General features: G+C 49.2%; 3 protein-coding genes across 4 annotated transcripts; 1 reads left to right on the top strand and 2 right to left on the bottom strand.

Moving 5' to 3' along the window:
* Positions 1 to 1,795: 1,795 nt before the first annotated feature.
* ERP27 (endoplasmic reticulum protein 27) lies at positions 1,796 to 7,219 on the bottom strand. Its single transcript, XM_083158144.1, has 7 exons — positions 7,162 to 7,219; positions 6,582 to 6,673; positions 4,847 to 4,984; positions 3,736 to 3,852; positions 2,949 to 3,074; positions 2,361 to 2,558; positions 1,796 to 1,834 (listed from the first exon to the last, which is right to left on the bottom strand). Exons 1-7 carry the CDS (start codon positions 7,217 to 7,219, stop codon positions 1,796 to 1,798), a joined length of 768 nt encoding a protein of 255 aa, XP_083014270.1.
* Positions 7,220 to 16,332: 9,113 nt separating this feature from the next.
* ARHGDIB (Rho GDP dissociation inhibitor beta) lies at positions 16,333 to 46,247 on the bottom strand. The gene is made up of 6 exons (XM_083155784.1): positions 46,144 to 46,247; positions 26,101 to 26,284; positions 24,279 to 24,362; positions 23,856 to 23,932; positions 20,062 to 20,125; positions 16,333 to 18,594 (listed from the first exon to the last, which is right to left on the bottom strand). Exons 2-6 carry the CDS (start codon positions 26,276 to 26,278, stop codon positions 18,395 to 18,397), a joined length of 603 nt encoding a protein of 200 aa, XP_083011910.1. The 5' UTR covers positions 26,279 to 26,284; positions 46,144 to 46,247; the 3' UTR covers positions 16,333 to 18,394.
* Positions 46,248 to 58,466: 12,219 nt separating this feature from the next.
* Positions 58,467 to 67,571, top strand: PDE6H (phosphodiesterase 6H). Of its 2 annotated transcripts, none has more exons than XM_083157977.1 (4): positions 58,467 to 58,501; positions 64,509 to 64,686; positions 65,290 to 65,330; positions 66,299 to 67,571. In XM_083157977.1, the coding sequence occupies exons 2-4, from the start codon at positions 64,541 to 64,543 to the stop codon at positions 66,373 to 66,375; spliced, it is 264 nt and encodes an 87-aa protein (XP_083014103.1). In that variant the 5' UTR covers positions 58,467 to 58,501; positions 64,509 to 64,540; the 3' UTR covers positions 66,376 to 67,571. The 2 variants fall into 2 exon arrangements, with proteins under 2 accessions (XP_083014103.1, XP_083014102.1); XM_083157976.1 differs by having other exon boundaries at positions 58,478 to 58,540.
* Positions 67,572 to 72,089: the final 4,518 nt, after the last annotated feature.

The following is a 72,089-nucleotide window of genomic DNA, read 5'->3' as shown; positions in this document are numbered from 1 at the left end:
CGGAGCGGGTGTGGGGGCATGGGAGTGAGGGGGGGGGGGGGGGGGCTGCAAATACAGGCGGGCAGGGATGCTGGTGGTGGATTGAGGGGTTGTTGGGTACACGGGCAGGAGATAGTTGGGGGATGTGGGTGAGGGTTGGATCTACACACACTGCACTGTACACTGATCTACACACACAGCAGTGTACAGTACTGTACACATATATATGTATACACACACACACACCAGTGTACACATAAATACATATACAGCACTGTACACATATATACACATACATCACTGTACATATATATATACACACACACACACACACACACACATCACTGTACAGAGATATACACAGAAGTGCCCAGGGACACTGAGATGATGGGCGGGCACAGGGAGCTTGACATCCCAGCTGCTGTTGGCACCAACTCACACATGTCTCCTTCGTATATGGAGTGCGGCACCCCTGCTGTTGGGGGCGGCAGCTTGCGCTGGCTGACGCTGTAGTGCAGGTATCCGGGGGGGGGATGTTGCCGGGGGATTTAGGAGGTGTTGGGGAGAATGAGCCGGTGGCAGTCGACGGGTGTTTGCAGTGGTAGGGGGCTGTCTGGCAGAGAGACAGAGCTGGGGTCTCGCAGGGGGGATGCTGCCGGGGGATTGCGCTCGAAGGGGGATACACAGACACATTCACAGGCTGGGCGGGTGCCCAGCACTCACTCTGGGGCAGATGTATTATCCGTCGTTATGGGGGAGAAGGGTATCAGCACACGTTATGTGCACTGATACCGCTTCTCCCCCATGTATGATAGAGCCGGGATGCGGTAATGGACAGGGGCGCTATGGGGTAGATTTATGACTAGGCGATCAGGGGAATCTGCGCTATCCCCGTGCGTTATAGCAGGGGATAGCGCTTCCCCTGATCTATCACACCCGCCGAGCGTTTACTCTAACGCCGGCGGTGTGGGGCAGGAGGCATAGCGCAGGGGCGATATTTTGCACTGCGCCCCTGCCTCCTGCCAGATTTATGAACGGTCAGCATCGCTGACCGTTCCGCCGCCTGCAGCTGTCAACTTCGCCAGCTGCAGGCGGCGATGCCCTATACCTAACAGCAGGGACAGCTCTGTCCCTGCTGCTGGGGCTGAGCTGCGCTGGGATCTCGTTTGAGTAGCGAGATCCCGCGCATGCGTCCAGCCGGCCGGGGGGGAAGGAGACGGCGCATCAGTATTAACTGATGCGCTGTCTCCAGGAGGGACATCGCCGGAGGGGGGAGTTAGCGCTCCCCCACTCCGGCGGCAAGATCTTAATAGATCTTGTCGGTGTCCCCTCCTGCTTCGCCTCGCTAATGAGGCGAAGCAGGAACTGTTATAGCGGCGCGATAGGCGCCGCTATAATAAATCTACCCCCTATGTCCCTGCTTTCCCTGCTCTGATGGGCCGTTGTCTCTGCCCTGAGTCACTCTGTGAGCGTGTGTATAACCCCGCCCAAACTCCGCCCAGCGTTATAGACACACTCACAGATTGATTGACAGATGTAGCCAAATATATAAGAGATTAATCCCCCCTGCAGTTACCCATTGATCAAGTTTATACTGCTTTTACTCTGTGTTTTGCGGCCAATAATGATAAGAGGCCCCCCCCGAAGGCTTAATCCGGCTCTGGGTGCAGGGAGTGTGGTGTGGACTCCCCCAGACCCATTATAGACAGCAGAGAGTATTTCTCCAGTAAACAAAGTCAATCTTTATTTTAAAAGTGTAAAAATGTGAATCACAGCGAGGTCAGAAACCGATTTCTCGGAGGGTGAATAATAAATGTTATAACTCCGTCTTCCCATCTTTACTCTCTGATTCTTCCTGGAAAAGATCAAATAATAATAATAATAATAATAATAATTTCTTCTGTCATGTAAGCAGAGGGTGGATACAGGCCAACCAGAACAGTATATACACTTTATACAGGCCTTCTATTAGGCCTCCCATTACAATATACACAGGCCTTCCAGTATATACAGGCCTACCGGTACAGTATATACAGGCCTCCCGGTACAGTGTATACACATACCTCCCAACATCGGAAGAACTGCAAGTGTGTTCTAAATTTTTGGGGATTGGCCTAGAGGCAAGGGGCGTGGCCTATACTTGCGGTGCTCCCATGATGCCATGCCCCCAGCCCCTCTGTCTCCGAAAACATATGTGTCTATTCACCACAGAGCAGCGCCGGGAGGGGGCACTCCAAACTGCCAGCCCCACCTCAGGACACTGCCGGCCACGGGTAGGATACGGGACTGCACCAAAAATGTGACGGTCCCGCAAAAATTGCGACGGTTGGGAGGTATGTAACAGTCCCTCCCAGTGCGGCATGTTACAATTGGCTACTCACAGTGTTATTGCCGGACAAGAAATTTAAGCAGAACTTTTTCACGCGTTCAGCTGTGATTTCCCCAGAAACCATCCTCTGTTTTCTGTCATCTTCCGTATTGTAAATCGATATCAAAGGGAGGTCTTTTTTTTCCATCTTGAATAGCGCAGTAATTTTCTGGTTGCTTTTAATCCCCACGTCGATCTTGACAAACAAAACCTGCAATATAAAATGATATATATATATTTATTAAAGAATTATTATATTTATAATACTTCACCCGGATATTGTGGATCGGAACCAAAACAAGACCTGGTCCAGATCTTCCTGTGGCTCGGATTTCAGATTTGAAATCTTAAGATCTCCAAGAGATATGTCGCTGGCCCTAACCAAAGGTCAGCACAATCAAATGTTTGACGTGGAAAAAGTTGACACACGAAAAGGTTGACTTTGTGTTCCTTCAGAAATGAAGACCAATTTTGGACTACCTATGGGGAGGAATTGCCCTGGGGCTCTGGTACCCCTGGATGGTTGTTGTATCCCCTTGGGTGGGTATATTCCTCTGCGCACCATTGGGGTTAGTTCTGAAGGGCAGAGTTGGTGACTCACCTTGCCACGTAAATCCTTAGCTGCCGACCGCAATTCCTTGATGATCTCCTCTTGCTTCTCCACATCCTTGTGGGTGAAGAACAGAAGGTGGACTTGGACTTTGCAGGCCATAATTCCAATGGCTGACTGTTTCAAGACAAAAACGTAAATGTAAATGAGGACGAGTCAGACGACTTTTACAAATGCTATAACAGAGAGGTTACTATTACCAATGTGACCCCTATTTTGGGATTGGGAGGAGGGGGGTCTCCAATTTCTCTTTAAACAGAGGACCACATCTAGAGTTGGGTGTGGTATAGTAGCCCGGCAGTCGGGATTCCGACAGTCATTAGTCAGACGTCGGAATCCCGACTGCACAGCGTGGGGAGCACAATGAAGCCCCTTGCGGGCTCGCTGCGCTCGCCACCTATTTTATTCTCCCTCTATGGGGGTCGTGGACCCCCACGAGGGAGCAGTCGGGATTCCGACGTCGGAGGAATGACTGTCGGAATCCCGACTGTTGGGGAGCCGTCCGGCACCCCTAGAGTTGATGTTGAGCCAAGTACATGGGGTGTTACCATAATCCCCATTGCTACACCACTGAACCAACACGTCAACAATTGAATTGCTCTGTTGGATGCCATCTAGCGGTCGCCGGTGTGCACAGCACATGAATGCCCCCCATAGAGGTGAGGAACAGCATTAGCCTTGTATAGAATATCCAAATATCCAAATTATTCCTGATCTGCTAATGTGACATTTGTGCACCTATAGTTCTGTGCTTATTATCAGGAGAGTGGGTTCTTACCATTGGGTTATAGTCTGTGACGAGACGTAACTCGTTTATCGTGAGATATCGGTAGAGTTTTGCCACGTTGGGCTCCCCGTTCTCACTAATTACAAAGTTGTCTCGGAAATTGTCAGCCTGTAATCAGACAGAAGAATGAAACGTTTTCATGATCGGTAACTACGCAGCCGTACCCCTTACCCAGAATCCTCTGCACAATACAGGATAATACATAGGGTGGTAATAAAATCTACTAGCACAGTGGGTCGAATCAAACAGTGAATGTAAGTTCCCAGGTACAATACATTACACCAGCTTATCATTTACGGCTCTCGTTAGTAAAGTAGAAATCTTTGTCACTGTCCAAAAATATAGGTATATGTATAGGTTGACACCAAAAGGTTGACATTGACAAACGGTTGACACAGGCAAAAGACAGACGTGGCAACTGTCGACACATAAAACAGTCGACGAACGGTTTTCACAATTTTTTCTTCATTTTTTGGACTTGTTCATACTTTAACATACAGGTGGACTCTCATGGGTAAGGGGCCAACGCATGGCGAGCACTAATTGGGGTCCACGTGATCAGGTGTCATCATTGACGTCAAAAACTCATGTCAACCTTTTCGAGTGTTGAATTTTTGTGTGTCCCATACAACCATAATCACCCCCTATGTGCCAGCTTGCCTGGACCTCACCCCCTATGTGTCAGCTTGCCTGGACCTCACCCCCTATGTGCCAGCTTGCCAGGACCTCACCTTACTGAGATCCGTTACTATGCATGTGCAGCCTTACAGCGGATTGAGCTTTTGCGAGCAGGTAAGATCGCGGATGTGCAGTCTAAGTTTGATGACTATGTCTCGTACATGTGCGGCCTTACTGGCTCGGATGTGCACAAAGCAAGTTTAACCGTTTAAGTGCCAACATCTCTGTGAGCGATGTGCAAAATATATGCTAAAAATGGCGGCATCACTCTCATTTAATATATAAATTCAAATAAAAAAAATGTTGTGTTACAAAAGGTTGTATTTCCCATATAAAGGTAACATTACAGGTCATTATGCTTGGCATTACATGCAATATGATCACATCGATCTATCTATATTTCCTGATGATATTTCCACCTTACCTTCCGGAAAATGGTTATCGTGTTACTTTTGATTTTGAAGTGTTTTAAAACTTCTTCGGTGGAGCTGGTCCCGTAATCCCATTCTGCATGATTTGTTACAAGTGTGTTGAAATATCCCACTTCCGGAGCCTCCAAATCCTGCCAAAATGATCACAGCAAACCTGAGGGTTACTCAAATGTCCAATGTTCTTCCAACCAGTGGCGGCACCAGAGGGGAGGGGGGGCTGCAGTACAGTTCAAAATTAAAATATGGGAGAAACACCAACTGCCATTCCAAACTGACTCACTAGTAGTGGGTGTGGCTTCCCTATTTGAATTTTGAACCGTGCTCCTCTGGAGCTGCCATTGCTTCCAACTAATGATAGGGTGGTCAATAGCCCCTATTTTTGACCTTATCCATTGCCAGGGTGCCACAGGTAAGAATTTGCAGGAGAGAGAATTGCAGAACTGAACCATAGATGATATTAGATGCCCACCAATCTAGGTGTCATCAAAGTCTATCTAGTTAACATCTTATTCATTTTATTTTACTTAATGTTATATTTTCATTCCAACAAGCCTTTACATTAATAGTAATTAACCCCTTCAGTGGTGGGTTTTGTTAAGGTAGCACTCCCCACTGGGCGCTGTTTTTTTTTTTAGGTAACACCCACCACTGTCTCTCCCTGGGCCAGGTGGCACCGCTGAGTACTATATCAGCTGCTGCTCGGACCTGCCCCCAGCAACCCGGCTGTGTGCGGCATGACAGTACAAGATCACTTCGTACATAGCCGGAGCCAGGCAGCGCTGAAGCTGAGTTCAGCGATCAGCTCAGCGGCACTGCCCGGCGGTAAACAGCGGAGACAGCAGCACTCCCAAGAATTTTCCGGGTCTGGGCACTGAAGCATAGCCTGGAAAATTCTTGGGAATGTCAAGGAAGGGGTTAATGAGGCCCACAAGAGTGGGTTCTGGCCTTCATAAAGCAACTTTTTGGACCTAGGGAAACATGAACAGCTGGACCAGAGAGGGTGAAGCCATAGGGGACTCCTACATGTCCGGGTCCCATGTGAGTGCTACATCCACCCCCGCATATTTTGCCATTGCTAGGCTACCTGTTGGATGATGATTTGCACCCGTCTTTTTTGTCTTTTTATTTTGCCATTGCTAGGCTACCACGGAAGGCCTAAGCCTATGTAACAACACTACCTCTACCATCCACATGGGGACCCTAATGATGATTACATTGCTTTTTATGTGGCGAGACAGAAAACTCTTTCATTTAAAGATCTGTTGGATGATGATATGCACCTGTCTTTTTGTGTGCACCAACATCCAACCCAAGCTCCAAGAATGGTTCTTGCAAATCTTACAATACATTGTAGTCGTAGAGATGACGGATTATTTACCAGGGTCTTGACTTATCAACACACTAATCAAATCTATTTCTTTAAATGTAAAAACTTCCTAGATGCTTAAAATACAAAAAAGAGAAATGTTTACTTCCCGTTATTTTTATAATTCGGTATTTTTTTTATGCCTATACATGTTATTTATAACATGAAGCAGAGCCTACACGTTGAGTACCCAAGACATTGTCCCATTTAGTTCAACTTGCCAAGTATTCACCAAATGATCTTAGATGAAAGTGTCAGAAGAAGAAAATGAAGGTAATTTGCCCATAAAATGGGGGTAAAATTGGTTCTAAATTATAAATACCACATGCGACACGAGCAGGGAAAACTGTGCAGTCACTTACCACAAAAAACCCAACCACGGCAATATCAGTGGAATCTATGAAGGCTTTGGCAGAAGACACATCTCCAAAAACAGCGGCTTGTCTTGCAGGAACTATAGGAAAACGGACAATGGATATTTTATTGGAGGAACATTTCATAGACGATGGTGACTATGAACATCTTGCAACCAATAGGAAGTTAAGTCCTTCACTCAACCAGGGGTGAACTAACATTTTGCTACAACAGAAAGTGGCTGACAAAATGATCTGAGAGTCAAAGTCAACGTTAAGTGTCACCATTTCGTTGTCTCCCTGGGACCTTCTGGCTCCCAGTTATGCATCAATTCTAGTAACCTCTACAGGTCTAAAAGCAGGAGTCCACATTACTCAGACCACATTGGAATACCATCGCAGAGCCCATCTGGCAAATCCCGTTACTCAACTGACACATACAGTAAATATAACAAGGTCCTCTTGCAGCACCCCATTGTCAATGAAATATGATGGAGTAGAACTTACTTATCCTCAAGGTCTGCCATATGTGATCATTCTCCACAGTGTGCGCAGTGCACACAGGCCCCTGAGTCCCAGGGGTTCCCACAAAGCACACGCTTCACCCATTTCTTCGATACCCTCCAGAGTCCAAAGGCGGTGCCCATTTTTCCGGCGAACTGCGCATACGTAGTGGAGACTTAGAGCTCTAGTGCTTAGAATCCACAATGCCATCAGCAGCACCAGTGATGCAAAAATCACCAGAAAAATGGCCACATGACATTTTTCCCGGAGTTCCGCGCATGTGCAATAGCTCTAGTGCTTACACCCGTCTTCACACTGCGCTGCTCCCAGCAGAGAGGAGGAGACCCGGCTGGTGGAGGCTGCACACAGGACTCCTCCTGCCTGAAAATGACCCTAATTATGATTATTATTATTATGCCAGAGCAGAGCCCGAGAGCCATAAATTGGGACTCAAGTGCATATTTAGGGACTAATTCAGCCTGGATCACTAAACAGGGAATTTGCAAATCAAGCAATCAACGTATGACAGAGCATGCGTTCCGTACCGATTGTACATGCGTGAGGGGAAATACAGACAGAAAATGCCGGCGTTTGGGGGTAGTAACCTATTGTTTTCTGGGTGTGTCAGAAAAAAACCCCGCAGGTGTGCCCATATGATTTAAAGGAGGACCTCCGATGTCAGCGCCAGCCTCCATTAGCCCGTTTCAGTCGCAGATTATTGGGGATACGGTCGATGGGTCGACTTAAAGATGGTCAACAGTCATTAGGTCGACACTGTTGGGTCGACAGGTGTCTAGGTCGACTTGGGACAAGGTCGACATATGGGTTAGGTCGACAGTCAAAAGGTCAACATGGGGTTTTCACAGCTTTTTGAGCCGACATGAGCCGACAGGCGGTATTTCATGCCCTACCGTCCCCTATGGCGTGGTGGGAGAATAAATCAGTGTGCCGTGTGCAGTGAGCCGCAGGAGAGGTCGCAGTGCACTTAAAACTGTGTTTATGTCGACTGTGTCGACATTCGGGTAAAAAACAGTGATAAACCACATGTCGACATTTTGAATGTCGACCTAACCCATGTCAACCTAACGCATGTGTCGACCTAGACACCTGTCGACCTTCCAGCATGTCGACCTAATGACTGCCGACCATCATTAGGTCGACCCAATGAACCCAACACAATTATTGGAAGACTGAGAGCTTCTCACATGATGACGATCTACGCTGAATTATGCCCATAGAAATAAAATATCTTATTTCGGAGAGGAGTGAAAGGGGGGCGGGACGAGGCGACGTTTTGGGGGTGGGGCGATGCGGATGTCACATAGCCCCGCCCCCACGAGAAGCAGCCGCATTAAATCGCGGGTCTGTGGATGGGGGAGGGGCTAAAATCATGCAAAATGACGTGATTCGCAGCATTTTAGCCCCGCCCCTCATGAGGACCCGAGAAAATCGGCATTTTATACCGCGGGGAAGGGGGGGGGGGGAGCTGTGGCTGTGGTCAAAATGTGGGAGACTTACCCAACTTCCCGGGGGGGCCAGGAGGGGAACCCAATTTGCGGGACCCTCCCGGCCATTCCAGGAGGGTAGGCAAGTATGCTTTAAATTGATGTACTGCTGTACATCAGGGTAGCCGACTTTAAGATTCTCCTCTCAGGGGGCGGGGCTTACGAGTGACATCACTAAGCCCGCCCCATGCTGGTAAAGCAGGGAATTCACGGATCTCCGTGGAGGGGGCGGGGCTAAAATGGCACGATTGTGCCGTTTTAGCTCCGCCCCCTCCTCTGAGACCCGAGGATTGCGGCATTTTAATGCCGCGATCCGGGGGACAGCGGCGGTCCCCCCTGAAGCCGGGAGGGGGTCCCGATTTTCGGGAGACTCCCGGAAATTCCGGGAGGGTCGGCAACCCTGCTGTACATAGTATTTTTGCACTCACAGTAAGTAAAAGAGAAATTTCTATGATAATATACAACTAAATGAATGAATATGTTTGAAAGTAAATGCTTGTGTCTGCTGGTGGAAAGTTCTGCAATCTAAACATTCAGTGAAGCAGAAACTTCCTTTGTCTTGTGGGCAGATAACGCCGCAGAGATATTTCCTGCACACGTAGACACACACACACATACACACACACACACACAGACTTGTTACTACACACTGCGCTTAACAAGAGTATGGGGTAATGGAATTATGTCACTGCAAGTCCCAGATTCCTCCTGCTGTAATGTGGAGTCTGTGACACTCATTTCCGTTCCTCAGCTGGGAAATAACGTTACAGATCTGTCCTGTTACACCTGAGGCCTCAGCCCTGAGATTACATGTGGGAATTGTGACACCTGGATATTCCTACAAATCTCACAAACAGGCAGGTGTCAATGTTCCGTGCGCTTAGCCGGCCGAAGAAACAATTAACAAGCCAATTCTACGGAGCCGCTGAGCTGAACAGACTGCCAGGGAGAATACACGTGTTATATGTACTGTAATACACAGGTTCCCAAACTCAGTCCCCAATGCAGTCTAATGGGCCAGGTTTTCAGGATAATCATGGTTGGGCACAGGTGACGTAAATTAGTACTGTACCTCAGTCAATTTGATTCACTTACCCAGTTATGGATATCCTTAAAACCTGGACAGTGAGGACACCTTGATGTCCCATCTTGGGAGCCATATATATTTAATAAAACATGTTAGATTCAATTTAATACAGCTCCAAATAATATTATGGGTCCGATTCCACATGTGCTACCTCCATGTGGTACTTGGGCTCCACTATAACTACCCCATCCCTATAAAATGTCATCCTATAATCTCTGCAACATTCTTACTAGGGTTTGTCCATTGGTCCCGTTGTGGTTTGCGTTTAACATACCGCCGGTCAGGTTGGGGTTAGGCTGCAAGGGGATGGGAGGGGGACTAGGGTAAGGCTGTGGAAAATGACAGTTAGTCACTAAAAAGGGGGGTTAGGCTGCAGGGTTAGGCCATATGAATTACCCCCCCATCACCACAATTGGGAGAGACTTCATGGGTAAGCCATCCATGGGTCAGTTCTGTGCATGGCCAAATGAATGGAGACTGCAGATGAGCATGTGCGGTACAAATAAATCAATGGGCTTTTACCATCAATGGAAAAACAACCACCACTTAGAGGAGGCCATTGATGGTTCTAACCATACATGGTCGATGGTCAACCCTGGTTCATACAGTCTCATACTGAAGAGAATAAGAGGAAGCGGGCAACATTACCAGCCTAGGTCCGGCCTGCGTGACCTTTCCAACCATACAGACAAGGAAAAGACTCACCAGACATTTGTGCCCCCCTTCCAGTACCATGGGCAGCCAAGCATGGTCATACGTCGATCAGTGCAGGTGGTCTTTCTACCTGCTGCCCATACCCCATCCTTTCCCGGAACCACCTTCCCCCAATAGCCCCTGCATAACCCTCCTTTTCCTTGCAGTTGGACTCATCGGAATATAATCATGTAAAGATGGTGGTGCTGCTACAATTTGCACCATGTGGTCTGTGACATAATGTTCCGCAGCAGAACCATAGGTGGGCGGCTTACCCTTAATAACCATAACCAGAGTTTCCCAAATTGATTGAGGTACTAACTAAGCCACCTGTGTTTGAGCCTGTATATCCATAAAACCAGGAGTGACAGAGTTTAGTAATCACTGGCCTAAACCCTGAAGATTATATTGTTGTACTGAAGGAGTTCTTCATTGGAACCTTTACCAAACCAGTTTGATGGGTCACAGATTATTGAAGAAGATGATACACTAGAACCAAAAAATGCAAAACTTCAACTCGGAAAACCCCCAAAGATGTACCTGTAGCTAGGAATGAGAGGCGTAATTATTCTTGAAGACCCAATTGTGTATAAAAAGAAACTCAATAGAAGCAGGAGGCACACAGGCAGGAAAGGTGCAGGCAGGAAAGGTGCAGGCAGGAAAGGTGCAGGAAACATTCTGTTTGGGGTTTAATGTGTAGTTGAACAAGGCCCCTCTCTATGGAGAGTAGGACCCTGTGAAGGGTTGAAGAGGCCTCAGGATACCGAAAGAGGTGGAGATGATGACATACATAGATGATTCCATTCTCCTAACGTCATAAAGTCTCCCAATACCTCCTACTGAAACACCAAAATGAATGAATAATCACAGTTGGGACTTACTTTCAATAGAAGTGTTGTTCCCCACGTCAGTACTAAGGGATGTCCTCACTAGAACCAGAAGAAGGAAGAAAGATACGGCAGGACACACAGGTCTGTTCTTGATGTCCATTGCTGTCCAGGATCTGGGCTGGGTGTCCTTCTTCTCCTCAGCAAGCCCCAGTGACAGGTCATTCAGAAGCAGAGTGATGACGAGAGGCCCTAAGTCCTGAGAATCCCACAGCTGCCACCTGAGATAAGGGGCTACAGGTAGCGGGAGAAGAGAGCTGGGCGTATAATACCTGCTGCCTATCTGGGCTGGAGAGCTTGTGGGATCACTTAGGAGGAATTGTCTGTATCTCAGGATTGGGGAATTACAGTTGTGTTAAACTACAGTTCGTCTAATCAAAAGGAACACTGGGTGGTCTGCGAGTGCTCATGAGTAGAGAAATGCCATACGTTGGGAAAGTGAACATTCTGAAAGGGCTGTTTTGTAAATAGTGTTGCTTATTAGGGGCCTGATTCTGGTTAACTCGCTAAGCAGCATAAATTTGCTGCTTAGCGAGCCATCTAACACCAGCCGCTGGGCAAGCGAATGCCCACACCCGTTACTGCGCGTATGTTCCTGTCGCATTGCGAATAGGTGTTTTGCATAAACATCCTTTGCAAGGGAGCGTACGGGGGTGAAATTATTCATTCGATATCGAATGATTGCGCCATCTGATTGCAAATATAAGTCAGCCTAGACTAATATTTGGTAGCGTCTGGGACCCAGACGGGGTGGGCGCTGATGTCCTAGGATGTCAGCCACCCATCCCCGGCAGGCAGCTGCCCATCTGCGTTCACATGGGGACACCTAGCGTTTTCTTGGGCGCACCCACAGTTTTGGTGGGAATGCCCCATGCCCACCTCCATCCCCCCGGTGTGGACACCTTGTCGACTATGCTAGTCCGCACAGCAGACCTGCACATGCACATATGCCAGTTTTACCTACTTTTGCACAGCCAGTTCTTTGAAGCAGGGGGGGGGGGGCGCTGACGGGGTTGTGGAAAGGGTGGAACGGGGTGGAGCTATGATGAAATTACACAGTTTGGAGACGTGGCCAATCCAAATGCATCACCACTCCCCATATGCGATGCGAGTATTGCAGGCATTGCACAGTGGGGGGCGGGGCTACAATGATACGAACGTGTCATTTGGTCCCACTGACCCCCACGGATGGGAGGGGTGAAGGAGACAGGCTGAAATCCAGGAGGCTTGCCCCCCTCTCTAGGGGACCGGGACAAGGTCCCAATTTCCGGGATCCTATAGGCCTTTCCAGGAGGATAGGCAACCCTGATATATACGAATATACGCATGCCTAGAGGCTAAACATCCGTTCCCGGTGCGAATACGCCAGGGACCGAATGAACCAGAATCAGGCCCAAAGTCACAGATTTGTTAGAAATATTATGGGGGAAATTTACTAAGCTAAATTCGTGAAAAAAAAATCGTATTTGCATAAGAAAAGCCTGGTGCTGTCCCCGGTGACCCTGTGCAGTGGTCACCGGGCTGATCTTTGTGTAAAAGAAAGAATAAACTATTGTTTAATACTGTGGAACTATGAGTCTCAGCAAGCCTCCCCGAAAGCTGGGACTTTGAGAACCACAAGTCTTAACATGCGGGGCATTAAAGGGCCCGCTGGCACAGTATGAAAAATAGTAAAATAAACACACACACTGACACATGAAAAATAAAACTTTAATACATCCAAAGACCACACATACTGATACTTACCTATCTTGAGCCCATCGGTAGGTCCCTGGGTCCAGGGTCCGGTGCTCCTGGGTCCAGGCCTCCATGGTCCAGGTCCGGGGGTCTGGGGCTCCATGGTCCAGGGTCCGGTGCCTTGGTTCCTGGGTCTGGGGCTGCAGGGTCCGGGGCTCCAGGGCTGAAGAGTCCGGGGTCCAGGATCCGAAGAAATCCATATGGGGACCTGTGGAAGGAAATCCAACTCACCAAGGTCCTCCGGCGAAGATCACGTCCTCTTCTGTCCGAAGTAGTACTGGTCTTCTGAAAATAACAAACCCTGGCGATTCCAGCGGTACCCGAGACGCACTGAGGAGAGACGACGCAGAGATGTTTCATCTTCCGCGCCTCTCCTCCGAATGATTCTATTGGCCACCTAGCGGCCAATCAGGAGCCGGCTTTCTCGGCTCCTGACTGGCCGCTAGGCGGCCAATAGAATCATTCGGAGGAGAGGCGCGGAAGATGAAACATCTCTGCGTCTCTCCTTAGTCCGTCTCCGGTACCGCCGGAATCGCCAGGGTTTGTTATTTTCAGAAGACCAGGACTACTTTGGACAGAAGAGGACGTGATCTTCGCCGGAGGACCTTGGTGAGTTGGATTTCCTTCCACAGGTCCCCATATGGATTTCTTCAGATCCTGGACCCCGGACTCTTCAGTCCTGGAGCCCCGGATCAGCTCCGGAACCAAGGCCCCGGACTCTGCAGCCCCAGACCCAGGAACCAAGGCACCGGACCCTGGACCATGGAGCCCCGGACCTGGACCATGGAGGCCCGGACCCAGGGACCTACCGACGGGCTCAAGATAGGTAAGTATCAGTATGTGTGTGCTTTGGATGTATTAAAGCTTTATTTTTCATGTGTCAGTGTGCGTTTATTTTACTATTTTTCATACTGTGGAACTACAAGTGCCAGCGGGCCCTTTAATGCCCCGCATGCTGGGACTAGTGGTTCTCCAAGTCCCAGCTTGCAGGGGAGGCTTGCTGGGACTCATAGTTCCACAGTATTAAACAATAGTTTATTCTTTTTTTTACACAAAGATCAGCCCGGTGACCACTGCACAGGGTCACCAGGGACAGCACCAGGTTTTGTCCCCCATATTTTGGGATCCAGCCCCGGACCTGGAGCCTGGTTTTAAAAAAATCGGGGAACCCCTATTTGCCGGGTTCCCTGATTTTTTATTAACAGCTCGGCTCTTTCAGCCTGGTGCTGGTTACGTCTGTCGGGGGGGACCCCACGCCAGTTTTTTATATATATTTATTTTTCAATTTTTTTTTTACCCATTGCAGCCTGCACAGATCTGACTGATCCATGCAGACTGCCTGTACGAATTCGTATTACCGGCCGTATATATTTGTATTAGCGGCCGTATATACGGCCCCTAATACGAATCATTGCACCATCGGAGGGTTACAAAGCAGTCGTATTTGACTGCTTTGTAAATTCCCCTCCGAAACAGCCGCATGCAGTCGTAGTCATTAGTATTAAGAATACGGAATTTTGTATTCGTATTCTTAGTAAATATCCCCCTATATGTCAATCTTTGGATCAGGGGCACAGACAGAACTTTGTGGATCCCAGTGGAGCGCTGTCTGTAGAACTAAGAAGTTTTTAGTCTTTCCTCTCTAAAGAGAGAAGAGAGGAAAGGACTAGAGCTGCCCATACACACTGCTAAGCCGATGTGTGCTTTGAGGTGCACCTCATCGCACAGTACAAAAAGTATGTGCATCAAATTGCATCGCATTGCATGCACAACGCACGCCCGCATATGGGCTGCTTAATAGTTCTACGGACAGCGATCCACTGATATCCTTAGTTATATTGTTCACAGTTTCCATTTACTTGTTTGGGTTACTCAAGTTTTTTGTGATATTGGAGCTGCTTCTTCCTACCTTATTGCGCCCTGATTGCTCCAACCCTATTTTGTTTTTCTTAGAACTTTGTGGATCTCATACCAACAATTGTTTCTACATTGTTATTTCTTCAGTAATTGATATATTTTGTTGACTCTTTGGGAATGATTACTGTGATTACTGTGGCAACTTGACTCAACTGCTGTTACATTGAGTAAATATTCGGCAATATCTTTATAAATATTCGCAGGTTATGCGAGCTGATACTTTACCCCTGACGTGATTGACTATTCGGTCTTCCAAGCAGGGTTTTCACTTTTTGTTTTTTTCTAGTCTTGCGTCGCATTTGACTTACATACAGTATGTGCGACGGCTTCACCATATTTATGTATGCCTTTGTCTGAGAAATGAATCCAATAATGTTCTAAGAAAATTATTCAAATGTACGCTTTAAAAAAACAAAATACTAATAATAATTTCAAGCGTGCCCCAGAAAAGAGAGAGTGTGTTTTTTTGTCTTTATTGTTTACACCAAACTGTGGTCCTCCAGCTGTTGTGAAATGACACATCCCAGCATGCCTTAGCATTCCCTAATAGCAAAACTGTGGCAAGGCATGCTGGGACTTGTAGTTTGACAACAGCTGGAGCACCTCCACCAGAGGGAGGGATGCGGTCATTTGGTCTACAGCATGATGGTTGACAGTCATTAGGTTGACACCATTAGGTCGACATGGGAAAAGGTCGACAGGGGTCTAGGTCGACAGGGGAAAAGGTCGACATGGTTCTAGGTCGAAAGGTCATTAGTTCGACAGGTCGTTAGTTCAACGGGTGATTAGTTTGACATTGTCTAGGTCGACATGCAAAAGGACGCCATGGGGTTTTTCACTGTTTTATGAGCCGACATGTGCCGACAGGTGGTATTTCATGCCCTACCATCCACTAGGGCGTGGTGGGAGAATAAAATAGTGTGCTGAGCGTAGCGAGGGGATGTGGTGTACTGTAAACTGTGTCCATGTTGACTGTGTTGACATTCAGGTAAAAAAACAGTGAAAAATCCCATGTCGACCTACACATTGTCGAACTAATGACTGTCGAACTAATGACCTTTCAACCTTTTCCCATGTCGACCTAGACCAATGTCGACCTAATGGTGTTGACCTAATGACTGTCGATCATGCTGTAGACCAAATGATCTGAACCCGAGGGATTGATACGATTGTATCATACATATTATACTGTGGACCTTTAAGAAACTATTTTGTCTGAATCTCAGCACTGATTTAAAGGTTTCCTACTACGTGTAGCCTGTGCATAGATTATATGTCCCCCCTCCCCCCTTTCCCTGAGTTTACACATATGCCCCGCCCCCTATATCTGAGTTATATATAGCAGTCACTAGAATATCGCTGCTGCCTGAAAGGAAGTTTGATCAGTGCAGCAAAACCGATCGATCGCATCCATCCCCCAGATAAATAAGAAGCTGTACACAATGCACTTTAATATATTTCATTAACATAACACAATGTGGCTCAGTGAGCACCAAAGCCACATATTACACACGTGTACAGGTGCACACTGGGGGGGGGGGGGGGGGGGTAACCACGGAAGCTGCACAATCACAACAGGTTTCAGGCACTTGTGGGAGGAAAGGGCTGAGAGGGAAAGAAGCGACTGAGACACAGATGTCATTTTATCTTTATCCGCTGCATTTAACACATCCTAACTGATGGTTTCAAGAAGCACCATTTAGAAATGTTACATTTAGGGTCCAAATTTAATAGTTTGTGACTGTGAGAAACAGAAAGGGAGAGATTTTGGGAGAGTTTCCCCATTTTTAAAACGGCAATCATTTGCACTGAAAAACCAGGTTGATTTTGCCATGTAAATGATTGCCGCTTTAAATAAAATGGGAAAACACTTTTCCAAAATCTCTCCCCTTCTGTTTCTCACCCCCTATTACATTTGGCCCTTGGCTGTTGTTTAATAGGAAATCTCAGGCTGTGTGTCAGATGGGGTGGAAATGTGCAGCTGTGTCGCAACATATAATGCAATTGGCTGGGCGGTTCGGTGGCAAAGTGTGGTGAGCTGATCTTCGCCCAGTTATTGTCTGAGAGGGGGATTTATCAAAACTTGGAGAGGTATATTGAGGCGCAGAGGTGGATTTAGACTTCATGGGGACCTAGAAAAGATACCAGTTTGGGGCCCTCCTCAAACAATCCATAGCACTGGCCCTTATTCAGATCTGTGCGGCCGGAGCCGCACACGGTGCTCCGGCCGCACAAACCAATCCCCGCCCACGATACGGATCGCCACGGCCGTCCGTACACGGACGGCTGGCGATCCGCAAGAAAATGGTGGGGCGTACGCCTCCACCATGGTGGGAGCTGCCCCCTGCATTCGATGGTCGGCGACCATCGAAGGCAGGGCCGCACGCCCCACCAGGTCCCGCAAGCTGAGACCACACGGACAATCGTCCGTGTGATAGCTTGTATGGGGGCTGAGAGCTGACATCCGGCGACGTCAGCTTCCCGCCCCCATCACTGGCGTCATACCCTCATTAGCATGCATACGCCCCGCGTTTGCATGGGAACGCCCATGAAACGCGGGGCGTATGCATAGGGAAATGAGGGTATGAAGCCCCTCACGCCCCTATACGCCCCCTTTGCGGCGGACGAACTACGTCTGCGGCGAATTGGGCTGCACATGCGCAGATTGACCTCTGCGCATGTGCAGACTGAAAACATCGGCGGTACGGCCGCACGCGGGCCGTACCGCACGATTCAGAATAAGGGCCACTGTGTAGTTGCTGCTGATTGAAGGCGGCATCGTTAGATTAACTTGGTGCACAGTCTACCGATAAGTGCTCAGCTGTACGACCATCGGTATTCTATTCGATTCAGACTCTAGGTCGATGGAAGTAGTTTCCTGGGTGCCAGGTGGTCTGTGTATGCGCGGTTAGCACTGACCCTCTGCTGACTACACTGCCCCGATGGCAGTGCGGTCTGTAACATATAGGCTACAATGGGCTACGGTAGCCCAGGGACCGGATGAGATGCTGCCCGATATTCATACATCGGGCAGCATTGCATCCCCCCATAGAAACCTATGGGGGATGCAGACGGCAGCGATGCAGGAAAGATCACAGCAGGGACCGGAGATTCATGTTCCTTTCCCTCCATTATTACTGTGGGGGAACTTAATATTTGCCCCTAACCCCCAAAATAGTAAATGGGCCCCTTTGGGAGTGTGGACAGGTCCATGTGGTACGTCACACGGTAGTCGCGCAATGTTCCTGTGGGAATGTTTTGGATGGCCAGGATATCTTTGTGCCCCCCCCCTTTTTTTTTATATATTTTAAAACCAGCCTGTAACAGGAGGAGAAGATTGTCTGGCACCATCTCTCTCTCCTCACTTTGATAAATCTCCCCTGGCACAGTCCTATGTCCTTGCAGATAGTTAGGGGTTACAGCTCAGTCCTTGCAGATTGTGGATGTTTGCAGGCAGCAGACACTTCTCAGTGATTACTAGGACGAGACACGTTATTCGTTCCACTCCTTGCGGATGGACAGGTTCCATTCCCACGTCAGGTGGTTGTGGTTGTCATCGTCAGTGAAGAATGACTTGTTGTGGTAGTTTCCTCTGGCCAACATCCCCTTGGGGGCTTCTTCCAAGGGCGTCAGGTACTCGTACTCTTCTGGCCGGGGGCCGTAGCTGCCCACCATGAAGGTGGCTTTGGCGACTGGACCGTGAGGGAAGAATAACTGGTCATTAGCGGGTAGAAATCAGACTTCAGGCACAGGGGCTACATATACAGTGTGTTCTCTGGCATTCACTTCACAAATCTATCTTATAGTAGAATACAGCGTAGTGTTCATTCTAGCACCCGCCATATTTGAAAACCCATGCAGTTTCTCTTCCCTGCCTGGGGTGTCGCTGTCTGCTGTGGTGTTTCTAGCACAGGTCTGGTTTGCATAGCAGTGCTGATATACAGACCATATGCTGTGCTAGCACCTCTACAGCAGGAACTGCATGGGTTTTCAAATAAAGTGGGTGCTAGAATGAACACTAACAGCGTAATGATAATAAATACACAGCGTAATGATAATAAATATATAGCATAATGATAATACATATAGCCCCCTGGCAACGAACATGTACTCCCTGGCAACGAACATGTAACCCCCTGGCAACAAGCATGTAACCCCCTGGCTACTAACATGTAACCCCCTGGCAACGAACATGTAACCCCCTGGCAACGAGCATGTAACCCCCTGGCAATGAGCATGTAACCCCCTGGCATGTACCCCTTGTCAATGAACATGTAACCTAGGGTGACCAACTCATCCCTTTAATCCGGGACACATATTAATTACACAGGTTCTGTGGCTGGCTTTCACCTGGTTTCAAACTGCCACACCTCAAGACTCCATTTCACCTGGATTTAAACTGCCACAGAACCTGTGTAATTAATATGTGTCCCGGATTAAAGGGATGAGTTGGTCACCCTAATGTAACCCCCTGGCAACAAGCATGTAACCCTGTTGGCAATGAGCATGTATCCCCCTGGCGACAAGCAAGAAACCACTAGAAAAAAGCAAAATAACCACATGGCAACAAGCAAAAGACTCCCTTAGCAACAAGCAAGAAACACCTAGCAACGAGCAAGAAACCCCCTAGCAATGAGCATAAAAAGCCCTGGCAACAAACAGGTCACCCTCTTGGCAATGAGCTTGAAATCCATGGCAATGGGATACGGTCACTAGGTTGACAAGCATTAGGTCGACCACATAATGCTTGTACACCTAATGTTTGTCTATCCTATGATCCATACCCCATGGCATCAAGCATGAAACCTATGGCAAGGAGCATGTAGGGGGGGGGGGGTGTGGTGGTGTCAGAAACTGTTTGTCATGGGGCACAGCAGTTCTAGTTACACCACTGTCCTCCACCCAGACTGTAAGTATAGATTGGTTCCATATCCCGGGAATCAGAACCTCATCTCAGACGTGTGATCATCCTCAGGGCTGTCATATGTTTGTGTATTGGAACATCTTTAGTGCAAGCTTCTGTTTGAGTTCCAGTCATACACCCCCCCCCCCCATACCCTTTCCACCCCAGTAATCACATACTGTACATGTTGGGGGGCGCAGTAGTGGGTTCTTACTTAGCTTACTAAGCCCCCCCCCTAGCTGAAGAAAACACTTACCTTTGACACCTGTCCTGTATGTGTGCTGCACGTACTTCAGCCCAGACACTATCTCCTTGTTTATCTGTAATATACAGAACATAAGGAATATTTGACATAGGTCAGTGTCACACTGTTCACCCTGTATCACTGATCACCCTGTATCACACTGATCACCATGTATCACACTGATCACCCTGTATCACACTGTATCACACTGATCACCCTATATCACTGATCACACTGTATTACACTGTATCACTGATCACCCTGTATCACTGATCACACTATATCACTGATCACACTGTATTACACTGTATCACTGATCACCCTGTATCACTGATCACCCTGTATCACTGATCACACTGTATCACACTGATTACTCTGTATCAATGATCACACTGTATCACTGATCACACTGTATCACTGATCACCCTGTATCACAGATCACACTGATCACCCTGTATCACACTGTATCACTGATCACACTGTATCACTGATCACCCTGTATCACACTGATCACACTGTATCACTGATCACACTGTATCACTGATCACACTGTATCTCACTGATCACACTGTATCTCACTGATCACCCTGTATCACACTAATCACCCTGTATCACACTGATCACCCTGTATCTCACTGATCACCCTGTATCTCACTGATCACCCTGTATCACACTGATAACACTGATCGCAGCGATCACGTGCGGGGTGGCAGGGGATGTGGTAAGAAGGGAAAAGGGGGAGGGGGATGGCGACCGGTGCACAGGTTTAGGTTTACAAAATGATGTTGAATACAGAAATGTTCTAAATCCACAATAACAAAAGATTTTAAGGAGAGATTATTTCTCCCTTCGTAGGTTCCGGTAGTGGAGGTGCTACCCCACAGGCTCCAAATCCATCTAATTGCATTATTGAAAAATTACATTACTGATCTGCTGCAGACCAATAAAATGAATGTGTTAATATAAATACTGATACCTAACACCATGTGCCTTAAGTGTGAGAGCATCACACAGGTTTGAAGGTAGCAGTTATACACATTCTACAAAACTCCACACTGCGACTTTTGATATCTGTATCAGGACAGTGATTTTTGAATGTATACGTCCTCCGTGGGGCAACTAAGACTGCATGTACAATTGGAGGAATTGAATACGCATATGACTGATGTACTTTCTCCCAGGAACAAATGTTGCAGAATTAACGTTACAGAAGTTCTATGTAACAAAATCTGGAAGCATAGCACCCAAGAGATACATTACATTTACTGTGTAAATTGCCTCTTACACCCCTTTCACATCGCACTTTTAAAACGGTATATTGCCGTTTTTTTCCCATTTTAAAACGTTTAAGGCTGCAGTGTGAAAGTGCCAAAGTTGATTTACCGGTTAAAGTTAACCGGTATTTCAACACGGTTAAAAAGCAGAGTCCTACACATTTTAAAGCCGTTTTTTAGGCAGTGTGAATAGCTCTATTTCAATGGCTTGAAACGTGTCCCTTGGGGGTTAAACAGGTTGAATGTTTGAATGGTATTAAATGATTTGGTACTTGTTTCCTATCTGGGCGCCCACGATTTTAATCGCGGGCATCGGGGGTAAAATCGGGGCCATCGCGGGCATCGCGGCCGATAAAAAATCGGGTGCGATGTGCCAGACGCGATGCCCGCGATTTTCCCATAGAGAACAATGTTAAATGCCTCAATTTACCCGCGATGACCGCGATTTACCATAGGAAACAATGTTAAATGGATCAATTTCCCCAAATTATCATAGGGAACAATGGGAAATGGGGCAAAAACACCCCTGAACATAAAAATGTCCCCCCAAAAGTAGTTGACGCCACCCCGCCATCAACGTGAACCCGAAGCGTGGCGAGCGCAGCGAGCCCGCGAGGGGCGGCGGTACGCGTCCTCCGACCTTTTCATGCCCTACTATCCACTAGGGCGTGGAGTGAGAATAGAAAGTGTGGCGAGCGCAGCGAGCCACCGAGCCCGAAGCGTGGCGAGCGCAGCGAGCCCCGCGAGGGGACGCGGATACCTTCACAGGTAAACGCGTCCCTTCGCGGGCTTCCCAGGTGTCCGCGTCGCCATGGACACCTGGGAAGCCCGCGAGGGGACGCGTATAACTGTGAAGGTATCCTCGCTGCGCTCGCCACGCTTCGGGCTCGGTGGCTCGCTGCGCTCGCCACACTATTCTATTCTCACTCCACGCCCTAGTGGATAGTAGGGCATGAAAAGGTCGGAGGACGCGTACCGCCGCCCCTCACGGGCTCGCTGCGCTCGCCACGCTTCGGGTTCACGTTGATGGCGGGGTGGCGTCAACTACTTTTGGGGGGACATTTTTATGTTCAGGGGTGTTTTTGCCCCATTTCCCATTGTTCCCTATGATAATTTGGGGAAATTGATCCATTTAACATTGTTTCCTATGGTAAATCGCGGTCATCGCGGGTAAATTGAGGCATTTAACATTGTTCTCTATGGGAAAATCGCGGGCATCGCGTCGGTCGCATCGCATGTCATTATAATGACATGCGATGTACCCGCGATGCCCGCGATGGGCGCCCAGATAGGAAACAAGTACCAATGATTTTTAAAACGCTTTTCACCTGCAATGTGAAAGGTCTCAAGGCTCAGACCCGTTTTAAAGTCCCATTTAAGAATACCGTGTCATTACCCATTTCTGCAATGTGAAAGCAGTATAAGGATTCACTAGGTCATCTGATAGACTTTTTTGTTTGTACACGCTGAATGTCTCAGATTGTGTCCGGCTAACACAAATATTTTCCTCAGAATTTATAGAGGATTGCTGGCATTATGCCACAACCCACGGATACACAGTGACGTATACTGCTTTTTTTAAATGTCATCTATGTTTGTATGTATGTGTGTCCATGTCTAGCAAAATGTCTGTCTAGTCAATCTTTAATAAAAATATTGATTAAAAGTTAGATTTTAAATAAATTCACTCAAAACCAGGGGAATCCAGGAACCCCGCTCAGGGTATTCCCTTGTTTTCCCCATTACATTGTGCACTAGAGAACAACCTACAGCCATTTCGTAACTATGGCTTCCGTTTACATTTAAAAGCTGACACCTAGGGCCAAATGTAATAGGGTGAGAGTTTCAGAAAGTGAGAGATTTTGGGAGAGTTTTCCCATGTTTTTTAAAGCAGCAATCAACTACATGGCAAAATCAACCTGGTTTTGCAGTGTAATTGATTGCTCCTTTAAAAAAGGGGAAAACTCTCCCAAAATCTCTCACTTTCTGAAACTCTCACCCTATTACATTTGGCCCCTACTCTCACATGAGAGGCCTCAACCTGCAAAATCTGCCATCATAGTGACAAGTGTGTGACTGTGGTTACCTCACTCTATACCCATACCATGTTTAAACATTAGTTACTGAATGTATAGATTACCACGCATAATCTGAGTTAAAGAGGGCCCCAAAAAGAGAGAGTCTTTTTATTCTGTTCCTTTGCAGATGCGGTAAGAAGCCCATAGATCTGTGTTTGGTGTGGTCACATTATACCGTAAGGTGCAGCACTGCCAGTGTGTCAGAGAAAGTGGCTGTGGCCAGTGGCTGCATCGTTGATGTGACGTTACTGGCCATGGCAGTGTGACACCACTGCTCGTCCTGAGTAATCACCACAGTGAGCACTGATAAAGAGATTCCTGTGTATCATCACATATTGATAAATATGGCCACAGACAGCTACTGTATTTCCCGGAGCCAACCTTACCAAACCAAAGGATAATAGTTCATAGTTTAATGCAAAAATCTTTTCTACAAAATGAATCCTAAACTTACCTTAAAGTGAATTTTTATTTTATATTCGACGCCTTCTTTTAGTACGAAGGTTTCCTTCTTAAGCTGTGTTAAATCTCCTGTGGAAGATAAAGGGAAATGTTTGGAGGCTTTATGTCATCAGGCTAAATGTGTAAGGTGTCACGCCCCACTGACATCACTAAAGGGGTGTGTCTTTACAGGTAACCTCACTCTGGGAGCATGAGGGATATCCCCAGACACTACTGGCTCCTTCTTAGTGATGGGAGTCAAGTGCTGCAGGTTGATTTCACACTGCAGCACCCAGCTCCTGTCACTTCGGAGGAGTCTGCATTTTGGGGTCACAAAAATAATAATATAAAATATATTTATCTGCAGATCTGTGGCACACTGTACTGTAAACCATTGAGTTGTCTATCTGATTGTCCTGGGGAAGAAGACACTCACCTGTCAGGTCCATGGTCATTGGTCCAGGTGCTGCCGCACACACCAAGGTGAGGCGGGTCACTGTCACATTTGGGGCCGATGGATCTAAAAAATAGGAATTAGGGGCAAACTTTAATTCAATTGCATGTGAGATTTTGTTTTGCATAAATTTGGCCAGGGTTATGGGCTTACCCACCATGTCCAGGTAACCTCATAATTGGGTAAGTCCCAAACATCTTAAGGGTTCAAGTCTAGGGTGTGGGACTCCCCTAAACCAGCCCAACCGATCTACCCCATGGCAGCGCACTAGTGGTATACCTCCCAACATCGTAATTATCCTGACCGGGACTCCTTCATGCGGGAAGCATCAGCAAATGGGGGAGTGGCCTGCCCTCAGCCCCTCTGTGTCCCATAGCCCTGGCCTGCCCTCAGCCCCTCTGTCTTCCATGGGCCTGGCAATGCCCTCAGCTGCTCTGTGTCCCATGGGCCTGGCAATGCCCTCAGCCGCTTTGTCTCCCATGGGCCTGGCAATGCCCTCAGCCGCTCTGTGTCCCATAGCCCTGACCAGCCCTCAGTCCCTCTGTCTCCCATGGGCCTGGCAATGCCCTCAGCCGCTCTGTCTCCCATGGGCCTGGCAATGCCCTCAGCCGCTCTGTCTCCCATGGGCCTGGCAATGCCCTCAGCCCCTCTGTCTCCCATGGGCCTGGCAATGCCCTCAGCCCCTCTGTCTCCCATGGGCCTGGCAATGCCCTCTGCCCCTCTGTCTTCCATGGGCCTGGCAGTGCCCTCAGCCGTTCTGTCTCCCATGGGCCTGGCAATGCCATCAGCTGCTCTGTCTTTCATGGGCCTGGCAGTGCTCTCAGCTGCTCTGTCTCCCATGGGCCTGGCAATGCCCTCAGCTGTTCTGTCTCCCATGGGCCTGACCATGTCTTCAGCCGTTCTGTCTCCCATGGGCCTGGCAATGCCCTCAGCTGTTCTGTCTCCCATGGGCCTGGCAATGCCCTCAGCCCCTCTGTCTCCCATAGGCCTGGCAATGCCCTCAGCCGCTCTGTCTCCCATGGGCCTGGCAATGCCCTCAGCTGTTCTGTCTCCCATGGGCCTGGCAATGCCCTCAGCTGTTCTGTCTCCCATGGGCCTGGCAATGCCCTCAGCCCCTCTATCTCCCATGGGCCTGGCAATGCCCTCAGCCCCTCTGTCTTCCATGGGCCTGGCAATGCCCTCAGCCCCTCTGTCTTCCATGGGCCTGGCAATGCCCTCAGCCCCTCTGTCTTCCATGGGCCTGGCAATGCCCTCAGCCCCTCTGTCTCCCATGGGCCTGGCAGTGCCCTCAGCCGTTCTGTCTCCCATGGGCCTGGCAATGCCCTCAGCTGTTCTGTCTCCCATGGGCCTGGCAATGCCCTCAGCTGTTCTGTCTCCCATGGGCCTGGCAATGCCCTCAGCTGTTCTGTCTCCCATGGGCCTGGCAATGCCCTCAGCTGTTCTGTCTCCCATGGGCCTGGCAATGCCCTCAGCTGTTCTGTCTCCCATGGGCCTGGCAATGCCCTCAGCCCCTCTGTCTCCTGTGAATAGATGGTGTGCGTATATTCACCAAAGCTTTGCGAAGCGGAGCAGCGAGTGACAAGTGACCTCCCAACTACCACTCACAACACAGGACCCTGCGGCCCTTAGGTGTGCCATGTCTGTGTGTGCGTGTACATGTGGTAGGGAATATAGAGTGTAAGCTCCACTGGGGCAGGGTCTGATGTGATTGTTCCAATATTCTCCTTACAGCGCTGCGGACCATGTGTGCGCTATATAAGAAACTGTTAATAAATAATAATAAATTGTAAGGAAAGCAGAATACCGGAGACCACCGGCCCATCTCCCAACAGCGACTTCTTATACTTGGCCAGGCTTTCGTCATCCTTGTCCATTTCCTGGATCTCCTGCAGAGACTTCTGGGGTGGGGGTTTGTAATTCAGTTTCCCATCCAAGTCGTCATCCTCCTCCAGGTCCGGGGTGGCTGGGTTATTGTCCGTCATGGTGATCTGCCAAGGTTACACAATATATATATATATATATATAAATATATACTTCCATTGCACACTCATAGTAAGTAAAGTATATAATAATGCGAATTAGAACTACTGCTGCAATGTTATTGGGTTGTACTTGGCGAAGGCCGTTTCCCACATGTGGGGCTGTATATTATCCGTGTGAGGAAGGAGAGATGGCTGCAGGCAGAGGGGAGATGTATCTAGCAGTGTGGAGGAAATGGGCCCCTTAATGTATTTTCTAGCACACTATAATCTCATACCTCCAAACTGTCCTGTTTATCGCGGAATGTCCCGTTTTTTGGGGGGACTTTCCTGTGTCCCTCCTGGGGCCGGCAGTGTCCCGTGGCGGGGGGGGGGGGTGGTTGGGATGCGCACATCATCTATTCCTGCAGCCAGAGTGGCTGGGGGCACAGCCAACCGCTGATGAAGCTGCTGCACATGCCCCACCGCGGTGAAAACAGGGCGTGGCCTCATGGAAGCGTCGCGAGTACAGGCCATGCCCATTCCCGATAGGCCACGCCCCCAAAATTTGGTGCGTGATGAAGGTGCGGGAACTGTCCCCCCTGGCTGTGGTCAAATGTTGGGAGATATGTTATCTGCATTCTGCACGTTACATAAATGTGTGCCTATGTGTATGTATATAGAGATAGATAGATAGTGTATAGATAGATAGATAGTGTATAGATAGATAGTATCATAAGTTTATCCCAGTTGCCCAAAGGCAAAATAAATATTGGTGCACCCACCCACCCCCCCCCCCCCCCCCAAACATCCATACACACACCACCTTATATATATGTATGTATGTATGCTAGGAGGGAGAGTCAACCACAGAAGTAATATCCACTACTTTCAATTAACTTATTCAAACTTTCAGGGCCCCTTGGGAGCAGGAGCCCAGATGGCAGATGACTCCATTGTCTCCCAGAGTTATGCCTCTGTCAAAAGATATATGGATGGATGGATGGATAGATACAGTAGATAGATAGATATCTTTGCCATCAGGTAGGTGGTGAGAAACAGGGCCTTATTCTAGTTCACTCTTAGAGGCAAAATCCTTCTTAGATGGACAAAACCATGTGCACTGCCGGTGGGGCAGATGTAACAGGTGCAGATAGAATTAGATTTGGGTGAGATATTTTGTTTCTGTGCAGGGGAAATACTGACTGCTTTATTTTTACACTGCAATATAGATCTCACTTTGAAGTAAAACCCCACCCAAATCTAACTCTCTCTTCACATGTCATATCTGCCCCCCTGCAGTGCACATGGTTTTGTCCATCTGAGAAGGAATTTGCCTCTAAGAGTGAACTGGAATAAGGCCCACAGTACCTGTTAGTCCATCTGTGTATGCGTCAAGTGATGCACACACTGCGGGGGGTCCTAGGAGGGATCTGATTCGATCCCTATCAGTGGGAACGGCAGAAAGAAGCCCATAGGCTTCTATAGGGAACTGTGATCCACCCACCCCCTCATCTAAGCTAATGTATCGCATTCCATAGCATATGTGGTAAGTGGCCGAAGGTTTGGCGGGATGATGGAGGTTACCATTGCTACATCCTGCCCAGAGAGACAGAGGGGGGAGAGCGTCAGACAGCGATGGGTGGTGGAGGTTACCATTGCTGCATCCCGCCCAGAGAGACGAAGGGGGGAGAGCATCAGACAGCGATGGGTGGTGGAGGTTACCATTGCTGCATCCGCCCAGAGAGACAGAGGGGGGGAGAGCGTCAGACAGCGATGGGTGGTGGAGGTTACCATTGCTGCATCCCGCCCAGAGAGACGAAGGGGGGAGAGCATCAGACAGCGATGGGTGGTGGAGGTTACCATTGCTGCATCCGCCCAGAGAGACAGAGGGGGGGAGAGCGTCAGACAGCGATGGGTGGTGGAGGTTACCATTGCTGCATCCCGCCCAGAGAGATGGAGGTGGGAGAGCGTCAGACAGCGATGGTTGGTGGAGGTTACCATTACTGCATCCCGCCCAGAGAGACGGAGGGGGGAGAGCGTCAGACACCAATGGGTGGTGGATGTTACCATTGCTGCATCCCGCCCAGAGAGATGGAGGTGGGAGAGCGTCAGACAGCGATGGGTGGTGGAGGTTACCATTGCTGCATCCCGCCCAGAGAGACGAAGGGGGGAGAGCATCAGACAGCGATGGGTGGTGGAGGTTACCATTGCTGCATCCGCCCAGAGAGACAGAGGGGGGAGAGCGTCAGACAGAGGCGGGTGGTGAAGGTTACCATTGCTACATCCTGCCCAGAGAGACGGAGGGGGGATAGCGTCAGACAGCGATGGGTGGTGGAGGTTACCATTGCTGCATCCCGCCCAGAGAGACGGAGGAGGGAGAGCGTCAGACAGCGGCGGGTGGTGGTTACCATTGCTGCATCCCGCCCAGAGAGACGGAGGGGGGAGAGCGTTAGACAGCGACGGGTGGTGGAGGTTACCATTGCTGCATCCCGCCCAGAGAGACAGAGGGGGGAGAGCGTCAGACAGCGATGGGTGGTGGAGGTTACCATTGCTGCATCCCTCCCAGAGAGACGGAGATAGGAGAGCATCAGACAGCGATGAGTGATGGAGGTTACCATTGCTGCATCCCGCCCAGAGAGACGGAGGGGGGAGAGCGTCAGACAGCGATGGGTTGTGGAGGTTACCATTGCTGCATCCTGCCCAGAGAGACGGAGGGGGGAGAGCATCAGACAGCGATGGGTGGTGGAGGTTACCATTGCTGCATCCCGCCCAGAGAGACGGAGGGGGGAGAGCGTCAGACAGCGATGGGTGGTGGAGGTTACCATTGCTGCATCCCGCCCAGAGAGACGGAGGGGGGAGAGCGTCAGACAGCGATGGGTGGTGGAGGTTACCATTGCTGCATCCCGCCCAGAGAGACAGAGGGGGGAGAGCGTCAGACAGAGGTGGGTGGTGGAGGTTCCCATTGCTGCATCCCGCCCAGAGAGACGGCGGGGGGAGAGCGTCAGACAGAGGTGGGTGGTGGAGGTTACCATTGCTGCATCCCGCCCAGAGAGACAGAGGGGGGAGAGCGTCAGACAGCGATGGGTGGTGGAGGTTACCATTGCTGTATCCCACCCAGAGAGACAGAGGGGGGAGAGCGTCAGACAGCGATGGGTGGTGGAGGTTACCATTCCTACATCCTGCCCAGAGAGACGGAGGTAGGAGAGCATCAGACAGCGATGAGTGATGGAGGTTACCATTGCTGCATCCCGCCCAGAGAGACGGAGGGGGGAGAGCGTCAGACAGCGATGGATGGTGGAGGTTACCATTGCTACATCCTGCCCAGAGAGACAGAGGGGGGAGAGCGTCAGACAGCGATGGGTGGTGGAGGTTACCATTGCTGCATCCCTCCCAGAGAGACGGAGGTAGGAGAGCATCAGACAGCGATGAGTGATGGAGGTTACCATTGCTGCATCCTGCCCAGAGAGACGGAGGGGGGAGAGCATCAGACAGCGATGGGTGGTGGAGGTTACCATTGCTGCATCCCGCCCAGAGAGACGGAGGGGGGAGAGCGTCAGACAGCGATGGGTGGTGGAGGTTACCATTGCTGCATCCCGCCCAGAGAGACAGAGGGGGGAGAGCATCAGACAGAGGTGGGTGGTGGAGGTTAGCATTGCTGCATCCCGGCTAGAGAGACGGAGGTAGGAGAGCATCAGACAGCGATGGGTGGTGGAGGTTACCATTGCTGCATCCCGCCCAGAGAGAAGGATTGTGGAGAGCGTCAGACAGCGATGAGTGGTGGAGGTTATCATTGCTGCAACCCGCCTAGAGACACGGAGGTAGGAGAGCATCAGACAGGGATGAGTGGTGGAGGTTACCATTGCTGCATTCCGCCCAGAGAGACGGAGGGGGCAGAGCGTCAGACAGCGATGAGTGGTGGAGGTTACCATTGCTGCATCCCGCCCAGAGAGACGGAGGTAGGAGAGCATCAGACAGCGATGGGTGATGGAGGTTACCATTGCTGCATCCCGCCCAGAGAGACAGAGGGGGGAGAGCGTCAGACAGCGATGGGTGGTGGAGGTTCCCATTGCTGCATCCCGCCCAGAGAGACGGCGGGGGGAGAGCGTCAGACAGCGATGGGTGGTGGAGGTTACCATTGCTGCATCCTGCCCAGAGAGACAGAGGGGGGAGAGCGTCAGACAGCGATGGGTGGTGGAGGTTACCATTGCTGCATTCCACCCAGAGAGATGGAGGGGGAGAGCGTCAGGCAGCGGTGGGTGGTGGAGGTTACCATTGCTGCATCCCGCCCAGAGAGACAGAGGGGGGCAGAGAGTCAGACAGCGGTGGGTGGTGGAGGTTACCATTGCTGCATCCCGCCCAGAGAGATGGAAGGGGGCAGAGCGTCAGACAGCGGCGGGTGGTGGTTACCATTGCTGCATCCTGTCCAGAGAGATGGAGGGGGGAGAGCGTCAGACAGCGATGGGTGGTGGAGGTTACCATTGCTGCATCCCGCCCAGAGAGACGGAGGGGGAGAGCATCAGACAGCGACGGGTGGTGGAGGTTACCATTTCTGCATCCCACCAAGAGAGACAGAGGGGGGAGAGCGTCAGACAGCGACGGGTGGTGGAGGTTACCATTGCTGCATCCTGCCCAGAGAGACAGAGGGGGAGAGCGTCAGACAGCGATGGGTGTTGGAGGTTACCATTGCTGCATCCCGCCCAGAGAGACGGAGGGGGGAGAGCGTCAGAGAGCGATGGGTGGTGGAGGTTACCATTGCTGCATCCCGCCCAGAGAGATGGAGGGGGGCAGAGCGTCAGACAGCGGCGGGTGGTGATTACCATTGCTGCATCCTGCCCAGAGATATGGAGGGGGGAGAGCGTCAGACAGCGACGGGTGGTGGAGGTTACCATTGCTGCATCCCGCCCAGAGAGACGGAGGTAGGAGAGCATCAGACAGGGATGGGTGGTGGGGTTTACCATTTCTGCATCCCACCAAGAGAGACGGAGGGGGGAGAGCGTCAGACAGCGACGGGTGGTGGAGGTTACCATTGCTGCATCCCGCCCAGAGAGATGGAGGGGGGCAGAGCGTCAGACAGCGGCGGGTGGTGATTACCATTGCTGCATCCTGCCCAGAGATATGGAGGGGGGAGAGCGTCAGACAGCAACGGGTGGTGGAGGTTACCATTGCTGCATCCCGCCCAGAGAGACGGAGGTAGGAGAGCATCAGACAGGGATGGGTGGTGGGGGGTACCATTTCTGCATCCCACCAAGAGAGACGGAGGGGGGAGAGCGTCAGACAGCGACGGGTGGTGGAGGTTACCATTGCTGCATCCGCCCAGAGAGACGGAGGGGGGAGAGCCTCAGACATCGACGGGTGGTGGAGGTTACCATTGCTGCATCCGCCCAGAGAGACGGAGGGGGGAGAGCGTCAGACAGCGATGGGTGGTGGAGGTTACCATTGCTGCATCCCGCCCAGAGAGACGAAGGTAGGAGAGCGTCAGACAGCGATGGGTGGTGGAGGTTACCATTGCTGCATCCGGCCAAGAGAGACAGAGGGGGGCAGAGCGTCAGACAGCGGTGGGTGGTGGAGGTTACCATTGCTGCATCCCACCCAGAGAGATGGAAGGGGGAGAGCGCCAGGCATCAGTGGGTGGTGGAGATTACCATTGATGCATCCCACCCAGAGAGACGGAGGGGGGAGAGCGTCAGAGAGCGATGGGTGGTGGAGGTTACCATTGCTGCATCCCGCCCAGAGAGATGGAGGGGGGCAGAGCGTCAGACAGCGGCGGGTGGTGATTACCATTGCTGCATCCTGCCCAGAGATATGGAGGGGGGAGAGCGTCAGACAGCGACGGGTGGTGGGGGTTTCCATTTCTGCATCCCACCAAGAGAGACGGAGGGGGGAGAGCGTCAGACAGCGACGGGTGGTGGAGGTTACCATTGCTGCATCCCGCCCAGAGAGACGGAGGGGGGAGAGCGTCAGACAGCGATGGGTGGTGGAGGTTACCATTGCTGCATCCCGCCCAGAGAGACGAAGGTAGGAGAGCGTCAGACAGCGATGGGTGGTGGAGGTTACCATTGCTGCATCCGGCCAAGAGAGACAGAGGGGGGCAGAGCGTCAGACAGCGGTGGGTGGTGGAGGTTACCATTGCTGCATCCCACCCAGAGAGATGGAAGGGGGAGAGCGCCAGGCATCAGTGGGTGGTGGAGATTACCATTGATGCATCCCACCCAGAGAGACGGAGGGGGGAGAGCGTCAGAGAGCGATGGGTGGTGGAGGTTACCATTGCTGCATCCCGCCCAGAGAGATGGAGGGGGGCAGAGCGTCAGACAGCGGCGGGTGGTGATTACCATTGCTGCATCCTGCCCAGAGATATGGAGGGGGGAGAGCGTCAGACAGCGACGGGTGGTGGGGGTTACCATTTCTGCATCCCACCAAGAGAGACGGAGGGGGGAGAGCGTCAGACAGCGACGGGTGGTGGAGGTTACCATTGCTGCATCCGCCCAGAGAGACGGAGGGGGGAGAGCGTCAGACAGCGACGGGTGGTGGAGGTTACCATTGCTGCATCCCGCCCAGAGAGACGGAGGGGGGAGAGCGTCAGACAGCGATGGGTGGTGGAGGTTACCATTGCTGCATCCCACCCAGAGAGACGGAGGGGGAGAGCGTCAGACGGAGACGGGTGGTGGAGGTTACCATTGCTGCATCCCACCCAGAGAGATGGAGGGGGAGAGCGTCAGACGGAGACGGGTGGTGGAGGTTACCATTGCTGCATCCCACCCAGAGAGATGGAGGGGGGCAGAGCGTCAGACGGAGACGGGTGGTGGAGGTTAGCTGGCGCGTGAGCTAGCTCAGATCCCACGAGACCTGGCACATGGCCCAGGCTGATCCTATTAGTAGATCTGGAACATATGAGATTAGATGAGATTACCCGGCCTGGCCTGAACATCCACTGACCACATCCTACTGACTTATAGTCAGAAGACAAACTCTGGCAGAAGCCTCTATGGGTGTGATTATCCCCAGCACATAGACACCACGCTCTGGCCACTACAGAGATGGTTACTAAGGGGGGGGGGGGGGGGGGGTAGTCTATCAATGTCCCTGGGAATAAGATGTACCTCTCTGCTTACAGGAACATTTGGTTTCCCAGGTGGGGTTTATACGGGGGCCATTGGGTGGGGCAGACACCCGCTAGCCAGACTCCTGGCCCCAGAACAGTCCCCCCACTTCTGCCACCAGGGACCGATAACCAGCAGGGTCTATTCACAAAGGGTCCAGACTAAACGGAACAGACAGCCATTGCTGCTGTCACATGACACCCAGAAGGGGCCGTTGTCAGTGTGGCCAACTGACAATGTCTAGGTCGACAGTCAATATGGTCAACATGCATATGGTGGACATGGTCAAAAGGTCGACACAGGTGTCAACATTGAAATAAAAAAATGGCAATATCATGCTGCCATTATCAGATCTCGACCTTTTCAGTCTCGACCTCTTACTAGGGTCCACCTTTTTGCAGTGTCGACACTGTGCATGTTGACCTTTTAGGGTCGACCTGTACACACCCAAAGGGGATGGGCCTAGGGGCTTCATTTTGTAGAACTAACTTGATGAATTCTAGGTATAAGGCGGTCTAGGTCGACATGGGTTAGGTCAACAGGGTCATTAGGTAGACAGGGTCATTAGGTAGACAGGGTCATTAGGTCGACAGTCAAAAGGTTAACATGGGGTTTTTCACCATTTATTTGAGCCGACATGTGCCGACAGGCAGTATTTCATGCCCTACCATCCACTAGGGTGTGGTCGGAGAATAAAATAGTGTGACGAGCGCAGCGAGGCACAGAGATTGAAGCATGGCGAGCGCAGCAGTGCACTTTAACCTGTGTCCATGTCGACAGTGAAAAAACCCCATGTCGACCTTTTGACTGTCGACCTAACCCATGTCAACCTAATGACCCTGTTGACCTAATGACCCTGTCGATCAACCCATGTTGATCTAGACTAATGTCAACCTTCCTGCATGTTGACCTAATTGTGTCGACCTAATGAACCACACCCAGGAATCAGACAATGTAATAGAAACTGAAATCTGCCTCAATCATAATAGTAATGATGCCCCTCAGGTGCTGTAAGCGAGGGGGTTGTTCTACAAACACATGTTTTTCCCCAGCACACCAAGGGGTACCATACCTCCCAACTGTCACGATTTGCATACGCCCCGCCCCCTTTCGCCGCGCGAGTGTCCCTATTTGTTCAGGTGAAAAGTTGGGAGGTATGGGGTACGGTTACCATGAGAGTAGGGACCTCCAGTGTCAGGGGGCCGGGACACTGAGTATAGCTCTACCCTGACACCCATCAAGCCCCTTCCACAGGTTCTGATTGGCCCATGGGCCAGTCAGTCAAATTAAAGGGATGGCCATTGATAGTTAAAACCATTGATGGTCATACATCACATACTACCATCGATCACTGATTGCAACCATCAATGCTATATTACAGTGTGAGAATAAAGCTGCCCAGCACGTGTGGGCTAATGCAGAAGCAGCCAGTAACTGAGCACCTGGGTAACACTATGCTGCACTGCAGGGGGGCAGACGTAACGTGCAGGGAGATGTGGGAAGGGGGTGTCCCAGCTCAGGGCTACATTGCAGTGTGAGAATAAAGCTGCCCAGTATGTGTGGGCTACATGCAGAAGCAGCCAGTAACTGGGCACCTGGGTAACACCATGCTGCAGTGCAGGGGGCAGATGTAACATGTGCAGAGTTAGGTGTGAGAGGGGGTTTTCCTAGCTCAGAGCTACATTGCAGTGTGAGAATAAAGCTGTCCAGTATGTGTAGGCTACATGCAGAAACAGCCAGTAACTGAGCATCTGGGTAACACCAAGCTGCGCTGCAGGGGGCAGATGTAACATATGCACAGAGTTAGGTGTGGGAGAGGTGGCCCTAGCTCCGAGCTACATTGCAGTGTGAGAATATAGCTGCCCAGCATGTGTTGGCTACATGCAGAAGCAGCCAATAACTGGGCACCTGGGTAACACCATGCTGCACTGCAGGGAGGCAGATGTAACGTGCAGAGTTAGGTGTGGGAAGAGCGTGCCCTAGCTTGTGTCCCTTCATGCACACATAACTGTATAAGCCCCCTTGCATGGTTTATCCAGCTGTAAGTGATGTGGGAGATCATCTGCCCACTCCTCTGAAGGTGCCGGTGCTGTCCAAACAAAAACGTGGGTCCCTGGGAACTTGCAGGAGACATGACTTGAATCAGGCCCTAACAACGGATCTGTGCAGTTATCTTATTACCATGTCTATGGGGCTCTGGACCTCGTGTCACAAAGCCTGGAGTCAGCAGATGTCACCTGTCCTACAGTGTAACATACCGCCCACTTCCCCCTAAATGTGCTCATCGAAAACTGTGGGAGGTCCCCCCTGCCCTGCGAGTGAGTGGCCCTTGCGAATGGGTGGCGCAAGGGTGCAAATTCGCATCTGAGCGAATCAACCCGAATAATCCCCATGTTCCGCAGGGACACACAAATTGCTCTGCAGCTTTTACTTTGCACAGCGCCGGGAGCTGCAGTGTTGCGAAAATGTGGCACTATGTTCTGCACCAATACTAGCGTTGTGCTGGAACACCCGCATATACACGCCCTATGCTCTGCACCAATACTAGCGTTGTGCTGGAACACCCGCATATACACGCCCTATGCTCTGCACCAATACTAGCGTTGTGCTGGAACACCCGCATATACACGCCCTATGCTCTGCACCAATAGTAGTGTTGTGCTGGAACACCCACATATACACGCCCTATGCTCTGCACCAATACTAGCGTTGTGCTGGAACACCCGCATATACACGCCCTATGCTCTGCACCAACACTAGCGTTGTGCTGGAACACCCGCATATACACGCCCTATGCTCTGCACCAATACTAGCGTTGTGCTGGAACACCCACATATACACGCCCTATGCTCTGCACCAATACTAGCGTTGTGCTGGAACACCCGCATATACACGCCCTATGCTCTGCACCAATACTAGCGTTGTGCTGGAACACCCACATATACACGCCCTATGCTCTGCACCAATACTAGCGTTGTGCTGGAACACCCACATATACACGCCCTATGCTCTGCACCAATACTAGCGTTGTGCTGGAACACCCGCATATACACGCCCTATGCTCTGCACCAATACTAGCGTTGTGCTGGAACACCCACATATACACGCCCTATGCTCTGCACCAATACTAGCGTTGTGCTGGAACACCCGCATATACACGCCCTATGCTCTGCACCAATACTAGCGTTGTGCTGGAACACCCACATATACACGCCCTATGCTCTGCATCAATACTAGCGTTGTGCTGAAACACCCGCATATACACGCCCTATGCTCTGCACCAATACTAGCGTTGTGCTGGAACACCCGCATATACACGCCCCATGCTCTGCACCAATACTAGCGTTGTGCTGGAACACCCGCATATACATGCCCTATGCTCTGCACCAATACTAGCATTGTGCTGGAACACCCGCATATACACGCCCTATGCTCTGCACCAACACTAGCGTTGTGCTGGAACACCCGCATATACACGCCCTATGCTCTGCACCAATACTAGCGTTGTGCTGGAACACCCACATATACACGCCCTATGCTCTGCACCAATACTAGCGTTGTGCTGGAACACCCGCATATACACGCCCTATGCTCTGCACCAACACTAGCGTTGTGCTGGAACACCCGCATATACACGCCCTATGCTCTGCACCAATACTAGCGTTGTGCTGGAACACCCGCATATACACGCCCTATGCTCTGCACCAATACTAGCGTTGTGCTGGAACACCCGCATATACACGCCCTATGCTCTGCACCAACACTAGCGTTGTGCTGGAACACCCACATATACACGCCCTATGCTCTGCACCAACACTACTAGCGTTGTGCTGGAACACCCGCATATACACGCCCTATGCTCTGCACCAATACTAGCGTTGTGCTGGAACACCCGCATATACACGCCCTATGCTCTGCACCAATACTGGCGTTGTGCTGGAACACCCACATATACACGCCCTATGCTCTGCACCAACACTAGCGTTGTGCTGGAACACCCGCATATACACGCCCTATGCTCTGCACCAATACTAGCGTTGTGCTGGAACATCCGCATATACACGCCCTATGCTCTGCACCAATACTAGCGTTGTGCTGGAACATCCGCATATACACGCCCTATGCTCTGCACCAATACTAGCGTTGTGCTGGAACACCCGCATATACACGCCCTATGCTCTGCACCAATAGTAGCGTTGTGCTGGAACACCCGCATATACACGCCCTATGCTCTGCACCAATACTAGCGTTGTGCTGGAACACCCACATATACACGCCCTATGCTCTGCACCAATACTAGCGTTGTGCTGGAACATCCGCATATACACGCCCTATGCTCTGCACCAATACTAGCGTTGTGCTGGAACACCCACATATACACGCCCTATGCTCTGCACCAATACTAGCGTTGTGCTGGAACATCCGCATATACACGCCCTATGCTCTGCACCAATACTAGCGTTGTGCTGGAACACCCGCATATACACGCCCTATGCTCTGCACCAATACTAGCGTTGTGCTGGAACACCCGCATATACACGCCCTATGCTCTGCACCAATACTAGCGTTGTGCTGGAACACCCACAAATACACGCCCTATGCTCTGCACCAATACTAGCGTTGTGCTGGAACACCCGCATATACACGCCCTATGCTCTGCATCAATACTAGCATTGTGCTGGAACACCCACAAATACACGCCCTATGCTCTGCACCAATACTAGCATTGTGCTGGAACACCCGCATATACACGCCCAATGCTCTGCACCAACACTAGCGTTGTGCTGGAACACCCGCATATACACGCCCTATGCTCTGCACCAATACTAGCATTGTGCTGGAACACCCGCATATACCTGCCCTATGCTCTGCACCAATACTAGCGTTGTGCTGGAACACCCGCATATACACGCCCTATGCTCTGCATCAATACTAGCGTTGTGCTGGAACACCCGCATATACACGCCCTATGCTCTGCACCAATACTAGCGTTGTGCCAGAACACCCGCATATACACGCCCTATGCTCTGCACCAATACTAGCGTTGTGCTGGAACACCCACATATACACGCCCTATGCTCTGCACCAATACTAGCGTTGTGCTGGAACACCCGCATATACACGCCCTATGCTCTGCACCAATACTAGCGTTGTGCTGGAACACCCACATATACACGCCCTATGCTCTGCACCAATACTAGCGTTGTGCTGGAACACCCGCATATACACGCCCTATGCTCTGCACCAATACTAGCGTTGTGCTGGAACACCCGCATGTACACGCCCTATGCTCTGCACCAATACTAGCGTTGTGCTGGAACACCCGCATATACACGCCCTATGCTCTGCACCAACACTAGCGTTGTGCGGGAACACCCGCATATACACGCCCTATGCTCTGCACCAATACTAGCGTTGTGCTGGAACACCCGCATATACACGCCCTATGCTCTGCACCAATAGTAGCGTTGTGCTGGAACACCCGCATATACACGCCCTATGCTCTGCACCAACACTAGCGTTGTGCTGGAACACCCGCATATACACGCCCTATGCTCTGCACCAACACTAGCGTTGTGCTGGAACACCCGCATATACACGCCCTATGCTCTGCACCAACACTAGCGTTGTGCTGGAACACCCGCATATACACGCCCTATGCTCTGCACCAATACTAGCGTTGTGCTGGAACACCCGCATATACACGCCCTATGCTCTGCACCAATACTAGCGTTGTGCTGGAACACCCACATATACACGCCCTATGCTCTGCACCAACACTAGCGTTGTGCTGGAACACCCACATATACACGCCCTATGCTCTGCACCAATACTAGCGTTGTGCTGGAACACCCGCATATACACGCCCTATGCTCTGCACCAACACTAGCGTTGTGCTGGAACACCCGCATATACACGCCCTATGCTCTGCACCAATACTAGCGTTGTGCTGGAACACCCGCATATACACGCCCTATGCTCTGCACCAATACTAGCGTTGTGCTGGAACACCCGCATATACACGCCCTATGCTCTGCACCAATAGTAGCGTTGTGCTGGAACACCCGCATATACACGCCCTATGCTCTGCACCAATACTAGCGTTGTGCTGGAACACCCGCATATACACGCCCTATGCTCTGCACCAACACTAGCGTTGTGCTGGAACACCCGCATATACACGCCCTATGCTCTGCACCAATAGTAGCGTTGTGCTGGAACACCCGCATATACACGCCCTATGCTCTGCACCAATACTAGCGTTGTGCTGGAACACCGCAATATACACGCCCTATGCTCTGCACCAATACTAGCGTTGTGCTGGAACACCCGCATATACACGCCCTATGCTCTGCACCAATACTAGCGTTGTGCTGGAACACCCGCATATACACGCCCTATGCTCTGCACCAATAGTAGCGTTGTGCTGGAACACCCGCATATACACGCCCTATGCTCTGCACCAATACTAGCGTTGTGCTGGAACACCCGCATATACACGCCCTATGCTCTGCACCAATACTAGCGTTGTGCTGGAACACCCGCATATACACGCCCTATGCTCTGCACCAACACTAGCGTTGTGCTGGAACACCCGCATATACACGCCCTATGCTCTGCACCAATAGTAGCGTTGTGCTGGAACACCCGCATATACACGCCCTATGCTCTGCACCAACACTAGCGTTGTGCTGGAACACCCGCATATACACGCCCTATGCTCTGCACCAATACTAGCGTTGTGCTGGAACACCCGCATATACACGCCCTATGCTCTGCACCAATACTAGCGTTGTGCTGGAACACCCACATATACACGCCCTATGCTCTGCACCAACACTAGCGTTGTGCTGGAACACCCACATATACACGCCCTATGCTCTGCACCAATACTAGCGTTGTGCTGGAACACCCGCATATACACGCCCTATGCTCTGCACCAACACTAGCGTTGTGCTGGAACACCCGCATATACACGCCCTATGCTCTGCACCAATACTAGCGTTGTGCTGGAACACCCGCATATACACGCCCTATGCTCTGCACCAATACTAGCGTTGTGCTGGAACACCCGCATATACACGCCCTATGCTCTGCACCAATAGTAGCGTTGTGCTGGAACACCCGCATATACACGCCCTATGCTCTGCACCAACACTAGCGTTGTGCTGGAACACCCGCATATACACGCCCTATGCTCTGCACCAATAGTAGCGTTGTGCTGGAACACCCGCATATACACGCCCTATGCTCTGCACCAATACTAGCGTTGTGCTGGAACACCCACATATACACGCCCTATGCTCTGCACCAACACTAGCGTTGTGCTGGAACACCCACATATACACGCCCTATGCTCTGCACCAATACTAGCGTTGTGCTGGAACACCCGCATATACACGCCCTATGCTCTGCACCAACACTAGCGTTGTGCTGGAACACCCGCATATACACGCCCTATGCTCTGCACCAATACTAGCGTTGTGCTGGAACACCCGCATATACACGCCCTATGCTCTGCACCAACACTAGCGTTGTGCTGGAACACCCGCATATACACGCCCTATGCTCTGCACCAACACTAGCGTTGTGCTGGAACACCCGCATATACACGCCCTATGCTCTGCACCAATAGTAGCGTTGTGCTGGAACACCCGCATATACACGCCCTATGCTCTGCACCAACACTAGCGTTGTGCTGGAACACCCGCATATACACGCCCTATGCTCTGCACCAATACTAGCGTTGTGCTGGAACACCCACATATACACGCCCTATGCTCTGCACCAACACTAGCGTTGTGCTGGAACACCCACATATACACGCCCTATGCTCTGCACCAATACTAGCGTTGTGCTGGAACACCCGCATATACACGCCCTATGCTCTGCACCAACACTAGCGTTGTGCTGGAACACCCGCATATACACGCCCTATGCTCTGCACCAATACTAGCGTTGTGCTGGAACACCCGCATATACACGCCCTATGCTCTGCACCAATAGTAGCGTTGTGCTGGAACACCCGCATATACACGCCCTATGCTCTGCACCAACACTAGCGTTGTGCTGGAACACCCGCATATACACGCCCTATGCTCTGCACCAACAGTAGCGTTGTGCTGGAACACCCGCATATACACGCCCTATGCTCTGCACCAATACTAGCGTTGTGCTGGAACACCCACATATACACGCCCTATGCTCTGCACCAACACTAGCGTTGTGCTGGAACACCCACATATACACGCCCTATGCTCTGCACCAATACTAGCGTTGTGCTGGAACACCCGCATATACACGCCCTATGCTCTGCACCAACACTAGCGTTGTGCTGGAACACCCGCATATACACGCCCTATGCTCTGCACCAATACTAGCGTTGTGCTGGAACACCCGCATATACACGCCCTATGCTCTGCACCAACACTAGCGTTGTGCTGGAACACCCGCATATACACGCCCTATGCTCTGCACCAATACTAGCGTTGTGCTGGAACACCCGCATATACATGCCCTATGGGAAGAACCCTACGTCTTAGAATTGCAGGACAAGCATCTAAATGAAATGTAAAAATAGTGGTCGTCTATCTGTGTTTAGTGGGGGATAAGGCCATAGTTGCCACACCTCCTGCATTCTGCAGGAGACTCCCTGACATAGCAGCAATCTCCCTCTCTCCCTCATTAGTCTAGCAATCTCCCTCATGTCACCTAGCCCACATTACACAGTTACATCATAGTTACCTCCCCTCCCGCATTCTGCAGGAGACTCCCTGACATAGCAGAAATCTCCCTCTCTCCCTCATTAGTCTAGCAATCTCCCTCATGTCACCTAGCCCACATTACACTGTTACATCACAGTTACCTCCCCTCCTGCATTCTGCAGGAGACTCCCTGACATAGCAGCAATCTCCCTCTCTCCCTCATTAGTCTAGCAATCTCCCTCATGTCACCTAGCCCACATTACACAGTTATATCATAGTTACCTCCCCTCCTGCATTCTGCAGGAGACTCCCTGACATAGCAGAAATCTCCCTCTCTCCCTCATTAGTCTAGCAATCTCCCTCATGTCACCTAGCCCACATTACACTGTTACATCATAGTTTCCTCCCCTCCTGCATTCTGCAGGAGACTCCCTGACATAGCAGCAATCTCCCTCTCTCCCTCATTAGTCTAGCAATCTCCCTCATGTCACCTAGCCCACATTACACAGTTATATCATAGTTACCTCCCCTCCTGCATTCTGCAGGAGACTCCCTGACATAGCAGAAATCTCCCTCTCTCCCTCATTAGTCTAGCAATCTCCCTCATGTCACCTAGCCCACATTACACTGTTACATCACAGTTACCTCCCCTCCTGCATTCTGCAGGAGACTCCCTGACATAGCAGCAATCTCCCTCTCTCCCTCATTAGTCTAGCAATCTCCCTCATGTCACCTAGCCCACATTACACAGTTATATCATAGTTACCTCCCCTCCTGCATTCTGCAGGAGACTCCCTGACATAGCAGAAATCTCCCTCTCTCCCTCATTAGTCTAGCAATCTCCCTCATGTCACCTAGCCCACATTACACTGTTACATCATAGTTTCCTCCCCTCCTGCATTCTGCAGGAGACTCCCTGACATAGCAGCAATCTCCCTCTCTCCCTCATTAGTCTAGCAATCTCCCTCATGTCACCTAGCCCACATTACACAGTTATATCATAGTTACCTCCCCTCCTGCATTCTGCAGGAGACTCCCTGACATAGCAGTAATCTCCCTCTCTCCCTCATTAGTCTAGCAATCTCCCTCATGTCACCTAGCCCACATTTCACTGTTACATCATAGTTTCCTCCCCTCCTGCATTCTGCAGGAGACTCCCTGACATAGCAGCAATCTCCCTCTCTCCCTCATTAGTCTAGCAATCTCCCTCATGTCACCTAGCCCACATTACACAGTTATATCATAGTTACCTCCCCTCCTGCATTCTGCAGGAGACTCCCTGACATAGCAGTAATCTCCCTCTCTCCCTCATTAGTCTAGCAATCTCCCTCATGTCACCTAGCCCACATTTCACTGTTACATCATAGTTTCCTCCCCTCCTGCATTCTGCAGAAGACTCCCTGACATAGCAGCAATCTCCCTCTCTCCCTCATTAGTCTAGCAATCTCCCTCATGTCACCTAGCCCACATTACACAGTTATATCATAGTTACCTCCCCTCCTGCATTCTGCAGGAGACTCCCTGACATAGCAGAAATCTCCCTCTCTCCCTCATTAGTCTAGCAATCTCCCTCATGTCACCTAGCCCACATTACACTGTTACATCATAGTTTCCTCCCCTCCTGCATTCTGCAGGAGACTCCCTGACATAGCAGCAATCTCCCTCTCTCCCTCATTAGTCTAGCAATCTCCCTCATGTCACCTAGCCCACATTACACAGTTATATCATAGTTACCTCCCCTCCTGCATTCTGCAGGAGACTCCCTGACATAGCAGTAATCTCCCTCTCTCCCTCATTAGTCTAGCAATCTCCCTCATGTCACCTAGCCCACATTTCACTGTTACATCATAGTTTCCTCCCCTCCTGCATTCTGCAGAAGACTCCCTGACATAGCAGCAATCTCCCTCTCTCCCTCATTAGTCTAGCAATCTCCCTCATGTCACCTAGCCCACATTACACTGTTACATCATAGTTACCTCCCCTCCTGCATTCTGCAGGAGACTCCCTGACATAGCAGAAATCTCCCTCTCTCCCTTATTAGTCTAGCAATCTCCCTCATGTCACCTAGCCTACATTACACTGTTACATCATAGTTTCCTCCCCTCCTGCATTCTGCAGAAGACTCCCTGACATAGCAGCAATCTCCCTCTCTCCCTCATTAGTCTAGCAATCTCCCTCATGTCACCTAGCCCACATTACACTGTTACATCATAGTTACCTCCCCTCCTGCATTCTGCAGGAGACTCCCTGACATAGCAGCAATCTCCCTCTCTCCCTCATTAGTCTAGCAATCTCCCTCATGTCACCTAGCCCACATTACACTGTTACATCATAGTTACCTCCCCTCCTGCATTCTGCAGGAGACTCCCTGACATAGCAGCAATCTCCCTCTCTCCCTCATTAGTCTAGCAATCTCCCTCATATCACCTAGCCCACATTACACTGTTACATCATAGTTACCTCCCCTCCTGGATTCTGCAGGAGACTCCCTGACATAGCAGCAATCTCCCTCTCTCCCTCATTAGTCTAGCAATCTCCCTTATGTCACCTAGCCCACATTACACTGTTACATCATAGTTACCTCCCCTCCCGCATTCTGCAGGAGACTCCCTGACATAGCAGCAATCTCCCCCTCACCCTCATTAGTCTAGCAATCTCCCTCATGTCACCTAACCCACATTACACTGTTACAGTTTTTGGGGGAAAAAGAATGAGAGATAGATACATTTACATTGAATCATCAGAACCTTTTCCAAGCACTTTACCAAGTATAGTAGCTCTTACTAACTGCTTTAGGGATCATCTACATTTGGATATAAGTCATTTTACAAGATTCCTCTCAGATGTAGCAGTACACACCCACAGTTCTAGGTGCCACGTTCACAATCTCTTTTCAAAATCTTTCCATATATGGAACTAGACACGCCCTTCGGGTGGAGCATGACACCCTACCTCAGTGGGGTGCTGTGCAAAATTCTACTACCAACTACAATCTCCCTGAAACTAGTTTTAAAAAGTAGGCAAGTATGGATAAGGCTGGAGAATACGGGATAAGGGCAATGTGTGCCAGGCGGTATAGATGGGCACGGTCACTAGGTCTAAGTATGCCGTATCACCTTACACGTCGCTCGGTACACTATTATATTCTCCCACCACGCCGCAGTAGGTGGTAGGGTATAAAACACCGACTGTCCGCCTTCATTGAATTGACCATATGACCCATGTAATGGAGATATTAGAGGGAATAATGACCATAATTACCCACAGATCCAATTACCTCTTCATTGTCTAATTTACATGAGCACCTAATGCGCTGATCCCGGCTCATGCCTGTCACACATCAGCAGTCCCGCGCTCAGTGCGTCACCTGTGTGTCAGTAACCCCTTGTGTGTATTCTCCAGCTGATAAACTACACCTCTGAGCAGAATCACCCTGCCAGGTGGGCAGAACACGGTGGGAGCTGTAGTTCCTCGTGGCTGCTGTACACCCCAATTGCAAATATAAAAACTGTCCAACATTTACACCGGACACGATCAGCCCTTGTCCTCAGTGTCACACCCAACGTACAGAGATTTAATACGCCTTGAAAAGTGATAAAGTAGAGATAAAAGCACCAGCCGATCAGCCCCTAACTGCCCATGTTTGAAAATGTACAGTTAGGAGCTACTTCAACTCTTTCTACGTTTATCCCACATTTTCAAGACTTAGGGTCTGATGTATCAAGCTTCAAAATGTGACAACGTGAAGAGCGAAAAACAGCCACCCAATCAGCTCCTACCTGTCATTATTCAAACCCAGGCTGTTTCATGGCAGTTAGGAGCTGATTGGCTGGCTGTTTATCACTTTTTGAAGCTTGATACATCTGGGCCTATGAGAATTTGCACAAATGGTTATAGATGGAAGAGAAATGTATAATTGGACCAGAGGCTGGCAGGACATGCTGGCACTTGTAGTTCTTCCAAGGCAGCTGGAGAGTCAGAGGTTTCTCAGGTCTGACCCCAGAACATCACCTTTAGATGTCTGTCCCCTGCACCCCATTACCCCCCGTAATATTGGTGACAATACAGAAGTAAAGTGGCTTACCGAGCTGAGGCCTGCGTCGCTGGGGATGAAGTGCTGGGTAATCTGCTCACTGTCAGTTGTAAAAAGGGAAGGAAGTTGGTGAAGCAAACAGCCGCCTTCTGTGTAACCACCAGGACAGGAAGCTCCGAGCACTGCTTACATTGTGCTGAGCCATTACCAACTGTCCCATATAATGTATGCAGAGCACTGAGGGGCTGTATATGTGTCCCTTATGTACTGTATGCAGAGCACTGAGAGGCCATATATGCGTCCTTTATATACTGTATGCAGAGCACTGAGAGGCCGTATATGTGTCCCTTATATACTGTATGCAGAGCACTGAGGGGCCGTATATGTGTCCCTTATGTACTGTATGCAGAGCACTGAGGGGCCGTATATGTGTCCCTTATGTACTGTATGCAGAGCACTGAGGGGCCGTATATGTGTCCCTTATGTACTGTATATGCGGAGCACTGAGAGGCTGTATATGTGTCCCTTATGTACTGTATGCGGAGCACTGAGGGGCCGTATATGTGTCCCTTATGTACTGTATGCAGAGCACTGAGGGGCCGTATATGTGTCCCTTATATACTGTATGCGGAGCGCTGAGGGGCTGTATATGCGTCCCTTATGTACTGTATGCAGAGCACTGAGAGGCCGTATATGTGTCCCTTATGTACTGTATGCGGAGCGCTGAGAGGCCGTATATGTGTCCCTTATGTACTGTATGCAGAGCACTGAGGGGCCGTATATGTGTCCCTTATGTACTGTATGCAGAGCACTGAGGGGCCGTATATGTGTCCCTTATATACTGTATGCTGAGCACTGAGGGGCCGTATATGTGTCCCTTATGTACTGTATGCAGAGCACTGAGGGGCCGTATATGTGTCCCTTATATACTGTATGCGGAGCACTGAGGGGCCGTATATGTGTCCCTTATGTACTGTATGCGGAGCACTGAGGGGCCGTATATGCGTCCCTTATGTACTGTATGCAGAGCACTGAGGGGCCGTATATGTGTCCCTTATATACTGTATGCGGAGCACTGAGGGGCCGTATATGCGTCCCTTATGTACTGTATGCAGAGCACTGAGAGGCCGTATATGTGTCCCTTATGTACTGTATGCGGAGCACTGAGAGGCCGTATATGTGTCCCTTATGTACTGTATGCGGAGCGCTGAGAGGCCGTATATGTGTCCCTTATGTACTGTATGCAGAGCACTGAGGGGCCATGTATGTGTCCCTTATATACTGTATGCAGAGCACTGAGGGGCCGTATATGCGTCCCTTATGTACTGTATGCGTAGCACTGAGCGGCCGTATATGTGTCCCTTATATACTGTATGCGGAACACTGAGGGGCCGTATATGTGTCCCTTATGTACTGTATGCGGAACACTGAGAGGCCGTATATGTGTCACTTATGTACTGTATGCGGAACACTGAGGGGCCGTATATGTGTCCCTTATGTACTGTATGCGGAGCACTGAGAGGCCGTATATGCGTCCCTTATATACTGTATGCGGAGCACTGAGAGGCCGTATATGCGTCCCTTATGTACTGTATGCGGAGCACTGAGGGGCCGTATATGTGTCCCTTATATACTGTATGCGGAACACTGAGGGGCTGTATATGTGTCCCTTATATACTGTATGCGGAGCACTAAGAGGCCGTATATGTGTCCCTTATATACTGTATGCAGAGCACTGAGAGGACGTATATGTGTCCCTTATGTACTGTATGCGGAGCACTGAGGGGCCGTATATGTGTCCCTTATGTACTGTATGCGGAGCACTGAGAGGCCGTATATGTGTCCCTTATGTACTGTATGCAGAGCACTGAGAGGCCGTATATGTGTCCCTTATATACTGTATGCGGAGCACTGAGAGGCCGTATATGTGTCCCTTATGTACTGTATGCGGAGCACTGAGAGGCCGTATATGTGTCCCTTATATACTGTATGCGGAGCACTGAGAGGCCGTATATGTGTCCCTTATATACTGTATGCGGAGCACTGAGAGGCCGTATATGCGTCCCTTATGTACTGTATGCAGAGCACTGAGAGGACGTATATGTGTCCCTTATGTACTGTATGCGGAGCACTGAGGGGCCGTATATGTGTCCCTTATGTACTGTATGTGGAGCACTGAGAGGCCGTATATGTGTCCCTTATGTACTGTATGCGGAGCACTGAGAGGCCGTATATGTGTCCCTTATATACTGTATGCGGAGCACTGAGAGGCCGTATATGCGTCCCTTATGTACTGTATGCAGAGCACTGAGAGGACGTATATGTGTCCCTTATGTACTGTATGCGGAGCACTGAGGGGCCGTATATATGTCCCTTATGTACTGTATGCGGAGCACTGAGAGGCCGTATATGCGTCCCTTATATACTGTATGCGGAGCACTGAGAGGCCGTATATGCGTCCCTTATGTACTGTATGCGGAGCACTGAGGGGCCGTATATGTGTCCCTTATATACTGTATGCGGAACACTGAGGGGCTGTATATGTGTCCCTTATATACTGTATGCGGAGCACTAAGAGGCCGTATATGTGTCCCTTATATACTGTATGCAGAGCACTGAGAGGACGTATATGTGTCCCTTATGTACTGTATGCGGAGCACTGAGGGGCCGTATATGTGTCCCTTATGTACTGTATGCGGAGCACTGAGAGGCCGTATATGTGTCCCTTATGTACTGTATGCGGAGCACTGAGAGGCCGTATATGTGTCCCTTATGTACTGTATGCGGAGCACTGAGAGGCCGTTTATGTGTCCCTTATGTACTGTATGCGGAGCACTGAGAGGCCGTATATGTGTCCCTTATATACTGTGTGCGGAGCACTGAGGGGCCGTATATGTGTCCCTTATATACTGTATGCAGGGCACTGAGAGGCCATATATGTGTCCCTTATGTACTGTATGCGGAGCACTGAGAGGCCGTATATGTGTCCCTTATATACTGTGTGCGGAGCACTGAGGGGCCGTATATGTGTCCCTTATATACTGTATGCAGGGCACTGAGAGGCCGTATATGTGTCCCTTATGTACTGTATGCGGAGCACTGAGAGGCCGTATATGTGTCCCTTATATACTGTGTGCGGAGCACTGAGGGGCCGTATATGTGTCCCTTATATACTGTATGCAGGGCACTGAGAGGCCGTATATGTGTCCCTTATGTACTGTATGCAGAGCACTGAGGGGCCGTATATGTGTCCCTTATGTACTGTATGCGGAGCACTGAGAGGCCGTATATGTGTCCCTTATGTACTGTATGCGGAGCACTGAGAGGCCGTATATGTGTCCCTTATATACTGTGTGCGGAGCACTGAGGGGCCGTATATGTGTCCCTTATATACTGTATGCAGGGCACTGAGAGGCCGTATATGTGTCCCTTATGTACTGTATGCGGAGCACTGAGAGGCCGTATATGTGTCCCTTATATACTGTGTGCGGAGCACTGAGGGGCCGTATATGTGTCCCTTATATACTGTATGCAGGGCACTGAGAGGCCGTATATGTGTCACTTATGTACTGTATGCAGAGCACTGAGAGGCCGTATATGTGTCCCTTATGTACTGTATGCGGAGCACTGAGAGGCCGTATATGTGTCCCTTATGTACTGTATGCGGAGCACTGAGAGGCCGTATATGTGTCCCTTATATACTGTGTGCGGAGCACTGAGGGGCCATATATGTGTCCCTTATGTACTGTAAGCGGAGCACTGAGAGGCCGTATATGTGTCCCTTATGTACTGTATGCAGAGCACTGAGAGGCTGTATATGTGTCCCTTATGTACTGTATGCAGGGAACTGAGAGGCCGTATATGTGTCCCTTATGTACTGTATGCAGAGCACTGAGCGGCCGTATATGTGTCCCTTATGTACTGTATGCAGAGCACTGAGGGGCCGTATATGTGTCCCTTATATACTGTATGCGGAACACTGAGGGGCCGTATATGCGTCACTTATGTACTGTATGCAGAGCACTGAGGGGTCGTATATGTGTCCCTTACAGTATGTACTGTATGCAGAGCACTGAGAGGCCGTATATGTGTCCCTTATGTACTGTATGCAGAGCACTGAGGGGCCGTATATGCGTCCCTTATGTACTGTATGCGGAGCACTGAGAGGCCGTATATGCGTCCCTTATATACTGTATGCGGAGCACTAAGGGGCCGTATATGCGTCCCTTATGTACTGTATGCGGAACACTGAGGGGCCGTATATGCGTCACTTATGTACTGTATGCGGAACACTGAGGGGCCGTATATGCGTCACTTATGTACTGTATGCAGAGCACTGAGGGGTCGTATATGTGTCCCTTACAGTATGTACTGTATGCAGAGCACTGAGAGGCCGTATATGTGTCCCTTATGTACTGTATGCGGAGCACTGAGGGGCCGTATATGCGTCCCTTATGTACTGTATGCGGAGCACTGAGAGGCCGTATATGCGTCCCTTATATACTGTATGCGGAGCACTGAGGGGCCTTATGTACTGTATGCGGAGCACTGAGAGGCCGTATATGTGTCCCTTATATACTGTATGCGGAGCACTGAGTGGCCGTATATGTGTCCCTTATGTACTGTATGCGGAGCACTGAGAGGCCGTATATGTGTCCCTTATATACTGTATGCGGAGCACTAAGGGGCCGTATATGCGTCCCTTATGTACTGTATGCGGAGCACTGAGAGGCCGTATATGTGTCCCTTATGTACTGTATACGGAGCACTGAGAGGCCGTATATGTGTCCCTTATGTACTGTATGCAGAGCACTGAGGGGCCGTATATGTGTCCCTTATGTACTGTATGCAGAGCACTGAGAGGCCGTATATGTGTCCCTTATGTACTGTATGCGGAACACTGAGGGGCCGTATATGTGTCCCTTATGTACTGTATGCGGAACACTGAGAGGCCGTATATGTGTCCCTTATGTACTGTATGCGGAACACTGAGGAACCGTATATGTGTCCCTTATATACTGTATGCGGAGCACTGAGAGGCCGTATATGTGTCCCTTATGTACTGTATGCGGAACACTGAGGGGCCGTATATGTGTCCCTTATATACTGTATGCGGAGCACTGAGGGGCCGTATATGTGTCCCTTATGTACTGTATGCGGAACACTGAGGGGCCGTATATGTGTCCCTTATGTACTGTATGCGGAACACTGAGGGGCCGTATATGTGTCCCTTATGTACTGTATGCGGAACACTGAGGAACCGTATATGTGTCCCTTATATACTGTATGCGGAGCACTGAGGGGCCGTATATGCGTCCCTTATGTACTGTATGCGGAGCACGGAGGGTCCGTATATGTGTCCCTTATGTACTGTATGCGGAGCACTGAGAGGCCGTATATGTGTCCCTTATGTACTGTGTGCGGAGCACTGAGGTGCCTTATATGTGTCCCTTATGTACTGTATGCGGAGCACTGAGAGGCCGTATATGTGTCCCTTATGTACTGTATGCGGAGCACTGAGGGGCCGTATATGTGTCACTTATGTACTGTATGCGGAGCACTGAGGGGCCGTATATGTGTCCCTTATATACTGTATGCGGAGCACTGAGAGGCCGTATATGTGTCCCTTATATACTGTATGCGGAGCACTGAGGGGCCGTATATGTGTCCCTTATGTACTGTATGCGGAGCACTGAGAGGCCGTATATGTGTCCCTTATATACTGTATGCGGAGCACTGAGAGGCCGTATATGTGTCCCTTATATACTGTATGCGGAGCACTGAGGGGCCGTATATGTGTCCCTTATGTACTGTATGCGGAGCACTGAGAGGCCGTATATGTGTCCCTTATATACTGTATGCGGAGCACTGAGAGGCCGTATATGTGTCACTTATGTACTGTATGCGGAGCACTGAGGGGCCGTATATGTGTCCCTTATATACTGTATGCAGAGCACTGAGAGGCCGTATATGTGTTCCTTATATACTGTATGCGGAGCACTGAGAGGCCGTATATGCGTCCCTTATGTACTGTATGCGGAGCACTGAGAGGCCGTATATGTGTCCCTTATATACTCTATGCAGGGCACTGAGAGGCCGTATATGTGTCCCTTATGTACTGTATGCGGAGCACTGAGGGGCCGTATATGTGTCCCTTATATACTGTATGCGGAGCACTGAGAGGCCGTATATGTGTCCCTTATATACTGTATGCGGAGCACTGAGGTGCCGTATATGTGTTCCTTATATACTGTATGCGGAGCACTGAGAGGCCGTATATGTGTCCCTTATATACTGTGTGCGGAGCACTGAGGGGCCGTATATGTGTCCCTTATGTACTGTAAGCGGAGCACTGAGAGGCCGTATATGTGTCCCTTATGTACTGTATGCAGAGCACTGAGAGGCTGTATATGTGTCCCTTATGTACTGTATGCGGAGCACTGAGAGGCCATATATGTGTCCCTTATATACTGTATGCAGGGCACTGAGAGGCCGTATGTGTGTCCCTTATGTACTGTATGCAGAGCACTGAGAGGCCGTATATGTGTCCCTTATGTACTGTGTGCGGAGCACTGAGGGGCCGTATATGTGTTCCTTATGTACTGTATGCTGAGCACTGAGGGGCCGTATATGCGTCCCTTATATACTGTGTGCAGAGCACTGAGGGGCCGTATATGTGTCCCTTATATACTGTATGCAGAGCACTGAGAGGCCATATATGTGCCCCTTATGTACTGTATGCAGGGAACTGAGAGGCCGTATATGTGTCCCTTATGTACTGTATGCAGAGCACTGAGGGGTCGTATATGTGTCCCTTACAGTATGTACTGTATGCAGAGCACTGAGAGGCCGTATATGTGTCCCTTATGTACTGTATGCGGAGCACTGAGGGGCCGTATATGCGTCCCTTATGTACTGTATGCGGAGCACTGAGAGGCCGTATATGCGTCCCTTATATACTGTATGCGGAGCACTGAGGGGCCGTATATGTGTTCCTTATGTACTGTATGCGGAGCACTGAGAGGCCGTATATGTGTCCCTTATATACTGTATGCGGAGCACTGAGTGGCCGTATATGTGTCCCTTATGTACTGTATGCGGAGCACTGAGAGGCCGTATATGTGTCCCTTATGTACTGTATGCGGAGCACTGAGAGGCCGTATATGTGTCCCTTATATACTGTATGCGGAGCACTAAGGGGCCGTATATGCGTCCCTTATGTACTGTATGCGGAGCACTGAGAGGCCGTATATGTGTCCCTTATGTACTGTATACGGAGCACTGAGAGGCCGTATATGTGTCCCTTATATACTGTATGCGGAGCACTGAGGGGCCGTATTTGTGTCCCTTATGTACTGTATGCGGAGCACTAAGGGGCCGTATATGCGTCCCTTATGTACTGTATGCGGAGCACTGAGAGGCCGTATATGTGTCCCTTATGTACTGTATACGGAGCACTGAGAGGCCGTATATGCGTCCCTTATGTACTGTATGCGGAGCACTGAGGGGCCGTATTTGTGTCCCTTATGTACTGTATGCGGAGCACTGAGAGGCCGTATATGTGTCCCTTATGTACTGTATGCGGAACACTGAGGGGCCGTATATGTGTCCCTTATGTACTGTATGCGGAACACTGAGAGGCCGTATATGTGTCCCTTATGTACTGTATGCGGAACACTGAGGAACCGTATATGTGTCCCTTATATACTGTATGCGGAGCACTGAGAGGCCGTATATGTGTCCCTTATGTACTGTATGCGGAACACTGAGGGGCCGTATATGTGTCCCTTATATACTGTATGCGGAGCACTGAGGGGCCGTATATGTGTCCCTTATGTACTGTATGCGGAACACTGAGGGGCCGTATATGTGTCCCTTATATACTGTATGCGGAGCACTGAGGGGCCGTATATGTGTCCCTTATGTACTGTATGCGGAGCACTGAGGGGCCGTATATGTGTCCCTTATGTACTGTATGCGGAACACTAGGGGCCGTATATGTGTCCCTTATGTACTGTATGCGGAACACTGAGGGGCCGTATATGTGTCCCTTATGTACTGTATGCGGAACACTGAGGGGCCGTATATGTGTCCCTTATGTACTGTATGCGGAGCACTGAGGGGCCGTATATGTGTCCCTTATGTACTGTATGCGGAGCACTGAGAGGCCGTATATTTGTCCCTTATGTACTATGTGCGGAGCACTGAGAGGCCGTATATGTGTCCCTTATGTACTGTGTGCGGAGCACTGAGAGGCCGTATATGTGTCCCTTATGTACTGTATGCGGAGCACTGAGAGGCCGTATATGTGTCCCTTATGTACTGTATGCAGAGCACTGAGAGGCCGTATATGTGTCCCTTATGTACTGTATGCGGAGCACTGAGAGGCCGTATATGTGTTCCTTATATACTGTATGCAGAGCACTGAGGGGCCGTATATGTGTCCCTTATATACTGTATGCGGAGCACTGAGAGGCCGTATATGTGTCCCTTATGTACTGTATGCGGAGCACTGAGAGGCCGTATATGTGTTCCTTATATACTGTATGCAGAGCACTGAGGGGCCGTATATGTGTCCCTTATGTACTGTATGCGGAGCACTGAGGGGCCGTATATGTGTCCCTTATGTACTGTATGCGGAGCACTGAGAGGCCGTATATGTGTCCCTTATGTACTGTATGCGGAGCACTGAGAGGCCGTATATGTGTCCCTTATGTACTGTATGCGGAGCACTGAGAGGCCGTATATGTGTCCCTTATGTACTGTATGCGGAGCACTGAGGGGCCGTATATGTGTCCCTTATGTACTGTATGCGGAGCAGTGAGAGGCCGTATATGTGTCCCTTATGTACTGTATGCGGAGCACTGAGAGGCCGTATATGTGTCCCTTATATACTGTATGCGGAGCACTGAGAGGCCGTATATGTGTCCCTTATGTACTGTATGCGGAGCACTGAGAGGCCGTATATGTGTCCCTTATGTACTGTATGCGGAGCACTGAGAGGCCGTATATGTGTCCCTTATGTACTGTATGCGGAGCACTGAGAGGCCGTATATGTGTCCCTTATGTACTGTATGCGGAGCACTGAGAGGCCGTATATGTGTCCCTTATGTACTGTATGCGGAGCACTGAGGGGCCGTATATGTGTCCCTTATGTACTGTATGCGGAACACTGAGGGGCCGTATATGTGTCCCTTATGTACTGTATGCGGAGCACTGAGGGGCCGTATATGTGTCCCTAAAAATACTGTATGCGGAGCACTGAGAGGCCGTATATGCGTCCCCTATGTACTGTATGCGGAGCACTGAGGGGCCGTATATGTGTCCCTTATGTACTGTATGCAGAGCACTGAGGGGCCGTATATGTGTCCCTTATGTACTGTATGCAGAGCACTGAGGGACCGTATATGTGTCCCTTATGTACTGCATGCGGAACACTGAGGGGCCGTATATGTGTCCCTTATGTACTGTATGCGGAGCACTGAGGGGCCGTATATGTGTCCCTTATATACTGTATGCGGAGCACTGAGAGGCCGTATATGTGTCCCTTATGTACTGTATGCGGAGCACTGAGGGGCCGTATATGTGTCCCTTATGTACTGTATGCAGAGCACTGAGGGGCCGTATATGTGTCCCTTATGTACTGTATGCAGAGCACTGAGGGGCCGTATATGTGTCCCTTATGTACTGTATGCAGAGCACTGAGGGGCCGTATATGTGTCCCTTATGTACTGTATGCGGAGCACTGAGAGGCCGTATATGTGTCCCTTATGTACTGTATGCGGAGCACTGAGAGGCCGTATATGTGTTCCTTATATACTGTATGCGGAGCACTGAGAGGCCGTATATGTGTCCCTTATGTACTGTATGCGGAGCACTGAGAGGCCGTATATGTGTCCCTTATGTACTGTATGCGGAGCACTGAGAGGCCGTATATGCGTCCCTTATGTACTGTATGCAGAGCACTGAGAGGCCGTATATGTGTCACTTATGTACTGTATGCGGAACACTGAGGGGCCGTATATGTGTCCCTTATGTACTGTATGCGGAGCACTGAGAGGCCGTATATGTGTCCCTTATATACTGTATGCGGAGCACTGAGAGGCCGTATATGTGTCCCTTATGTACTGTATGCGGAGCACTGAGAGGCCGTATATGCGTCCCTTATATACTGTATGCGGAGCACTGAGAGGCCGTATATGTGTCCCTTATATACTGTATGCGGAGCACTGAGAGGCCGTATATGTGTCCCTTATATACTGTATGCGGAGCACTGAGAGGCCGTATATGTGTCCCTTATATACTGTATGCGGAACACTGAGGGGCCGTATATGTGTCCCTTATGTACTGTATGCGGAGCACTGAGAGGCCGTATATGCGTCCCTTATGTACTGTATGCGGAGCACTGAGAGGCCGTATATGTGTCCCTTATGTACTGTATGCGGAGCACTGAGAGGCCGTATATGTGTCCCTTATGTACTGTATGCAGAGCACTGAGAGGCCGTATATGTGTTCCTTATATACTGTATGCGGAGCACTGAGGGGCCGTATATGTGTCCCTTATGTACTGTATGCGGAGCACTGAGAGGCCGTATATGTGTCCCTTATGTACTGTATGCGGAGCACTGAGAGGCCGTATATGCGTCCCTTATGTACTGTATGCGGAGCACTGAGCGGCCGTATATGTGTCCCTTATGTACTGTATGCAGAGCACTGAGAGGCCGTATATGTGTCCCTTATGTACTGTATGCAGAGCACTGAGAGGCCGTATATGTGTCACTTATGTACTGTATGCGGAACACTGAGGGGCCGTATATGTGTCCCTTATGTACTGTATGCGGAGCACTGAGAGGCCGTATATGTGTCCCTTATATACTGTATGCGGAGCACTGAGAGGCCGTATATGTGTCCCTTATATACTGTATGCAGAGCACTGAGAGGCCGTATATGTGTTCCTTATATACTGTATGCGGAGCACTGAGGGGCCGTATATGTGTCCCTTATGTACTGTATGCGGAGCACTGAGAGGCCGTATATGTGTCCCTTATGTACTGTATGCGGAGCACTGAGAGGCCGTATATGTGTCCCTTATGCACTGTATGCGGAGCACTGAGAGGCCGTATATGCGTCCCTTATATACTGTATGCGGAGCACTGAGAGGCCGTATATGCGTCCCTTATATACTGCATGCGGAGCACTGAGAGGCCGTATATGTGTCCCTTATATACTGTGTGCAGAGCACTGAGAGGCCGTATATGTGTCCCTTATGTACTGTATGCGGAGCACTGAGAGGCCGTATGTGTGTCCCTTATGTACTGTATGCGGAGCACTGAGGGGCCGTATATGTGTCCCTTATATACTGTATGCGGAGCACTGAGAGGCCGTATATGCTGTCCTTATATACTGTATGCGGAGCACTGAGAGGCCGTATATGCTGTCCTTATGTACTGTATGCGGAGCACTGAGAGGCCGTATATGTGTTCCTTATATACTGTATGCGGAGCACTGAGGTGCCGTATATGTGTCCCTTATATACTGTATGCGGTGCACTGAGGGGCCGTATATGTGTCCCTTATATACTGTATACGGAGCACTGAGAGGCCGTATATGTGTTTGGCCCACAGGCCACTCAATCACAGAAAATGGATGACCATCGATATATAAAAAAGAATCAATGGTCATCCATTGAATAGTTATACACTATCGATGGCCAGTTGCACTTTTGCCATTGATGGCAAATCCAGCGATGGCCATCCCTAGGCAAAACCCTGTCTTCGATCAAAAAAAAACAGCAAGCAGTTCCTGACATTTTTTCACTGCCAGTAACATGACAGTAAGGAGCTGATTGAACGTTATCACTCTCCACTTTATCACTTCACCAGGCTTAATACTTCTGCCACACAGTTCCATCAATAGGAGCTAAAGAAAAGCAATGTGTATAACAAAGGTAGCGGGAGTGTGTACAAGGCAGCACGTGTGTCACTGTCTACGTGGGGTTTACAACAGACCTCTGCCCTACCAGTAAGTCCTCATTAAGGAGATCCTTTGTGTATAGTCTTCTAGTTGACCTCAATGATGACCTTGAGGACCTCCCATGTGGTTTGAATTGTCATTATATTATGATGTACATTGTGATATAATATTTCTGTGTCACTTTCTCAGTGTTACCAGGTACACACCACACCATATATATGTTGTTATTGTGTGTATTTTTCCACATTGTGTTGTTATTTATTGGATTACCCTCGGACCTCCATTGGGTCCATCTGTCAGAGATCAGACAGCTCAGTGCTGTGTAATTGGTTACTGGAGGTAATCTCCTGCTAATCCCTATCACTTTATAGACTATTTCTGTGTAACCGCCTCGTCCGGCAGCAGAAGTCATCGTACAGTGAGGTGGAGAAGAGCGGTGAGTACCAGATCCGCACTCTTCTCCTGTTATCAGCAGGTAAAAAGATGAATTTAAGATGATGATCTGATTTTCTGGGCATCTAGGAGCTGTGTAACGCTGGGTCAGGTGGTGGCGTTATCGGACGTTGTCAGCTAGATGTCTGTTGGATATTATAAGTTTCTGCAGTGGAAATTCTCTAGCGAATATCGAATAATATTGTTAGGGGTATATTTACTAAATGAAAGAGGTGATATTGTCCATAGCAACAATCAGATTCTGTCTATAATTTCTCTATTGCATCCTAGAAAATGGCTGAATCTGCTTGGTTGCTATTGACAACATCATCTCTTTACCTAGAACACAGGTTCTCAAATTCGGTCCTCAGGACCCCACACGGTGCATGTTTTGCAGGACTCCTCACGGAATCTCAAGTGAAATAATTAGCTCCACCTGTGGATCTTTTAAAATGTGTCAGTAATGAATTCACCTGCTGGGTGATCTGGAAAACATGAACTGTGTGGGGTCCTGAGGACCGAGTTTGAGGACCACTGTCCTAGAAGCTTTAGCAAATTGATTTACCCATAACGTCTATGGAATATTTTGAGTCCAGTAATATTATTAATGTGCGGCGCTAATAGGAATATTTAGCAGTTTGTGTAAATAACGTATCTTGGTCTTTATTTGGTATTTACTGTATTTATACTTGGCGGTCAGACTTTGTAGCATGACAGTGCTGTGATTTGTTATGATGGAAGCCATTTACGTAATTATATGTAGACGGGAGTCTCTGCGCCAGGTGGAGATAACTGGATCGGTGCCCGTGTGCATTGTGGGTGCTGATAACGCCATACGTGAGCTGGAACTTTCTGATGATGAGAAAACTGAGATCAGGGCAGAAGTTTCTACCAGTCTGATATTCCCGCATCGACACCATGGCTACTGCACACGAGTACCTGGGACATGGAGCTTGCAATGTTCCCCAGATTTAGCTCAGATGGGGCGACCGCTGATTCCGGCAGAACATGAATGAGATTAATAATGATAGTATTTGATACATATTATAAAATATCTTTGTGCAGTGAGGATAATATCCCCAGACTGGAAGCTTCTGAATTCTTTATAAATTGCTTGACGTCGTCAGGGAGGGAGAAGGAGATAATGAACGCTGATTCTTCATCCACTTAGAGCCCAGAATTATCCTCTCAGCCGTATGGTGACATCTCAACTGTGACAGAGCTTACGTCGGTACAATTATCCGGCCAAATCCAAAGCCCTCATGACCTTTGATGATTAGATAAATCGGAGTAATGGAATTTAACAAAGTACAATATGCAAGTACTGAGAGCGGAGGTGACTATACACTTCCCCCCCCAGGAACAGTACAGTACACTAGTTGTATTACAGGAACAGCAGTCCAGCAGGAGGAACAGGACTTAGTTCGGGAGAAAGGTATTAACCTAGTCTTTCCCATCCTTGGTCCTCAAGGCACAATGGCCCTTATTCTGGTTCATTCGCAAAAGGCAAATTCCTTCTCAAATGGACAAAACCATGGGGGTTATTCTAGTCCATTCTTTCTGACAAAATCCTTCTTAGATGGACAAAACCATGTGCACTGCGGGTGGCGCAGATGTAACTTGTGCAGAGAGAATTAGATTTGGGTGGGGTTTTTCTTCAAAGTGAGATCTATATTGAAGTGTAAAATCATGCAGTCAGTATTTTCCCTGCACAGAAACAAAATAACTCACCCAAATCTAATTCTCTCTGCACATGTTACATCTGCCCCCCTGCAGTGCACATGGTTTTGTCCATCTAAGAAGGATTTTGTCAGAAAGAATGAACTAGAATAAACCCCCATGTGCACTGCAGCTGGGGCAGATGCAACATGTCCAGGGAGAATTAGATTTTGGTGGGGTTTTACTTCAAATTAAGATCTATATTGCAGTGTAGAAGTGTAAATCTGGGAGGCAGTGGAGTCATCTGACGCCGGTCTCCTGCTCCTATGGGGGCACCTCTCCTCACCTGCAAGTTAAAATCAGTTAATTGAAAGCCATTGATATTGCTTCTGTGGCTGACTAAAAATAAAGCAGTCTTAATAAAGTTTTTCCCTGCGCATAAACAAAATTATTCACCCAAATCTAAGTTTCTCTGCACATGTTACATCTGCCCCCTGCACTGCACATGGTTTTGTCCATTTGAGAAGGAATTTGCCTTTGCGAGTGAACCAGAATAATGGCCAATAACAGAACTGTGGGCATATATAACATGGAGGTGTGAGGTGCTGGCCGATCTTGGACGTTTTTTAGTGGCAATCTTTAACAAGGCATCGTTAGTTCATTACAAGACATATGTCCCCTGGTGATAATGATTTATTATTATTCATTTATTAACAGTTTCTTATACAGTGCAGGAAGTTCCATAGGGCTTTCCAAATGGAAACAGTGATAAAACAAACTGGGTAGTTACAGACAGCCAAAAAGGTAGGAGGGCCCTGCTCGCATGATTACACTTTATAGGCAGAATTGCCTCCCCTCCTGCAATCTGCAGGAGACTCCCTGAAATAGGAGCAATCTCCCTCTCTTCCTGAAGAGTCTAGAAACCTCCCTGATTTCTCCTAACCCACCTTATGCAGCTGTTGCCACTCAGATGGGATTTGCACTTGGAATTTATTGCACAGACGTCACAATTATTATCACGTATGTTGTGCTAAGAAACTAAATATCACAGCAAATAATTGCAAGCAAATAATCCAATATTGCAGGCAGCACTGTTATTATCAGTATTTTCCAAAGTATATAGTTACTAATGTTATCTAGAAATATCTCGCCACAAGCATTTCAGCACATACACACCCATATATGGAATTAGCCATGCCCTTTGGGTGGAGCATGGCATGCCCCCTTAATGGGGCGCTTTGCAAAATTCTATATTCTCCCTGAAACTAATTTTAAAAAGTAAGCAAGTATGTCTATAGGATAATGCATACTTGGGCACAGATGGTTAAATCAAAATTACTGAGGCACTGTCTGTATTATTATATTGTTACTTGTATTTAGGCATGACAGTCCGTAAAACCTGGACTGACAGTGTGCTTTGAGGACCATGGATGGACCCCTCTCTCAAACTATCATCCATGTTATTATCTTTGTAATAATAAAGAAATAAATAAGAGTAATAACAACATATAGAAACATAGAATTTGACGGCAGATAAGAACCATTTGGCCCATCTAGTCTGCCCCTTTTTTACCCTTCAGGTAAACTCAACCCTTTTTGATCCTTATATATATATATAGATATAGATAGATAGATAGATAGATAGATAGATAGATAGATAGATAGATAGATATATTAAAAGTAAAAAAAACGAACATAAATCTATTTCATAGATTTGCCCAATGCGTGACCCCACTTGGCCTTTGGTGAATTAATCCCTTGTAATTTGTTGGGGGATTACCTCCAATACTTTACAATGAGATGTTTGATATGATTCTCTAGTGACATCTAGAGGCTGAAAAAGAGAATACACCCGTGCTACTCCAATCAAACCCACATCTTCTGGTCATGACACAACACTGGATGGACTTTATTAATGGTCTGTTATTCAAAGTTAAACTATGTGACAGCTGGCTTAGTGGTTAGTAGTAATACCTCCCAGTACTGAGGCTATGGTTTCAGTTCTAACCAATGCACTATCTGTGTGGAGTCTGTATGTTCTCTTCATGTGTGTGTGGTTTGCCTTGTGTGTGCGCATGTGATAGGGAATCTAAATAACAAGCTCCACTTGGGCAGGTACTGATTGGCAAGATTAAGTCTTCTGTGTAAGTAGCTTGTGTAATACGCGTACGCTATATAAATAGCTGGTAGTAATAATCGGGTTTTCATGGACGGAGCAATAATATCAGAGTGCAAAGGTCACAGCTGCTGGGATTTGTATTGGGTCACCCACTGGTGGCCTCCCAGATCCATTGTTTGTGCACAGACACAACCATCAGATGCACGTCAGCCGTATGAGTGTGCTATTGTTGCGAAATGAGTTGTATTATTATTCTATGAGTTATCTATTATTTATTAACAGTTTCTTATATAGCGCACACGTATTCTGCAGCGCTTTACAGAGTAAAGTTGAACACTCACTCACTGTCCCAGTGGAGCTTACAATCTATATTCCCTACCACATGTACACGCACACACAGACATTCTAGGGTTAATTTTGTTGGAAGCCAATTGGCCTACCAGTATATTTTTGGATTGTGGGAGGAAACCAGAGGAAATCCACGCAAGTACGGGGAGAATATACAAACTCCGCACAGTTAGGGCCATGGTGGGAATAGAATGACCTCAGTGCTGTGAGGCAGTAATGCTATCCACCAAGGGCGTAACTACCATAGGTGCAAGGGGTGCAGCTGCTATGGGGCCCAGAGCTGAAGGGGCCCATCTTTACTGTCTAAGTAATATGTTTTACATACATGTATCATCATCACTTGCTAAGTAGGGGGCCCTTAAAAACTTTTGCTATGGGGCCTAGGAATATATAGTTACACCCCTGCTAAACACTACACCGTCCGTGATGCCCAATGAGTTGCTATTATTGTGGTAGGCATGATGATATGGCTGTTTGTGGTAGGTGCAGTGTAATGGTGCCCATACACAGTGCGTTTTGGGCCTGCCGATGCCATACACGCTCCCGCACACATCCCATCCCACAGCTCTAAAATAAGTATGTGCAGCAGGTACTTTTTTAACTAGATTGCATCGTATCTAGTTCAAAACACACAATGCACATCGCACCATGTATGGGCAGCATAAGAGTCAGGCGAGGTAACAGATCCTAACTCATTTTTCAAACCCTGCCTGTTATGTGACAGTTAGGAGCTGATTGGCTGGTTCTTTATTCCCGTCCACTTTATTTTCTCTTAGAGCCAGATGCACAAAGCTTCAAAAGTGATAAAATGGAGAGTGATAAACAGCCAGCCAATCAGCTCCTGTCTGACAATTTTCAAACACAGTCTGTGACATGACAGTTGGGAGCTGATTGACTGGCTGTTTATCACTCTCCATTGTATCACTTTTTGAAGCTTAGTGCCTCTGGCCCTATGTCTTAGTACATAGATACCAATGTCACCTGCTGACCATGATACCACAGAGGAGAGCACTGGAGGCTTTTGCCTGTGGCACAACAGACCACCACAGCAGCTGATACATTACTTTAGTGACACCCCTATTCTGCCTATAAGGAAACAGGCAACACTACAATCCCCATCTTACAGATGCTGCGACATTATTGGGCATTTTTGGTGTTTGCCTTAAGTACAGATGAATTGTAAAATAAAACAGAACAGATAAAATAACTTTGTATACAGAGAATGTGCAGAATAAGAGGTTTGTATTGGGCATTCTGAAAATAGGGACATTTCTAAGGGACTATAACTTCTACAGACAAATCTTTAACCCTAGGATTGGTCTTGGAAGTCAGGGACAGTCACTGAACTAATAACATGTGCTTATCTTTTAAAGTTGTCTTGGGAACAAGGGCACCTTCCAGAATTCTATAAGGTGGACCTGTACTTTATTACTCTTATAGCGTAGATCATGGGTCTTCAAACTGTGGCCCTCCAGATGCCCTGACAGTTTTGACATGCTCTTATAGGAAAAAATGTGGCAATGCATGTTGGAACATGTAGTTTCACAACATCTGGAGGGCCACAGTTTGAAGACCCATGGTGTAGATCATTGCTGGTTCCCACACTGGGACCTTATAATGAGGCTTACATCATACATCTGGCCATCACAGACAGCAGCCTGGCACACTGAAATATACAGCAGAATATCCATGCATTTCACATATCTTTCTTTAGAATCTCACATTGGCTAGAGTAATCGCTAATTAACCCCATCATTATATTTCCCTATTTCTGCTATAGGGCTTCCTGTATACAGATGGGAACCTAAAACTTAATACACGTTCATCTGCTTTCGACCCATTGACTGGATGTGGGCAATAATATCAATCTTTTTTCTATCTTTAGGTGTCTAAGAGTGGGATACAAAATTCATAGAAATGAACACCAGTTCCCCAGCACAAAGTGCCTTGGCTCCCATTAGTAATACTGGGGGACCCACTACACCTCGGAAGGGACCTCCAAAATTCAAGCAGAGGCAGACACGTCAGTTTAAGAGCAAGCCACCAAAGAAAGGCGTTAAAGGGTACGTATATGTATTGTGTATTAGTCATTATGGATTGTTACAATGAAGCAGCAGATATCTTAATGCACAGACAACCAGAGCTGGTACCTCCAGTAGCACTACATCACAATAATTTGTAGCAGAACTCATAATAAATAACATACTCGATACAGCAACAATAATAAGGGACAGGAGTGGTACCCATCACGGTCCCCTTTAGCAGAAGAAATCTTAAGCTCAAAATAATTGGAGTCTCAGGCAAACAACAACCAAACAAAGGACATTAGGCAAATTATGTCTAACTACAGAAAATATTTACAAACACATCTAAGTTTCCCAGAAGCAACCTGTATGGTGGTGGTGGGGAACCAGCTTAGTCACCCAGAGGTTTGTTCTCACTTATGCTATTTTATAAGCCAGGAAACTACAGTGGGGAGGATCGTGACCGAGGCTAAATTTCTGTCCCTGGACATAATTATTGGTTACCGCATTAACATGAAGCCTCCACTGTGCAATGACAATGGGAACCACAGTATACCATATCAGTTGGGTTCTTGGAGGAAATTGTTGGATTACAGTTGTCCCCATCTGCTTTACAAACTGAACTTTCTATTCTTTGTGCAGGTTTGGTGATGACATCCCTGGGATGGAGGGACTTGGAACAGGTAAGACATTTTTTGAATCATCTGTTTTTCATATGTTAGCATCTCACATGTTTTATCTTTTACCTTCACCATAACTATGACTATGCTGATCAGCGATCATAGTTGATCACTGATCAGCTAATTCGCAAATCGAGCGATAATCTAATGGCTGCACAATGGGTACGGAGGTCGACTGACAGGAAGCCAACGTTTTGGTGTGTTAGTCATTTTCTGGGAGTTTCAAAAAAATGCAGGCGTGCCCAGGCATTTTAAGGGGGGGTCTGTGGCATCACTGCTGGCCTCAATTAGTCTGTGTCTGTCGCAGAGTTGAGCTGCTCTCATTTGCACAGACCAGAAAATCCATTTGACAGTTCAGGAATTGCATATAGATCTGCGAGTGGACAGATTTGCACAGGGCGGTTTCTCTTTCTGTCTATATGGCAGCTATATACGAGCAGTCGTCTGCAATTTTGCAGATCAGCGATCACTTCTGAATCAGGCCCAATATGCAATATATGCCGGCTATAATATGGGACTTTGGGTGGGATGCACTAAGACGAAAATGTGGTAAAACCTCTGTTTAACCGCATTTTCAAATGTACTAATCCCTGGCCACGGGGCTTCTATCGCCATCCGCTGCCCACTGTCCGCCACAGTCTTCTACACTACTCTTCGTCCTCCATACTGCTCCTCCTCCCCCAGCATGTCACAGCCAGAGATGTCATTCCAGCTACAGTGGGGAGGAGGAGATGCCAGATACCGCCGCAGAGCCCAGGAGGTGATGGAGACCCCTACGTTACCGCACTGCAATGCTAGCCGCATATGTTAGTACATATGCGCTAGCATCGCGGCGGGAGCTTGGCAGGGGGGGGGGGGTGATGTATGTTAATACATCCTGCCCTTTTTCAGGGAAAATATTTGAAAGACAGGTTTTACTCTCTTAATATTCCTGTAGTTGTTTCAGTGATTATTTCTGCTCTGTTCCGTAGATATCACTGTTATCTGCCCATGGGAGGCATTTAACCACTTAGAGCTGCACGAACTGGCTCAGTTTGGGATCATCTAGCCGTCCAGCAGCTGAAGCCCCATCCATCTTGTGATGTCTCTTGTATCTCAGTGTTGTGTTGGCGACAAAGAACCTGGAGTTACATTTATATAGAATGTTACTAAGCTATATAGCTCAGTTATTGGAAGAACTGTCCAAGGCAAATGTTTCATCATGCCGCATTCATCCATGAGAGAGGTCCGCGTCTGGCGATGGATGACGTCCAGGACAAAATATCATGTGTTTCTTATATGTGTTTACTAAAACTGTATTACTTATTTGCTGTAATTACCTTTAACTAATGTGTTGTGAATGATGTAAGTTACAGTCTATCCGGGGTTAGCATATGATAGGGAGGGCCCAGGGGTGGCCAACTTACTTCGGAATACTAGTTTGTAAAATGCTTTTGATTGGTTGCTACACCCCATCTTCAATCAAACTCCCTTCTTAGTAAATTGACCCCATTATATATATGAATAAATCCTCACTATCCCATCAGCATTCATTTTATACATGTTGATATCTTTTTTTTATTTTTATTGTATCTCAGAATAAATATTTATTTCATAATCAGGCTAATGAAAATTGCTGTTTAGTGCAACCCTCCATTGTTGCGTTAAGGATTTAGTGTTCATTCTAGCACCCGCTATCTTTGAAAACCCATGCAGTTCCTCTTCCCTGCCTGAGGTGTCACTGTCTGCTGTGGTGTTCCTAGCAAATATCTGGTTTGCAAATCAGTGCTGATATACAGACCACACTGTGCTAAAAGCGCTACAGCAGAAAGCGCCACCCCAGGCAGGGAAGAGGAACTGCATGGGTTTTCAAAGATGGAGGGTGCTAGAATGAACAATCAGGATTTAAGACTGACGAGAGTTGAGGAAGATCTGGACAAAAAAATTACATTTATTATTATTATTATTATTATTCTTTAACTGATCTTTATTTTGGCCTATCGATAATGGTGATTGTAAAGTGGGACACATTAATAATCACCTTGCGCGCCAAGAATGTATTAATACATATGATTTACCTTGATGTTAATTTCTCTAATCCCAAACTGTTATTTATTTGAGTGTGTTGATGTATTATTATCATTATTTATTATACATTTATATAGGGATTTCCCACTGATAGCTAAAGTGTTACATTGCAGGAAGCAGGTTAGTGTCTCACTGTTACAGTTATTCTTTGTTATGGGTTAGGATGTGGCTTGTGTAGAAATCTCATTCTCCTGAAATAAATAAATTGTTCTTTCTTTGAATTCTTACAAAGTGTAATGGGAACTTTGTGGCGTATTGTATTATCTTCCTTGCTTCGTCCTCATTGTTTTCAGAGACTCTCTAAAGGTCCCCATCTCTGGGATGCGGTCATTTGGTCGAATGCATTATGGTCGAATGTCATTACATCGAATCCATTAGGTCGAATTGCTAAAAGGTCGACATGATTCTAGGTCGACATGGGAAAAGGTCGAAATGATTCTAGGTCGAAAGGTCATTAGTTCGACAGGTCATTAGGTCGACAAGGTCATTAGTTCGACATTGTCTAGGTCGACATTCACAAAGTCGACATGGGGTTTTTCACTGTTTTTTGAGCCGACATGTGCTGACAGGCGGTATTTCATGCCCTACCATCCACTAGGGCGTGGTGGGAGAATAAAATAGTGTGCCGAGCGTAGCGAGGCACCGTGCCCGACGCATAGCGAGCGCAGCGAGCGATGCGAGGGGATGCAGTGCACTTTAAACTGTGTCCATGTCGACTGTGTTGACATTCAGGTAAAAAAACAGTGAAAAACCACATGTCGACTTTGTGAATGTCGACCTAGACAATGTCGAACTAATGACCTTGTCGACCTAATGACCTGTCGAACTAATGACCTTTCGACCTAGAATCATTTCGACCTTTTCCCATGTCGACCTAGAATCAAGTCGACCTTTTAGCAATTCGACCTAATGGATTCGATGTAATGACATTCGACCATAATGCATTCGACCAAACGATCCCAACCCCCATCTCTTATATATTTAGCCAGATCTGTCACTCATCCCCTGTGTTTATAATGCTGGGCGGGGTTACAAGAGTGGTTGACATAGTTTCTGCCTTAGGACACCCCCCCCCCCCGCCCAGCGTTATACACAAACCCGCCCCCCTAGGGATAGACCAGCTTTATACACATCCCCACCCCCTTGGAAAACACCTCCCCCCGCCCAGCCAGGGCTACAGCACCACCCGCCATTGTACACCACAGCCAACAGGTGAGCAGCGGGTCTGGCCGCACCCACCCCCCCGTTGCATCAGCGGGTCTGCCCGCACCCCCCCAGCCAGCGGGTCTGCCCGCACCCCCCCCCCAGGATCAGCGGGTCTTCCTCCACCAGCACCCCCCCCAGGACCAGCAGGTCTGCACGCACCCCCCCCCCCCCAGATCAGTGGGTCTGCACTGCCCCAACCCCAGTCTGAGTGCACAACACCTTACCCCCACCCATATCAGCGGGTCTGAGCGCACAACCCCCCCGGCAGCCGGTCTGCCGCACCCCCCCCCCCCCCAGGATCAGCACCCCCCTGGATCAGTGGGTCTGAGCGCACCCTCCCACACGCGCGAGCAGCGGGTCAGTCTGCACCCCCCCCACTGGAGCAGCAGGTCTGCCAACACCGATGCCCGGCCCCCTTCCCTCCCCCAGGGCAGCGGGTCTGCAAGCCCGGCCCCCCCCCACCCCCTGCATTAGCGGGTCTGCCCACCCCCCCCCAGAGCAGCGGGTCTGCCCACACCCCCGACCCCCAGAGCAGCGGGTCTGCCCGCACCCCCCCAGATCAGCAGGTCTGCTCCGCCCCAACCCCAGAAACAGCGGATCTGCCTGCACAAACCCCCCCCCCCCACGCGAGCAGTAGGTCTGCCTGCACAACCCCCCTGCGAGCAATGGGTCTACACGCACCCCACCCCTGCCCAGTTCCGCAACCCCCCCATCAGCGGGTATGCACCCCCCCCCCCCAATTGGCAGGTCTGCACCAGCGGGGGGGTCCAGGCATACCCACTGCTCCAGGGAGTTGCAGGCATACCTGCTGCTCCAGCGGGGGGGGGGGGGGGGTGCGTGCAGATCCGCCGCTCTGGGGGATGGGGGAGGACTGGCATACCCGCTGCTCTGGGGTGGGGGTGTTGGCAGACCCGTGTTTTCTGGGGGGGGGGGGGGGGGTGCGGCCAGACCTGATGCTCAGGGTGCAGGCGTAGCCCCTTACGACGGTGTGACGGAGGGTGCGATGAATCACCTAGTACACTATAAGTTGTGAGATGATTTCACCCGATCCAGGCGGAGATGGTAGGAGCTGCCAGGCGGTGGGGCGCGAAGCGGAATCAGAATTTGAGCAATATTTTCAAAAGAATGGCTGGCCGCTGATTGGCTGAGAGAATTCTTTGAAAATATTTTTTCAAATTCAGCAGCTGCTTCCCGCCCTGCTGCACCTGCCGCTACCAGCTCCCCGCAGCTGACCTGACCCCACCGTTTACAGCTGCCCGGCCCCTGCAAATCACCGATGACTGTCCCCCAACACTACTGCAGCTCCCTGGGAGTTTACATGCAATAAATTGCATGTGATTTGTTGCATGTAAAAATGGCACATCAAGTGCCAAATCGTAAGTGAGCCATCCAGGGGAGCTCAAGGGCAAATTGGTCCAACATGTCCTTAAGACAAGTCGGACTAGTGTATGGGGGCCTTAAGTTCTGCAAATAGAACCTCTGAGCAAAATAGAATAAGTAACACTGGACATGGAAACAACAGCAGAACACTATGACCACAGAACAGACCTTGAAACGTCACCTATAGTATAAATAAAACCATAGAGCTTCTGAACTGAAATTAAATAATAGCAGTAATTTAATGACCTTAGTCCATGTTTGGTGACAACATTGTCTCAGGTAGAGTTTGGTCCCAGTTGAACCCTAACCCCACCAGTGCAGAATGAAGTGAACACCATTATTCCTTCCCTAATCATAGATTGAGAGCTTTGGTTTGTATACTATATAGTACATAGTGTGATTCCGTGACATGGTATAACAAAGGCATACCATGAAGAATGTAGCACTGGAGCTTCGCTAATATCAAACCATACAGTGGAACTTAAATCACTTATCTCCTCTCAATACCTCAAGTTACACCATCTCTGTCCTACCTTCACCTCTCTCCTCAGCTCACATGCTCTCTCCTTACCTTGTACCCCCAGTACTTCACTTTGCCACCCACTAGACTACAACCACTCATCCAACGCCTTCCTACCCAATCTTCCTTTATCCTCCAATGCCTTACTACCCAATCTGCCTTCTCCTTTCCTACTACTACAACACTCATCCAACGCCTTCCTACCCAGCCTGCCTTCTCCTATTCTAAGGTTCAATTCTCTGCACATATCTGCTACCCTAGACACTTTGGACCACCATCTCCTCCTTGGTTTTTCCATCCTTCTTGATCTTTATGATGTTCCTCATCTGTTCTTGTTCCCCACTTTTCGCTTTACAGCTCCTCCCTTGGAAACCTGATCAGCATTTTTCCTTTAGCATTTATTCATTGATTACATCCAAATATACTTGTCCTCCCTTGACCTCCGACCTCTACATACCTTGCATATCTAACTGCCTTTCCATCTTCTCCTCCTGGATATTCAAGTATTTTATAAAGCTGAATACTGATTGATTGATTGCTTCCTTCCTTCCAGCGTTCCACAACCTTCTTTTCTATCTTTCTTTTGATAACACCTTTTCAAATTATGTCCCTCATATTCACTGCTTGGCTGTCATACTCATCTAAACTCTCCTTCTCCCTTACCTCAGTGTGCATTGTGGCTCTGTCATCTTCAGCATGGTCACTGTTAATATCTTCCTCTATGTCCTTCATGCTATCTTCTTTCCACTTCAATAGCTGCTCCGGTCTTATTTCAGTTTCTCCATATAGTATAAGACTCCGCTTCATTTTGACTGTTGGGCCTCTGGAAATTACTAGCTAACCTGGTGAAACACACCATAAAGACATACTTTTCTATTAAACCTTTCCAGCCCTTCACTCTCTCCTTCCCAGTTGATATTCCAACTTTTCACCCATTGCCCTAAAGCAGGGGTGGCCAAACCTGTCCTGAGGATCCACCAACAATGCATGTTTTCCAGGCAACCTGTGGATCTATAGTAGGAATGAATGCAGCAGGTTTTAAAATGTGGCAGTTAGTAATGACTACAGCTGTGCACCAGCTAGGTCATCTGGGGAATGTGACAGTTAGTAATGACTACAGCTGTGCACCAGCTAGGTGATCTGGGGAATGTGACAGTTAGTAATGACTACAGCTGTGCACCAGCTAGGTGATCTGGGGAATGTGACATTTAGTAATGACTACAGCTGTGCACCAGCTAGGTGGTCTGGGAAATGTGACAGTTAGTAATGACTACAGCTGTGCACCAGTTAGGTAACCTGGAAAACATGGACCGTTTGTAGATCTCGAGGACCGGTTTGGCCACCGCTGCCCTACAGCTATCCCTGCGGGCGATGGTGACGCACGGAACCGCTCATTGCTTTCGGGTGTACACAGAGTGATTCATGCTTCATTTTTAAGTGATCTAGGGGCCGATTCAGGCGGTGGCTGGTGGTCTGGCCATTGCATTGTTGGTAATGCGCATGTGCAAGGAATGGCTGTGAGTATCAATGTCATCCTTGGCAAGGCACTCACAGTCTGATTGACAGGCAGGGGGTGTGCCAACAAAAAT

Source organism: Crinia signifera, chromosome 8 (genome assembly GCF_055691185.1).
Source record: "Crinia signifera chromosome 8, ASM5569118v1, whole genome shotgun sequence".
In the NCBI taxonomy this organism is placed as follows: domain Eukaryota; kingdom Metazoa; phylum Chordata; class Amphibia; order Anura; family Myobatrachidae; genus Crinia; species Crinia signifera.
The sequence above is the reverse complement of the archived record's forward strand: the minus strand, read 5'-3'. Positions and strand labels throughout refer to the sequence as shown.

What these genes read in the sequence shown, in the direction of transcription:
- ERP27 (XM_083158144.1), bottom strand. Translation starts at nt 7,219, where the DNA reads ATGGGCACCGCCTTTGGACTCTGGAGGGTATCGAAGAAATGGGTGAAG. An exon ending in ATGGGTGAAGCGTGTGCTTT is followed by an intron (nt 6,674 to 7,161) that starts GTGGGAACCCCT and finishes GTTTTCCTATAG; the next exon opens with TTCCTGCAAGACAAGCCGCT. An exon ending in TCACAGACTATAACCCAATG is followed by an intron (nt 3,075 to 3,735) that starts GTAAGAACCCAC and finishes GTCTTGAAACAG; the next exon opens with TCAGCCATTGGAATTATGGC.
- ARHGDIB (XM_083155784.1), bottom strand. Translation starts at nt 26,278, where the DNA reads ATGACGGACAATAACCCAGCCACCCCGGACCTGGAGGAGGATGACGAC. An exon ending in AATGACCATGGACCTGACAG is followed by an intron (nt 23,933 to 24,278) that starts GTGAGTGTCTTC and finishes TATCTTCCACAG; the next exon opens with GAGATTTAACACAGCTTAAG. An exon ending in ATACAGGACAGGTGTCAAAG is followed by an intron (nt 18,595 to 20,061) that starts GTAAGTGTTTTC and finishes CTCACGGTCCAG; the next exon opens with TCGCCAAAGCCACCTTCATG.
- PDE6H (XM_083157977.1), top strand. Translation starts at nt 64,541, where the DNA reads ATGAACACCAGTTCCCCAGCACAAAGTGCCTTGGCTCCCATTAGTAAT. An exon ending in CCAAAGAAAGGCGTTAAAGG is followed by an intron (nt 64,687 to 65,289) that starts GTACGTATATGT and finishes TTCTTTGTGCAG; the next exon opens with GTTTGGTGATGACATCCCTG. An exon ending in GATGGAGGGACTTGGAACAG is followed by an intron (nt 65,331 to 66,298) that starts GTAAGACATTTT and finishes TCTGTTCCGTAG; the next exon opens with ATATCACTGTTATCTGCCCA.